This window comes from Coenobita brevimanus, chromosome 33, assembly GCF_032717465.1.
Source record: "Coenobita brevimanus isolate Jiangsu-jjx chromosome 33, ASM3271746v2, whole genome shotgun sequence".
NCBI classification, from domain to species: domain Eukaryota; kingdom Metazoa; phylum Arthropoda; class Malacostraca; order Decapoda; family Coenobitidae; genus Coenobita; species Coenobita brevimanus.
Window position 1 is genome coordinate 11,656,219 of NC_136986.1, and position 72,089 is coordinate 11,728,307.

The 72,089-nt window shown below is 41.9% G+C and overlaps 1 protein-coding gene across 1 annotated transcript; it reads left to right on the plus strand.

Moving 5' to 3' along the window:
* Positions 1-16,270: 16,270 nt before the first annotated feature.
* On the plus strand, positions 16,271-50,444 carry LOC145395788 (uncharacterized). Its single transcript, XM_080269325.1, has 7 exons — positions 16,271-16,391; positions 16,586-16,653; positions 26,941-27,057; positions 27,432-27,664; positions 46,875-47,003; positions 47,606-47,777; positions 50,319-50,444. The coding sequence occupies exons 1-7, from the start codon at positions 16,271-16,273 to the stop codon at positions 50,442-50,444; spliced, it is 966 nt and encodes a 321-aa protein (XP_080125451.1).
* The last annotated feature ends 21,645 nt before the right edge of the window (positions 50,445-72,089 follow it).

Below are 72,089 nucleotides of genomic sequence, written 5' to 3' on the forward strand. Positions count from 1 at the left end.
CAGGATAACGAGTAGCCATATCAATCAGGGTCAACACATAAGAAAATCCTGAAGAAGTCTTAGGAAGAGGGCCCACAATATCCACCAACACACGGGTGAATGGCGCCTCAAAAGGAGGAATGGAAACTAGAGGTGCAACCCCTTCGGTCTGACTACACTTCCCCACAACTTGACAGGTGCGACAAGACTCACAACACCAGGAAACATCTCTGAAGATACCTGGCCAGTAAAAGTGTTTCAAAATGCGGGCCACAGTCTTCCTCACTCCAAGGTGTCCTGCCAAACTGGAATCATGAGCCACTCTAATGATATCCTGCCTACAAACACGAGGGATGACAACTTGATGTACAACCTCCCATTCACAGTCGGCTGATGCTGTTGGGGGTCTCCACTTCCTCATAAGTACTCCTGACTTTATATAATATCAAGTAGAAGCACTAGCTGACTCTTCCTCACTGCAAGCAGAGTTAGCTAGACCTTTCAACTCAGGGTCAGCAACCTGCAACTCAACCAACTCTTGACGAGACAAATTATCAACACTACGGGATACTGCCTCATCTGGTGAGTGGTCCAAATTAGCAAGAAAAGTGTCAGCTAGGATAACATCATCATCATCATTATCCTCTAAGTCACCAGTAACTTTAGACTTAGCCCTAGTGACAGCACATGCAGAGAACACGTCAGGGATATCACAATCCTGGGTCGGAGTCATTGGTTCACTAGACAACTGAGGAGCTGGACACACTTGACTTCCACCAATATAATTTCTAAGTAAGAAAGTTACACCTGACATTGGGAGTGTCTCAACCAACCCAACCATAACGGAACCCTTAACAAAACCAGACTCTAAATTCACTCTGCACAGAGGGACAGAGAAGTAATTATTCCCTACACCTTGTAAGATTACAGTTTCATCAGAGGAATTAACATTAGAGCCTGGAACACTGGTCAGCATAAGGGATTGGCAAGCACCCGTATCACGATATATTTTTTTAACTGATTTCCTGTCATTACCGTCCAGAGGACTGACAAAACCATCAGACAGGAAATTAGCACATGAACTCTTGAGAGTGTCACCCACGTTACTGCTCAAAAGAGGAGCTTCATCATGAGAATTTAAGTTACCCCTCAAAGCAGGTTCAGTTAACTCAGTTAAAGAATTCTGGGAACTCTCAAGGGTGGACACTAGACCAATTGACTGAATATTTTAAGACTCCTTTTTGTTCACATCACGCTGTCTCCTGAAGCATTTCTCCGTAGTATGACCAAGCTTACTACAATAAGTACATTTACTTTCCTGAAATCTAGAGGTGGAGATGGTATTTACTTCCTGAGAAACATCATCTTTATTCTCTTTCCTGTTACCTGTACTCTGAGTAGAGGCAACGTACTTACTCTCAGCTTTCCTTTTTTCTTTTGAATATCTCTTGTGAGTGAGAACATATTCATCAGCTAAAACTGCAGCATCAGACAAATTATCTATTCTTTTCTCATCAAGATATAGGCTTACATCATTATTAATACACCTTTTGAAGTCCTCCAGCAAAATCATCTGCTTAAAATTCTCAAAATCAGAATTTACATTCTTAGAATTTAACCACTGCTCTAACAGATCTTCTTTGATTTTTTCATACTCAACATGGGATTGCTTATCTTGCTTATAAGTTGTCCTAAATTTTACTCTATAGGCTTCAAGAACAAGCTCATAGGCCTTAAGAATCAAGCTCTTAACTACATCATAATTATCAGATTGATCCTGAGGCAAAGATGCATAAGTTACTTGAGCTTTACCGGTAAGAACACTCTGAAGGAGTACTGGCCAATACTTTTTGGGGCAATTAAAACCTGTAGCTACCCTCTCAAACAACTGAAAATACTTTGTTAAATCAGATTCATTAAAAGGAGGGACAAGTTTAACATTTTTAGCCACATCAAAATCATCAGAGCTAGATGATCCAGTTCCACCTTGTTTCATGCGATACTAATGGTCTGCCTGAATCCTAGCAAGTTCAATTTGTGCCTCCTGAATACGAGCCTGAGACTCAGCCTCCTTAGAACGTGCCTGAAACTCAGCCTCCTTAGCACGAGCATCCTGCTGGGCTAGCTGTAACTTAGCTATTTCAATCTGCGTTTGCTCATATGGAGGAGTTACATCAAACAAGCTTTTATTAATCATGCCAACAATTTGATCTTTAGAATGATGAGAGTGAACAGCAATTCCCAATGGTTGAGCAATAAGCTTAAGTTCATTCTTTGTTCTGTTTTCTACATCACACACTGTTTGCACATTTGATAAAAAATCTTTGGCTTCATGAAGCGTAGTAATAGTAGACATCATGAATAAATCACAGTCACAAAATATCAAACAATATCCTTATGATAATATCCTGAATATCCTGGCGAGGTCGCCAAATTAATGTTACGGAACAGAGAGAGATTATGAACACTTTAAGTGAGAATACTAAAATCGCTACTGTCCCGCAAAGTTCCAGGTTCAAAACAAAAGAGTTAGGTAAAATTACAAGTTAAAGTTTAATGCTCAAACTAACAACTAAGCATTCAGGACTCATAAGGACAATGTAATGGCAAAAAACAGGTTAAATATATGGTTAACTGCAATAGCCTCTATTAACACGAAATTAGCAAGAGTAGATTTATCTAAGTCAGCCCTGATAAAATGAGAAAACCGGATAATGCTCAGTTAATGCAAGATATATTGTTACAGATACAAAATATTATTAATAATGTCTGACATCAAAAACTCCACATGAATCACAAAAACTTCACCAGGCCTACGAATTAACCCCTTATGCTCTACAGTACAAGAAAAAAAATGTAATAACACTTATACTCAAATTACGCAGCAGCTAGATGGTTGGAGACTTCCTGAGCACTCACAAAAATAATAACAACTGTACAGGGGAGGACAGAGATGTGAACATAATGAGGAGTAGATCTGAGTGGCCATTAATGCAGAGACTGAGGTCATTATATAGGGGCTGGCAGAGCTTGATACAACTTGTAAGAAGGACGCGCAAATGAAGCCATAGGGGACAAAGAGTTGACACTCCTGCTCTGAACAACAGACAGAACGACTTACTCTACTATAAGGGAGGAGAAGGGCGGAGTGAGGTAGAACACAGAAGCTTGGTCACTATGGAAGCCACGAGGCGAATCGTGATCAAACATGCAGCATACTGTACGTTAGAATTATACAAAGGATGATGAAATCATAGGCTATGTCACAATATATATATATATATATATATATATATATATATATATATATATATATATATATATATGTATATATATATATATATATATATATATATATATATATATATATATATATATATATACATAAAGAGAGAGAGAGAGAGAGAGAGAGACAGACAGACAGACAGACAGACAGACAGAGAAAGAGAGATAGGTATTCAACTCTCCCAACACATCTATTCCTTGCACCCTTACATATACCACAATCTCAGCCCCCCCTCTCCACCTCTGCCTTTGACAATCTTTCAAAATACTCCATTCATCTCTTCCTTACTACATCCATCTCAGTTACCATCCTTCCATCCCCTGCTGTTACTCGCTCTTCCTTCCCAGACTCTCCCTTTCGCACTATTTTCACCTCCTTCCAAAACATTTTCTTATTTTGTTGAAAATTCTCAGTCAACTGCCTACCCCACCTCCCATCTGCTGCCAACTTTCCATCACGCACAGCCCTTCTCGCCCTATTCCTCTTTTCCTTATACCTCTCATATGACACCTCATCCTTCCTCTGCAGCCACACTTCATATGCACATCTCTTCTCAGTTACAGCCTTACTTACTTCCTGCACCACCATTCACTTCCTTTTCTTATACCATCAACCACACGTCTCACACCACACGCCTCTTCCGCATGCCCCACCATAGTACTTTTAAACAACCGCCATTCCTCCTCCACATTGCCATTCTCCTGTTCTTTCATTGCGTTCCACTCATCTTTCAATTTCTCCTGATACTCTATCATTTTCTCTCTTTATTCAGCTCACTCACTTTCAAAACCTCCCTGCCACACCTAACTCTCCTAGCTCTCACCTTTCTATATATATATATATATATATATATATATATATATATATATATATGATATTTATTTAGTTATTTAGTTATCTTCATTTATATATATATATATATATATATATATATATATATATATATATATAAATATATATATATATATATATATATATATATATATATATATATATATACTGTATATATATGAATATTTATTTATTTAATTATTTAGTTATCTTCATTTATATATATATATATATATATATATATATATATATATATATATATATAGATAGATAGATATAGAGATATATAGATAGATAGATAGATAGATAGATAGATAGCTATAGATATATACAGTATCTTTCTCTCTCTCTCTCTCTCTACCGGTATATGTAAGTGGCTGGGGAATCGCTGGGAGTCGGAGGGATGTAAGAAGAGAGGAAGAAATCAGTAGGATGGAAGTTATGGAACAATGATGAAAGTGAAAGTGGGGAATGCCTCAGGAATTGATGGAGTGTGTAGTGAAATGTTAAAGCATGGGAGAGAGATAGTAGTACAATGGATGTGAAAGATGTGGAGATTGGCTTGGGAGGAAGGTAGAGTTCTAGAGGATTAGAAGTCAGTATATATATTCCCCTGTACAAAGGAAATGTAGCAGTTGAAGGTGTAATTGGTATGCATGGTGTGCCTGGAAGAAATGAAAATGGGGAACGAATGATAGGGTTGTGTGTTAAGCGAGAGATGGTGATTGGAAATACCTTGTTTGAGAAGAAAGATATTTATAAGTATACATGAGTGAGACAGGAGGGTGGAATGGTTTTGGATAGAGCATTGATGGACTGTATGATTGTGTTCAGGGATGTAATAGGAAGATTGTTGGAGGAGAGAGTTCTGAAAGGGGAGGGTGGAGGTATGTCTGACCACTACTTGGTGGAGGGGAAGTTAACAGGAGGTAAGAGAAAGGTGAGAGCTAGGAGAGTTAGGTGTGGCGGGGAGGTTTTTGAAAGTGAGTGAGCTGGATAAAGAGAGAAAATGATAGAGTATCTGGAGAAATTGAAAGATGAGTGGAACGCAGTGAAAGAACAGGAGAATGGCAATGTGGAGGAGGAATGGCAGTTGTTTAAAAGTGCCGTGGTGGGGCATGCAGGAGAGGTGTGTGGTGTGAGACGTGTGGGTGATGGTATAAGAAAAGGAAGCGAATGGTGGTGTGAGGAAGTAAGGCTGTAGCTGAGAAGAGATGTGCATATGAAGTGTGGCTGCAGAGGAAGGATGAGGTGTCATATGAGAGGTATAAGGAAAAGAAGAATAGGGCGAGAAGGGCTGTGCGTGATGGAAAGGTGGCAGCAGATGAGAGGTGGGGTAGGCAGTTGACTGAGAATTTTCAACAAAATAAGAAAGTGTTTTGGAAGGAGGTGAAAATAGTGCGAAAGGGAGAGTCTGGGAAGGAAGAGCGAGTAACAGCAGGGGATGGAAGGATGGTAACTGAGATGGATGTAGTAAGGAAGAGATGAATGGAGTATTTTGAAAGATTGTCAAAGGCAGAGGTGGAGAGGGGGGGCTGAGATTGTGGTATATGTAAGGGTGCAAGGAATAAATGTGTTGGGAGAGTTGAATAATTCTTTGATCACAAAGGAGGAAATGCAGGAGGCAGTAAAGGAGATGAAAAAAGGGAAAGCTGCAGGTATGGATGGGTGTGCTGTGGAATGCCTGAAGCGTGGTGGAGCAACTATTGTTGACTAGTTAGTAAGATTGTTGAATGTGTGCTTTGTGAAAGGTATGGTGCCAATTGACTAGGCAAGTGCTTGTGTGGTCCCGTTGTAGAAAAGCAAGGGTGATAAGTATGAATGTACTAGCTTTAGGGGTATAAGTCTGTTGACTATTGTAGATAAGGTGTATGGTAGAGTGTTAATTAAGAGAGTTAGAGAGGGTACTAAGGAAGTGACTGATGAGCAGTGTGGCTCTAAGAAAGGGAGGGGATGAGTGGATCAGGTGCTTCCTGTGAGACAAGTGTGTGAAAAGCATTTAGCAAAAGGCAAGGGTGTGTTGTGGGAATTCATGGATTTACAGAAAGCGTATGATAGAATTAATAGGGAGGCTTTGTAGAATGTTTTAAGATTGTATGGACTTCATGGTAGGTTACTAAAAAGGGTGGAAAATTTGTATGTAAATAGGTTACTAAAAGGGATGAAAAGTTTTTATGTAAATAGTAGAGCATGTGTAAGAGTGGGAAATACTGTGAGTGATTGGTTTTCCGTGAGAGTGGGGCTGTGGCAGGGATGTGTGATGTCGCCTTGCTTGTTTAATATTTATATGGATGGTGTTGTAAGGGAGGTAAATGCAAGAGTTTTAGGTGGAGGTCTGAGTCTGGTGAATGTTGATGGTAGAGAGTGGAATCTGAACAAGCTGCTGCCCGCAGATATTACACCGGTGGGTGATTCAGAGGAGAGATTGAGACAGATGGTAGATTAGTTCGGAATGGTGTGTGAAAGGAGGAAATTGAAAGTAAATGAGAATAATAGTAAAGTGGTGAAGTGTACGAGGTCGGTAGATGGTAGAAGGATGAATATAGTTTTGAATGGCGAGTTGCTTGAGGAAGTAGAATGTTTTAAGTATTTAGGGTCACATGTTGCTGTGGATGGAAGAAGAGATGCAGAAGTGAAGTTTAGAATGAATGAAGTAGGAAGGGTGCTGGGAGGAATGAAAAAAGTGTTTAGATGTTGTTCACTTAGGATAGATGTAAAGAGAAGGCTATGTGAGGGTGTTGTGGTGCTGACTTCATTATATGGATCTGAAGCATGGAATATGGTTGTAGCAGAGAAGAAAAGTGCGAATGTAATGGAGATGAGATGTCTGAGGAGTATGTGTGGAGTGACGCATATTGATCGAGTAAGAAATGATGAAGTGCGAAGAACTGGAGTTGTTTGGGAGATGGCTGATCGAGTTGAGCAGAAGGTGTTGCGATGGTTTGAGCATGTGGAGAGAATGGATAATGAGCGATTGGTGAAAAAGATAACTAGATCAGATGTGAGAGGTGTAAGGCTGAGAGGAAGACCACGAATAGGATGGATGAACAGTGTGAAGAGAGTGCTGGATGCAAGAGGGATGTCTGTTGAGCAAGGAGAGTGGCTGTGCATGACAGAAATAAATGGAGAGAAATTGTGAATGAATAAATGATGACGCAGCCCTGAGAGGATATTCTCCCACATTTGGTCTGATCAGCTAGTCAGGTCAGGTGCGGGTAAGGAGATCGGTCTATTATGATGTGACAGGGGTAAACCAGCTCTGCTGTCGAGCCCTGCTACGGATGTCACTGATTGGACTGTGCAGTTGACCCCTGTGCGGTATGGTGCGGTGAGGATCAGTCTCTTCACCCCTTTTGGGCTAAGATGCGATTGAATGTGTTTGAGTGCATGAGTAAATAGGGAATGTGTCGTCCTGTCTCGGCTACCTCCCTTCCTTGGGGGAAGCAGCCTAGGTATATAGACAAATAGACAAAGGAAGAAGGGGAAAAGAAGTTTGTCGTAATCATAGGGGCATTTGTCTTCTTAGTGTAATAGTTTATATGTTATGATACTTATTGACAGAATTGAGGAAATAACAGAGGCATTAGTTGGAGATGAACAGGGAGGTTTTTAGGAAGAGAAGAGGTTGTGTAGATCAGATATTCGTTCTTAGATCTTTAGCAGAAAAGTTTGTAGAGATGGAAAAGAAGCTGAATACGGCCTTCATGGATTTGGAGAAAGCAAATGACAGGGTGGATAGACAAGGATTGTAGGAAGTATTAAAATGGCAGTATATGGAGTAAATGGTAGGTTGTTGAATTTGGTGAAGAGTGTGTATGAGGGTGCTGAGGCTGAAGTGCATGTAGATGGTGAACTGAGTGAATTTTTCTATTTGAAGGTTGGACTGAAACAAGCATGTGTCATGTCTACATGGTTGTTCAATCTGTATATAGATATGGTTATAAAAGAGATACAAGGTAGGTCAGTGGATGTTGGAGCGGCCCTAATGAGAGAGGGTGTTTGGAAACTCCATGTACTGTTGTATGCAGATGATACTGTTTTAAGTGAAGACGAAGGGTAGCTTTAAGGATTGGTGGGTGAGTATGGGAGAATATGCAAGAAACGGAATCTAAAGGTGAATGTAGGGAAGTTATGGTCTGTCACGAATCAATTCGCGACATTTCCTTTTTGTGAGAAGCCACGAACTATTAGTGGAAAACTCACTGTGTATCGCTCAGTTAACCGTTTCTCTCTCCATTTCGGAGTATACTTTTCAAAACATTCGTCACTGTTCAAAAGTGACCGATTTAATGCACGTCACTAAGTGCACTACTGAGCGATACTATTGTTTCTTTATTATTCGCCTCTGCTTGCCTCAACGTTAGCCACGCCTTCTTCCGGTGGCTTGTGCGTCCTGCCCATACAATGTATTTTGAATTCAGTCTAGTGTTTGTTGTGACGGAGAGAGGTCCTGTGCTCAAGAAGTGTGAGAGGTCAGCTAGCGCCCAAGCTCTACTAGTACAGTTAATCCAAACTCCCACCCCTCGGGTGATACATAGCATTCATCGACTGGTATTTCCTTTTTGTATAATCCTAGTTTTAAGAGTTTAGTTAAGGTGTTTTTTTCCTAGGCGTAAGTATTTAGCTTTTGTGTGAGTGAGTGAGTGCGTCTCATTAATTTGATTTGAATTGTAACGTTAAATTTATTTTTTTGTAATCAATAAATTTAACAGTTCTTTTTCTTGAGCTCAATGTAAAGTAAACTCTTGTTTCATTTCTCCATAATTAAGCTTATTTCCCACATAGCTCCTAGCTTGCATAGACGTTTGCTTTCATAACTGGTACTTAGACCAGTCTTGTTGTATTAACTTAAAATCCGTTGTGCCAGGAGTTAAAGCATCAGCAAGAACCTGATATTATTATTAGTATTAGATATTTATTGTCAGGGGTGAAGTAACTTTCTCCAGAGGCTAACAGTACAGTAATTCAGCAATTGTGAGTAATTAGTCTCTGCTGTGTACTGTTGAGAAAGTTTATAAATTCTCGTTCTTAGAGAATCGTAGCAAGCCAGCGTAAAGTAATCGTTGCTTGATGTAGCAAGACAATCATTGTCTCTGCTCTTCAATATTATTGAATATTAATATCAATTTAAATAATATTTAAGCATTTATTTAAAAAACACCGTGATATTATAAAAACCCCGTGACATGGTCTTCGAGAAAAATGAAGTCATTGAATGTACAGTCAGGCCGGGTGAGGAGGAAATGGGAAATGTGGGTGCATTTAAGTATTTGGGTAGTGTGATGCGTAAGGATGGAAATATCGAGGATGAAGTATTTGAAAGGGTACAATAACGTATGGAAGTGAACTTTAGACTTTGCTGGAAGGACACAAGTCAAGGGTGAGAAGAGTGGAAATGAGTTATTTGAGTGGAGCATGTGGAGGCACGTGGAGAGACAAACTGACAAATGATGAAGTGAAGGAGCATTGTTGGGTGGATGCGGATGTAATAGGAAGTGGTAGGAGAAACACACTGAGGTGCTTTGACCATATGGAGAGGATGGAAAGTGAAAGACTGACGAGGAGAGTGTATGTGACTGAGGTAAAGGGGGGGAGAGGGAGGGGGGAGGCTAAGGATGAGATGGAGGGATGGAGTGGAGAGGTATATGGGAGAGGGGTGTGAGAGGTGGGAGCAGGGCAATGAAATGGTGGGGGACAGGGAGATATGGAAGCGATTTGTTTTTGGCCACCCCTTACGGGATTAAGGCGTCTGGCAATATATATATATATATATATATATATAAACAAACATCCGAAACATTTTGCTTAACAAAGTAAACACCGAAGACTCTTTTCCTTTGTGGCTTAATTTCCAGCTGACAACATCATATTCTCCGGGATGCCTTTTATACGTCTATATAATTAGTATACTTTGTATCACACAAAAATATAGTAAGGTATGTAGACAAATAATTTTCAAAGTCATAAGGCAAATAATGTGGGTGATAGGTTCCATTCAGATATCTCCAAGAAAACAAGAATATTTGTCGAAAAATACCTTCTATGTCAAACTTTTACCAAGTGCCATATCAACGTGCTGACCAATGAGTCTCACAGAGGCAATGTTGGTTGTCATCTATATTACAAAGGCAAACCACGACTTATCAGAATATTATTTTGTAAGTATTAAGAATGAAGTACAGGAAAATACTACAGGACAGATTAAATTATTAGTTGGCACTGTTCCATTCATTGCAAATTGTATCCTGTTCAAATAACTGACTTTGTCATATATATATATATATATATATATATATATATATATATATATATATATATATATATACAACTGCAATACATTCACCATGGGGGAAGCGTTGTCCTAATATGAAGATAAACATCAGCGTGATCAGAAACATCTAGACGTTTCAACAACTCATTTTCAAACATAGGTAGCATGATCACGTTTTGTTTGTATTTTTATCATTGACATGGTGTTTACTTTGGTTTTACTATATTTTCCCTAGGTTTCAATATGAAAAATGAGTTGTCAAAATGTTACCAATATTTTAAAGATGTTCCTGATCCCGTTGGTGTTTCTCTCTCTCTCTCTCTCTCTCTCTCTCTCTCTCTCTCTTTCTGTACACTATGCGTGTGTGTGTATATATATATATATATATATATATATATATATATATATATATATATATATATATATATATACACACACACACACCAAGGATGCTTCCCCCAAGGAAAGGGAGGTAGCTGAGAAAGGACGACACACTCGTTATATACTCATCACTCAAACACCATCTGTCACATCTTAGCCCCAAAGGGGAGGAGGGACAGATCCTCACCGCACCACAACACATGAGGGTCAACTGCTCAGTGCAATCAGTGACATCCATAGGAGGGCACGACACCAGAGCTGGTATACCCCTGCAACACGTAATGGACCCATCCCTTTACCTGCACCTGTCCTAATCAGATGATCAGTCAAAATGCGGTAGAATATCCTCCCAGGGCTGCGTTATCATTTATTCATTCACACTTTCTCTCCATTCATTTCTGTCACACACAGCCACTCTTCCCTGCTCAACAGACATCCCTCTCGCATCCAATGCTCTCTTTACAATGTCCGTCCCTCCTATTTGTGGTCTTCCTCTCAGCCTTACACCTCTCACACCAGATCTAGTTATCTTTTTCATCAGTCGCTCATTATCCATTCTCTTCATATGCTCAAACCATCGCAACACCCTCTGCTCAACTCCATCAGCCATCTCCCAAACAACTCCAGTTCTCCTTTGCACTTCATCATTTCTCTCCTCGATCCATACGCATCACTCCACACATACTCCTCAGACACCTCATCTCCATTACATTCAAACTTTCCTCTCTGCTACAACTCTATTCCATGTTTCAGCCCCATATAATGCAGTCGATACCACAACATCCTCATACAGCCATCTCCTTACACCCATTCTAAGCAAACAACATCTAAACACTTTTTTCATTCCTCCCAGCACCTTTCCTACTTCATTCATTCTAAACTTCACTTCTGCATCTATTCTTCCATCCACAGCAACATGTGACCCTAAATACTTAAAACACTACCTCCTCAAGCAACTCACACCAACATCGTACACTTCATTATTTTATTCTTATTTTCATTTACTTTCAATTTTCGCCTTTCACACACCCTTCCAAACTCTTCTACCAACTGTCTCAATCTCTCCTCTGAATCACCCACCGGTGCAGTATCATCTGCGGGCAGCAGCTTGTTCAGATTCCACTCTCTACCATCAACATTCACCAGACTCAGACTTCCACCTAAAACTCTGGCATTTACCTCCCTTACAACACCATCCATTTAAATATTAAACAACCAAGGCGATATCACACATCCCTGCCGCAGCCCCACTCTCATGGGAAACCAATCACTCATAGTATTTCCCACTCTTACACATGCTCTACTATTTACATAAAAATTTTTCACTCCTTTTAGTAACTACCATCAAGTCCATACAATCTTAAAACAGTCCACAAAGCCTCCCTATCATTTCTATCATACACTTTCTCTAAATCCATGAATGCCCAAAACACATCCTTGCCTTTCACACACCTGTCTCACAGCAAACACCTGACCCATGCATCCCCTCCCTCTCCTAAAGCCACACTGCTCATCACCAACCACTCCCTCTGTACTCTTTCTAACTCTCTTAATTAACACTCTACCATACACTTTACCTACGACACTCAACAGTCTTATACCCCTAAAGCTAGTACATTCATACTTATCACCCTTATCTTTATACAAAGGGACCACACAACCACTTGCACAGACAATTGGCACCATACCTTGCACAAAACACACATTCAACGATCTTACTAACCAGTCAACACCACCTTTTAGACATTCCACAGCACACCCCTCCATAATTGCAGCTTTCCCTGTTCTCATCTCCTTTACTGCCTTCCGCACTTCCTCCATCATGATCAATGAATCATTCAACTCTCCCAACACATTTATTCCTTGCACACTTCCTTCTGCCACAAGCTCAGCCTCCCTTTCCTCCCCTACATTTAACAATTTTTCAAGATACTTTGCCCATCTCTTCCTTACTGCATCCATCTCAGTTAACATCCTTCCATCCTGTGCTTTTACTCGCTCTTCCTTCCCAGATTCTCCCTTTCGCACCCTTTTCATCTCCTCCCAAAACAATTTTTTATTATGTTGAAAATTCTCAGTCAACTGCCTACCCCACCTCTCATCTGCTGCCAATTGCGCATCACGCACAGCCCTTCTCGCCCTATTCCTCTTTTCCTTATATCTCTCATATGACACGTCATCCTTCCTCTGCAGCACACTTCATATCCACGTCTCTTGTCAGCCACAGCCTTACTTACTTTCTCGCACCACCATTCACTTCCCTTTCTTACACCACTACCCATTTGTCTCACACCACACACCTCTTCTGCATGCCCCACCACAGCACTCTTAAACAGCTGCCATTCCTCCTCCACACTGCCTTTCTCTGCTCTTTCACTGCGTTCCACTCATGTCAATTTATCCTAATACACTATCATTATCTTTCTTTTATCCAGCTCACTCAATTTCAAAACCTCTCTGCCACACCTAACTCTCCTAGCTCTCACCCATCTCTTACCTATTCTCAACTTTCCCTCCACTAGGTAGTGGTCAGACATACCTCCACCCTCCCCTCTCAAAACTCTCACATCCAACAATCTTCCTATTACATTCCTGGACACAAGTACATAGTCCATCAATGCTCTATCCACAACCCTTCCACCCTCCTGCCTCACCCAAGTATTCTTATAAATACCTATCTTCTGAAACAAAGTATTTCCAATCACCATCTCTCGCGCAACGCACATCCCTATCATTCGTCCCCCATTCTCATTTCTTCCAGACACATCATGCATACCAACTACACCTGCAACTGCTACATTTCTCACTCTAGCATTCAAATATCCCATCAATACCACATTCACATTCGCTCCAAAACTCTGCAGACACTCATCAACACTATTCCAGAAAGACTTCCTCTCTTCTGCATCCCTTTCGCTACCAGGCCCATATGCACTCACAAATACCCATAGCTCACGTTCAAATTTCGCTTTCACCCACATCAATCTCGATGACACCTCCTTCCATTCAGTCACACACTGCTGTACTTCCGGACTCACTAACAAGGCCACACCTTCTCTTGCCCTTCCTCTATCCACACCGGACAATCTTCCATTCACACTTCCAAACTTAGATTCACCTTTCCCTTTCATCGTTTCACTCAAAGCAAAACACATCCAACTGTCTTCACACAAACATTCTCCCAATGTCCTCCCTTTTAGCCTCACTCGTACTACATCCACGCACATTCATAGACCCAATCTTCAGGGTACGGGGATATCTCAATACTCCATCTCTTTTTAAGGCCTGTCTCTTTTTAGGAACTAAAATACAGAGAAGCAGGGTCCCTAGTCCCCTCACTCCACCCCTTTCAGTTGCCTTTTATGGCACGCAGGGAATACGGTGGCAGTATTCTTCCTAACACAACCTGGCTGCAGAGTAGTAGTACCACCCCATCGTATGGCCAGATTGTGTCCTCCTCGCCACAGGGGATATATCTATCTATCTATCTACCTATCTATCTTTCTATCTATCTATCTATATCTATCTATCTATCTATATATATATATATATATATATATATATATATATATATATATAATTATTTATGCAGAGAGAGAGACAGACAGACAGACACAGACAGAGACAAAGACGGAGAGAACATAAGAATATAAGAGGACAACTGCAATAGGCCGGTTGGCCCATGCTAGGCAGCTTCCAGAAGATTAACTGAACCAATAGAATGAGATAAGGATATCAAAGAAGATGGCTTAGGCAATGCCAGCAGGAAAAAGGCAGAAAGAACACCATGTAGCATAGAAAAACTGGCGTGGGCATTTGATAGGAAAGTGTGTAACTGAAAAGGAGAAAGAATTAGTATTGGTTTAGATTTTTTTTTCTATACCCAGCCCTTATTTGTCATATGTGTAATACCCACACAGCGGGGTAAGCCAGAGACCACGACCCCAGGAGGAGAGTATGGGAGGGTAATACCCATTCCGCCAGGAGATGACAGGGTGGCAGGCTCACCTGTCATAACTTCCAGGCAAGAGCGTCTTATCTCCCTCGCGACCCGATGCCCCTCTTCTCCACAGCCAGACCAACTGACAGTGTGCAGGAAAAGTACACTACACTCTGGCGGAGGGAACGCTCACCAGAATCAGGGTGGGACTTGCAGTGGCAACATCCCAAGCAGACACTCGAACGCCGAGTCCCCTGGATCGGCCTTCTTTTTTACAGAGGACTTGGGAGGAGCCTCAAGGGCTGTTATTCTCCCAAAGAAGCAGTGGCACAGTATCACCCGCAGGGGATACTGTGGGTGGAAGAACTGTCGGTTCACCACCCTCTGCAAACCACCTTTGGGAGCCGGCAAGTCGGCACGTCAACCAGACGACCCTCACCGGCAACCCCAAGGAGGAAGGTGGGCCCTGGAGTACTCTCTGCCAGAGGTACCACCCGGGACAAAACATCGCCATCCCCCAGTGCTGTCTCTGGGACTGGTGTCCCAGACCCAATGGCCGGAGTGCAATCTTCATCGGAACTGTGGCAATAGCTGGACGTATCTAGCAGGTGCCTTCTCCCCACCGTCAAGACTACGGCCAGAGTCCAGCCTCCATCAGAGCTGTGACAATAGCTGGGCATATCTATCGGGGACCTTCTCCCTGCCGCCAAGACTACAGCTGGAGTGCAGCCTCCATCAGAGTTGTGGCAATAGCCGAGTGTATCCATCGGGTGCCTTTTCCCCGCCACCAGGGTATGTGATGCCCAGAGAAGCTTCCCCTGATTCCTCTTGCCCTCCTGTCCCCAATGGGAGCCCAGGCAGTGCCCAACGGGGCTGCCTGACAGAGGGAGAGTCCTTTGGACCTTCCCCGTCTAGCCCGGACCGGAGTTCCGGCAGGGCCTCCCCACCCCGCCAAGTAGGAGTGCCAGCCCCTGGCTGCTCTCCCTCTGCCCGTCCCCAGGCTCCTGCAGAGGAAGGTACCTCTTTTCCTGACCACCACTTCAGTGGCAGAGTAAGGTGCCACTCGCCACGCCCCTCTACATGAGAGGGCGGTTTCTGCTCCTTTTCAGGGACCCCACCAGAGACCAGAGCAGGCATGATGTCCCTGAGGCCCAGTGTCCTGTCCCTGCAGCCCCAGGTGTTGTCGGACTCCTCCAGGATGAGAGGCTGCAGCTCACCCCTGCCGGCCCCCTCCCGACGGCGAGACCACGGCCCCCGGAGTCAGCAGGCCTCCCCTGGCACCTGCTGCAGTAGCCGAGGCTCCCTCAATGATGGTGGCCGCAGACCCTCCCTGACGGCCGCCTTTGCAGGACATGGCGACAGCACACCCCGGGCACCGCTCACTCCATGCCCGACCCCAGCCCTGGGCCTCCCCAGTTCCTCTCCTAGGATTCCGAAGATGACTAAGGGCTAGCACTGAGCAGTGCGCCTTCTGGCCCTCTTCGGCCCTAGCCTGGAGAGCCCTGCTTCCTGCCGGGCCATAGCGGCTAGGGAGCCGCCCAACACACCACCCACTAACTCCTCCAGGACTTGTGGCGACCACATGGACCACTCTCCCCTGTACTACTCACTGGGCTGCCCACCTCCAATGCCCAGCCAACATTTGAAGCTCTCGGCATTGGCCCTCCTGCCCTATGCTCTGTGCTCTCCACTCCACCAGAAACGTGAGTACTAGATCCTATGATTGTGCACTCCCCAATTGTTGTTGAACCCCCCTCCCAGTGAACCAGTCTCTGTGACTTCCCCCCCCATACTGTGGTGCCTCTCCCCCAGTGTTGATCAACCCCACCCCAGTGCTCTATCCCCTCTCCTCCCCACCCCCTGGCAACCACAGTGTTATCCTCCCTGTGTGCCATAGTGAACTCTACTACTTGTGATCTTCTGTGTGGAGTGTTCGACACCTACACACGGGTCGGTTCCCCGACAGTGAGAACCCTCCCCCAGTATTGCCCCACAGGACATCATACGCCAGTGTAACCCTCCCCCCCCAGGCCCCCCCAGGCCCCCCCCAGGCCCTGTCTCCACGTGAACAGCCCCACCCTAGACTCACTAATACCCCTCCCTCCCCCCTCCTTTCTTACCAGTGCAGGACATTATATACTCTCGTCCTATGTAACACGTAATTAAAGATTAGCTGGGGTATCATCCATGTCACACGGTTGCATTGTACTAGCTAGGGATCCGTCTATGTCAAGCAAATACCTAGACTTAAGGGCTTTAATATACATTATCATCCATGCCACACGCGTCATATTGGTTATACCGTACTATATTGTCCGTGTGTGCTGAACATAATTGTACCTAACATATTTGTGAAATATTGTCTGTGACACTGTGTGGACATTACTCTACATTAGGAAGGTGTAACTCCGTGTACAGGTCAAACTTGCTGAACTAGGTGGAAAGTGATTGAAGAGAGAAACCTGTACTGTACACGGGAAAAATCATCCAATATATTAGCAAAAAGTTCGGGAATCGAACCCGGGACTCTCAGGTGAGGGCCAGGCAGCATACCACTACACCACTATCTATCTATCTATATACCTAGGCTGCTTCCCCCAAGGAAAGGGAGGCAGCCGAGACAGGACGACACACTCCCCATTTACTCATCCATTCAAACACATTCATTCGCATCTTAGCCCCAAGGGGAGAACGGACAGATCCTCACCGCACCACACCGCACAAGGGTCAACTGTGCAATGCAATCAGTGACATCTGCAGCAGGGCCCGACAGCAGAGCTGGTTTACCCCTGCCACATCATAACAGACTCATCCCCTTACCCGCACCTGACCTGAAATAACTACACCACAACGAGGTAAAAGTTAACTCACATTGTCACAATCTTCCAACCAATGTCCCTCCGCCCCTACTGCGGGCCTGAACAGGATGAGTTAACCCCCTGGCACTCGGGCAAGTAGATGCTTTTAATCTATCCCAAGCACTTACGGCAAGTCAGAATGTAGAGAGAAACCTGTACTGTACACAGGAAAAATCATCTGATATATTACCAATATGCCGGGAATCGAACCCAGGACTCTGAGATGAGAGCCGGGCAGCATACTACTACACCACGACCAGGTTTCTTTCTTCATTCTGACTTCCCGTAAGTGCTTGCGATAGATTAAAAGCATCTGCTTGCCCGAGTGCCAGGGGGTTTACTCATCCTCTTCAGGCCCACAGTGGGGGCGGAGGGACATTGGTTGCAACATTGTGACAATGTGATTTAACTTTTACCTGGTCGTGGTGTAATGGTATGCTGCCTGGCTCTCACCTGAGAGTCCCGGGTTCGTTTCCTGCATATTGGTAATATATCAGATGACGTGGTGTGTGGAAGGAAGAGAAGACGGAGGGGGGTGAAAGGAACAGCGTGGTGGGCTAAAGAGGTGAGACAGGCGGTGACACAAAAGAAGAAAGCATACAATGAATGGATGAGAAATAGGGGCGTGGAAGAAGTTGAGAGGCGGAAGAGAGAGTTATATGTAGAAAGAAAAAGAGAGGTGAAAAGATTAGTAAGAGAGAGTAAGAAGAGAATGGATGAGGAATTTGGAAGGAATTTCAGTGTAAACTGGAGGGACTGTAAGAAAATGTTCTGGAAAGAGATGAAAAGAGTAAGACAGGGTGGAAGTGAAGTTAGCAGGGGAGTCAAAGATAAAAATGGTAGATTACTAGTGGAGAAGGGAGAAAAAGTGAGCAGATGGAGAGAACACTTTCAGGAATTGTTGAACATATAGGATGGAATTAATGAGAGTATAAGTGGCTGGGGAATGGCTGGGAGAAGGAGGGAGGCGAGAAGACAGGAAGAAATCAGTAGGATAGAAGTTGTGGAAGCAATGAAGAAAGTTAAATCGGGGAAAGGCCCAGAAATTGATGGAGTGTGTGGTGAAATGCCGAAGCATGGGGGAGAGATAGTAGTAGAATGGATGTGGAAGATGTGCAGATTGGCCTGGGAGGAAGGTAGAGTCCCGGAGGATTGGAAGTCAGGTATAATTATTCCTTTGTACAAAGGAAAAGGGGAAAAAGAAGTGTGTGGTAATCATAGGGGCATTTGTCTTCTTAGTATAATAGGAAAAGTGTATGGTAGGATACTTATTGACAGAGAGAAAGAACAGATAAATTAGTTGGAGAAGAACAGGGAGGCTTTAGGAAGGGAAGAGGTTGTGTAGATCAGATATTCATTCTTAGATCTTTAGTGGAAAAGTTTCTAGAGAAGGGAAAGAAGTTGTATGCAGCTTTCATGGATTTAGAGAAAGCATATGACAGGGTGGATAGACAAGGATTGTGGAAAGTAAGAATATATGGAGTTGATGGGAAGTTGTTGAATGCTGTGAAGAGTATGTACGATGGTGCGAGGGCTGCAGTGCATGTGGATGGTGAACTAAGTGAATTTTTCTCTCTGAAAGTTGGGTTGAAACAGGGATGTGTCATGTCTCCATGGTTGTTCAATCTGTACATGGATGGGGTAATAAAAGAGGTACAAGGTAGGGTACTGGATGTTGGAGTGGCCCTGGGGAGAAAGGATAGTGTTTGGAAACTCCCTGTACTGTTGTCTGCAGATGATACTGTGTTGTTGATTGAAGACGAAGGGGAGCTGCAAGGCTTGGTGGATGAGTTTGGGAGAGTGTGTAAGAAACGGAATCTAAAGGTGAATGTAGGGAAGAGTAAAGTGATGGTCTTTGAGAGAAGTGAAGTCAGTGAATGTACAGCGAGGTTGGACGGTGAGGAATTGGAAAATGTGAGTACGTTTAAGTACTTGAGTAGTGTGATGAGTAAGGATGGAGGTTTGGAGGGTGAAGTGCGTGAAAGGGTACAGCAGGGAAGAAAGGTTGTTGGTTCTTTGAAAGCAGTGATAAGAAACAGGGAAGTGAGCATGGAAGTGAGAAAGTTACTACATGACAGTATTGTGATACCAACTCTAACTTACGGAAGTGAAGCTTGGACGTTGTTGGAAGGACACAATTCAAGAGTGAGAGCAGTGGAAATGAGTTATTTAAGAGGAGCCTGTGGAGTCACATGGAGAGACAGGCTGACAAATGAGGATATAAAGGAGCATTGTGGTGTGGATGTGGATGTGATAGGAAGCGTTATGAGGAACACACTGAGGTGGTTTGGCCATGTGGAGAGGATGGAGGGTGAAAGACTGACGAAGAGAGTGCATGTGAGACAGGTGGAGGGGGGAAGAGGGAGGGGGAGGCCGAGGATGAGATGGAGGGATGGGGTGGAGAGGTATATGAGAGAGGGGGGTGTGAGTTTGGAGCAGGGCAGTGAGATGGCGGGGGACAGGGCGACTTGGAGGCGATTTGTTTGTGGCCACCCCAAATAGGATTGAGGCGTCTGGCAATAGATAGATAGATAGATAGATTTTTCCTGTGTACAGTACAGGTTCCTCTCTTCATTCTGACTTCCCACAAGTGCTTGGGATACATTAAAAGCATCTACTTGCCCGAGTGCCAGGGGGTTAACTCATCCTCTTCAGACCCACAGTGGGGGCAGAGGGACATTGGTTGCAAGATTGTGACAATATGAGTTAACTTTTACCTGGTCGTCGTGCAGTGGTATGCTGCCTGGCTCTCACCTGAGAGTCCCGGGTTCGATTCCCGGCATATTGGTAATGTATTGGATCGGATGGAAAGTGATTGTTGTAAACACTATTATGAGTCATTGAAAGTTCCTCAATTTTGCTCATAGAACGGTGTGTGTATTTGTCTTTTAGTAATATATGTATGTGTGCCCTTTGACCAGTAGTGTTTCTGTTTTCCTTCTTTGCCAGTACTGACCAGGTCGGGAACAAAGAAACCAGAACCGCAACGTGTCTGTGACCGAGGAGTCGGGACTCAGAACACGCTGCATAATAATATGTTTACGTAGCCTGTGCTTAAAACTCTCATTGGAAGATTAGCAACTACTTTACTAGGTAGGTTCGTCTACTACTCTATTACCAATCCAATTTCAACCTATTTCCTTACCGAAACGGAATTCTTCTAAGTTGAAACCATTACTTCTAGTTCTATCCTGTATGCTCACTTTAAGTACCTTGCTAATATCTCTCTTATTTATTCCCTTCATCCACTTAAACACCTTAATTAAGTTTCCCCTTACTCTACTCCTCTCTAGTGAATGCAGACTTTGTGTTTCTAGTCTGTCTTCGTATGACAGGATCCGAACATCATGTATCATTTTTGTCATTCTACCCTGCACATTTTCTAACGAATTAATACCCATTCTATGGTAAGGATAACAAAATTGTACGGCGTAGTCTAAATGTAGCCTTGCTAATGCTACATAGAATTGCAGTATTAATTTTGATGACGTATTGCTCACGCTACTCGAAATAAATCCTAGGACCTAATTTGCTTTACTTCTCGCATTAACACACTGTTGCCTGGGTTTGAGGTCTTTACTAACCATAACTCCAAGATCTCTCTCGCTTTCCAATTTACTAATTTCTGTGTTATCTAAGCTATATTTAATATCTCCAATGGTCATACCTACATTAAGTGCTTTACATTTTTCAACGTTAAATTCCATTTGTCAAGTTTTAGACTGTTTAACAAATACATCGAGGTCCTTTTGTAAGTTATGGCACTCGTCAGTCAAGTTAATGATAATCACTATTCATGTTTCGTCGACTAATTTGCTGATACTGCTAGTGATTCCTACTCTCTCTCTCTCTCTCTCTCTCTCTCTCTCTCTCTCTCTCTCTATATATATATATATATATATATATATATATATATATATATATATATATAAGGGACCGAGTACTGAACCCTGTGGTACACCGCTAGTTACTAATCCCAATCTGACTTAGTTTTATTTGTTTATGCTCTCTATTTTCGTCCTATCAGCCAGGATTCTATCCATTTTAAGATATCGCCGTCTATACCGTGCTTCGATTCTTTCTAACTAATCTTTGGTGTGGGACCCTATCAAAAGCTTTACTAATGTTCAGATAAATAATATCGTAAGCTTTATCGCTATCTACTGCCTCATAGACCTCTGAGAAGAATGACAACAAGTTTGTGAGGCACTATCGTCCTTGCCTGAATCCGTGCTGACTTTCATTTATTAGATTAAATCTTTCTAAGTGTCCTCTAATCTTATTTGCCAAAATTTACTCTTAACATTTTTCCTGCTATTGACGTTAGACATATTGGACGATAATTCAACGCAGCTGTTTTTTTTAAAAATGGGCACTACGTTTACGGTCTTTCACGCCTCTAGAACTTCTACTGAAATTAAAGTCAATAAATAACGTTAAAAGTGGCTGACATAATTCTTCTTTGGTTTCTCTTAAAATTATTGCATATATATCGGTCGGAACTGGCGACTGAGATTATAACTTATTCATTTCTTTCAGTTCGTCCTCCTTAGTAATGGTTATATTATTAAGAATATTTTCCATATTATCATCGTAAATATTTGCTGCTTGAGGGATGAGGTCTAGATTTTCCTTCTTAAATACTGTACTCATATGAAATAATTATTTAGAATTGGGCACATCTTTTTCTTCACTGGTAATGTCACCTGATTCTGTTCTGAGAGGTCCTCTCGTATCTTTATTTTTCGTACTGTATTTTTGATAAAAACCTTTGGGGTTTTCTTTCGATTAACTAGCAAACATAATTTCACAACTTCTCTTTGCTTTCCGTACCTCGCTCTTTACTTCTCTATTCAGAATCGTGTACCGGTAACGTAAGTGTTCCTCTCCACGGTTTATTTTTCTGTATATTCTTTGCCTTTGGCCTATGAGAAATTTTAATCTGTTGTTTAACCATCTTGATTCTGAATTATTCGTTCTAAACGGTTTTGAAGGGATATATCTATCTTGGCCTCCGTGTGTTATATTTACTAATTCATTAAATTTCTAACTGGCCGAACGGCTGCTTGGTAGGCTACTGGACATGAGTTAATGTCCGTCACCTGAACTACACTCCCACTTATGACCTGACCTTCCCATGAGCTTGGTACACATTCCCACCTGTTTCCTGCCTCTCACCTATGACCTGGGGTTCCCTACTGACCTGGCTCTCCCTAAAGTAATTAGTCTCCCTATGGAATACCATTCTAAAATATGCTTTTAATCCATTAAAACCACATTAGGAATGGCGGAGGGATTTTCAGTAGAACAGAGGTCCCAAATAAATTTGAAATTATTTTCTTCTTTTTTGCTATTACCAAGTCATCCAACATCTATATCACTAATGACATTTTCTTTATTAGCTAAAACCAAAATTAATCTATTATATTATTACCTCTGTTTGGAGCCCTGATATACTGAAAACGGAAATTATCCTGTATTACCTCTAGAAAGTCCTCTGACTGCATCCCCTGTTTGATTTCGCCAATCTATCCTTGGCAGATTAAGATCCCCTACAATTATTACTGAGCTGGACTGCGACGCCTTCCTAATTTCCTCCCAAAAGTATTTACTATCTGCTCTACTTAATTTTGGAGATATGTAAATAGTTCCTAAGACTAATTATTATTTCTCCCTGTTGTTACTAATTTCAACCCATATACTTTCTATGTCCCTATTTACTTGAATGTCTGGATTATTGTAACAGTTTAATGAATCCTTTACATAAATAGCTACCCTTCCTCTCTTCTCAGACGGTTTGACACAAAAATATTATAGCCCTTTATCTGATACTCTGCAAAAAATTCTCTAGTGTCAGTATTCATCCAAGTTTCAGTAATAACGGCAATGTCTATTTTCTCTGTGAAAATTAAAGCCCTAAGTTCATCCATTTTTTTGCGTAAACCCCTGCTGTTTGTGTAGGACACCTTCGGATTATGACGAATAGTTTTACCTCTACCTTGGGACTTACTATTTTTTATTTTGTTACTAACTGGGAAACTCTTTACTAGTATAACAATTTTTTGTACTATCACTTATCGCCCCCATATCATTGCTTGTTCTGTCCTCTATCATCGCCTGCTCATTTTGAGGTGCCTGAGTGGATGTATCTACACTAATGGTTAAACTGTTGTTCTTACTTTTGCAAGTTTTGCTGCATCTATCCAAACCTGGTGATAATGATTTCTGATTGTAGTTGCTGTAACTTCCTGTAAATATAATTCACAGCCTCAAAAAAAAAAAATAATAAAAAAAAAATCTAACTCCCTACCTATCATTCCACCTAAAACAGTAACTCCCTGCCTACTAAGATGAGTTCCCTCCAACTATATATAGCACTACGTCCATAAAACTGGTCCCAGCTGTCTATGAAAGGTATTGCATTATCTTTGCAATACCTTTCAAGGTGGCAATTAAAACCTATTGCCCTGCTCAACCATTCCTCCCAAGCCGCCTCCTAGGCAAAACACCGAGTACCACAGGGGTCCCTCCCCTCTCCTTGACCTTTTCCAACATAACATTGTACTGCTGCCAAGTACCTCACTCTTAAGCCTACCAATATCATTGGCTCCTACACTAAGGCACACAGTGGATTTGTCTTCACTATCCTTCACGATATTTGAAAATTATTTCTATCACATTACCCACCCTGGCCCCTGGAAGACACACATGTGTAGTGAGTGGAGTATACATTGCTCTGTTTAGATATATTACCTCGGAGTCTCCAACAATAAGAACATTTTTCTTACCTTTCTTGATCTCAGTATATTTACCTGTATGGAAAGTTCTGTTGCCGTTCTCCTCCTCTACTTCCCTTTCTGCCTTCCCTTCACATTCGTCACGGAGCGTGTCGAATATATTTGTGGTTTTTATATCCACTTGCTTCTCAAGGCTAAACTTTGTTGCACCCTTGTGAACAAGTGTCCAACTTTTTTCTCTCTCTCCTCCAACATCTCCAACAATTCCCTCATTTGTGACTTCTGCCTGAGAACCTGTACCTCCCGCTTCAGTTTGAGAGGTTCTTCCTTCAGCGCAAGGTAGTACTTCTCAAAACTTGCAGGGGGACACAACTCTCTGTAAAGGAAGCCATCACGCACAAGAGAGAGAGAGAGAGAGAGAGAGAGAGAGAGAGAGAGAGAGAGAGAGAGTCATTATTTCATTACAGATTCTAGAGATCGTCTGTGGGAATCGGTACCGATGATTGGTTCAGTGTTGGAAACTTGGCTACAAGGCAGTTGTTTTCCAATGCTGCTCACGGACAACTCAGTAGCAAACAACACCATAATAAAGGTATTTGGAAAGAATACGTTAATGGATGATAATAAAGGCTCCATAACTGGATGAGATCATTACTTTGATAGATCAGTTCATTACCACAGTGATGGTCTTACAGATAGAATTAAGTTTTAACACCGAAAGTTTCCTTTAGTACTCAGCAATACACAGAAAACATTTTTTTCTTTTATCAAGGACATTACTGTACCGTAATAAATACCATGACAATTAGGAAGGAGGTAAAGAGAGATAGACTGAGTGATGAAGAAGAAAATAAGGGAGTGGAAGATAAAAATGATTGATTGCTAGTGGTGAAAAGAGAAAAAGTGAACAGACTGAGAGAACACTTTAAGGAATTGTTAAACACAGGCAATAAAACTAGTGCGAGTGTAAGTGGCTGGAGAGTACCTGGGATGAAAAGGGAGATAACGGAGGAAGTAAACGGTAAGATGGAAATGGTAGAAGCAATGAAGAAAGTCAAAATGGGGAAACCCCTGGAAATGATTGAGTGTGTGGTGAAATGCGGAAGCATGGGAAAGAGATATTAGTGAACTGGATGTGGAAGATGTGCAGACTGACATGGTAGGAAGATAGAGTCCTGGAGGATTGGAAGTCAGGAAGAATTATTCCCCTCTATAAAGGAAAAGGGGAAAAAGAAGTGTGTGGTAATTATAGTGACATTTGTCCTCTAGGTGTAATATGAAAATTATATGGTAGTATACTTATTGGCCGAGTTTGAGAAATAACAGAGGAATGAGTTATAGAAGAACAGAGAGGTATTAGCAAATTAGGTTGTGTACTGTAGATCAGATATTCGTCCTAAGATCTTCAGTGGAAAAGTTTCTGTAAAGAGAAACAAGTTGTACATGACCTTCATGGATCTTGAGAAAGCATAAAGCTGAGTGGATAGACTAGGAATGTGGAAAATATTAAGAATATTATGGAGTCAGTGGGAAGCTGTTGAATGCCGTGAAGAGTATGTATGAGGGCGCTAAGGCTGCAATATGTGTGGAACATGAACTGAGTATATTTTTCTCTCTGAATGTTGGATTAAAACAAAGATTTATCATGTATCCATGGCAGTTCAATCTGTGTGGATGGAGTTCTAAAAGAGATGGAGTTATAAAAAGAGATACAGGTTAGGGCAGTGGATGTTGGAGAGATCCTAATGAGAGAGGGAACTTCTTGTTCTATTATTTGGAGATAATACTGTATTGTCAAAAGCAGACGAAGGGGAATTACAAGTCTTGGTGACTGAGCCTGGGAACAAGGGACTCTAAAGGTGAATGCAGGGAAGAGTAAATTTTTGGTCTTCGAAAGAAATGAAGTCACTGAATGCACAGTGAGGCTGGATGATACAGAAATGGAAAATGTGAGTTTATTTAAGTACAGTACTTCGGTAGTGTGATGAGTTAAGGATGGAGATTTAGGGGATGAAGTCCATGAGAAGGTGCAACAGGGAAGGAAGCTCCCTGATTCTTAGAAAGCAGTGATATGGAATAGGAAAGTCAGCATGGAGGTAAAAATACCTCTGTATGATAGCATTGTGATACCAACTCTAACGCATGGAAGTGAAACTTGAACCTTGTTGGAATGGCACAAGTCAAGAGTGAGAGCAATGGAAATGAGTTATTTGAGAGAAGCATGTGGAGTTACATGGAAAGACAGACTGACTAATGAGAAAGTGAAGGAACATTGTGGTGTGGATATGGATGTGATAAAAAGCGTTAGGAGAAATACATGGAGGTGCTTTGGCCATGTGGAGAAAATGGGGAGCGAGAGCCTGATGAGGAGAGTGTATGTGAGTAAAGAGGGAGGGGGAGCCCAAGGATGAGATGGAGGGATGGAGTAGAGAGGTATATGAGAGAGGTTAGAGCTGAGGGAAGGCAGCAAAATGGCCTGGGACAGAGCAACAGGGACCGATTTCTTTGTTGCCTTCTCTTGCAGGATCGAGACGTCTGGCTATAGACAGACAGATAGGTAATAAGAAATGTTAAAGTAATAATACACTTTCATTGCCAGCTTCTTAACCCAATGAAAACTAATTTACTCCGCATAATTACATACTGCATTTTATCAGAGTATTGGTAATGTTGGAGCGGCACAGGGCATGGGTGTGTTCGAGGTGGGTGTGGACGGCCAAGACACTAACGTGACGCAGGCACAGCTCTCCCTGGTGGTCAGCCAGGCTCGACGGGTAGGTCACTTACATTTTTGCTCAGCTGGGAAGGTCACTCTAACACTTCTGTTGTGGCGGGTAGGTCACTCTCATATAACTTCTGAGGCAGTCAGTTATTGTTTCATTACTACTGAGGTGGGTTCGCCACTCTTACATTACTGCTTAGAAGGGTAGTTCACTCTCACATTACTGAGGAGGCGTGTAGGTTATTCTCACATTACTCGTGTGGAGTATAGGTCACTTTCACATTAGTGCAGAGGCGGGTAGGTCATTCTCACAGCACTGCTGAGGTGGGTAGGTTATTCTCGTTAATGCTGCAGTGGGTTGGTCAGCCTCATTACTGCTGAGGCAGGTAGGTCACACAGCTAACTTGTACATGATGACGTCAGCAGCTGCGGCAGGTATCGTGGTGCGTGATGGTGGTGGTGGTGAGTGACGACCCAGCCTTCCTCATTGCTTTCGCTGATTGGTCCCTCAATGGCCGCCTCCTGGTGTGGTCAACGAGGCTCCTGGTGGTCACTCGCCTGCCCAGGGAAGACCTCGGGGCTCTACTCGTTTCCCACTGGACATTTTCCATGATGAATACATTGGTGATCAATACTGAAACCTCAGCATCTGACAAACGGTAAGTTATTCAGCAACCAAGAAAGTACCTCTAATGCCAAAATTTTAATTTGTAGTTGCTTTGTAGGATGCCACGTATTTGAAAGTGGCGTATGCTTACCTTTTTTTTTATTTGAAAGTGGCGTATGCTTACCTTTTTTTTTTATTTGCCATTAAAATAATCTTCATTAAATCCTTTGCCAAGGTTATACCATTATTGACCTTGTGTATTACACCTTTCCTTCTTCAACTCTTAAACATTCTTATCTTTTTTAATCATTCGCCGTAGCTCACACAACCGTTTTTAGCTTCCTGTGCCTCACAAAGAGTTTCTATTCAAAATCTTAAATAAATTGCCAGCGCTACCTGTCATACATTATCAATCCACAATTAGTGCAGATCTACTCAAGCTCCCCAAACAGGGCTTCAGTCACCATTGGTTAAATTCCTGTTCATCATTTTATCTCCAACAGCTTCAGAATGTAGTTATCCTAGTATTACGTTCACTTCAGTCTTAACCCCTAAACCTTGGGGGACTTACAAGCCAAGCCACTCTCGTATGCATTTTTTCCTTGAAAGTAGGCTTTTTCAACTAGTCATAGCTGCATAATTCAGTTAAAGACCAGATTATTCATCTGTCCTTCATCTTTCCGTTGTAAATGTCCACAGGTTGGCTATAGGTGGAGGCATCGTAGAGATAGGTGATGAATGTAGGTATTTTGGGGAATCACAAAAGGATGTGTTCGTATAGGGGCGAGTCGGTAGTTACAGCCCACAGCCCTCGCCCAAGCCTGGGACAAAGAGCGATTCCGTGCTCGCATACACTCATGCTCCCCCTTGCCCCACCAGTCATTGACACTCCTCTCCACTGCCCCTGGCCACTGCCACATAAACGAATCATCAGCCCTTGTACGTTTGGCTACCTCAGTTTATTTGCCCCATTTTTTCGGTTTATTCAGAGTGACAATGTGCATTACAGTGTGTTTGGAAGGAAGAGAGAAAACAACTTCCAAGGTTTATTATACAAGACTTGCCATTACAATCACCTTTACTTGATCTGCGAGTACGTTTTCTGTGTCGCATAAGTTCAGTTGGGCTATCCCTGTGATTATGTCCATTTCTAACACAGTTTTCTTTTTCATTTTTTTCTAAAGCACATATTTGGCTAAGTTCTTGCTGCAAGAGAGGAACTGCTCACAAAAAATACTAGGTTACTATCACAACAAACCCAGTTTCCATGTATGATGCACTATATTGCAGCAGCACCTACCTTAACGTGGAATGTAAAGGGAGCAAATGATGAGGTGAAAGAGAGACAGATTGTCCAGGTGCTTGAGGGTGCGGAAGTTGATGTATGCAGAATAACTGAAACGAAATGGAGGGGTGAGAGTGTGAGAGAATGGGAGTATTGATGGGGTATATGTGCAGGAGTAGGTGAGAATGAGAGGGCCAATGAAGGAGTATGCATAGTTGTGAGTAAAAGATGGAAGAAGAGCACAAGAGAGTATGGATCAGTTGGGTCAAGGATTGTGTGGGTAAGATTGAAAGTTGGAATACAAATGTGGGCGATTGTGTGTGTGTATGCGCCAAAGCAAGATCGTGCAAGTAGAGTGAGAGAAGAGTTCTGGACAAATGTGGAGGTGTGCATGGAAAAGTTTGGAAGGAATGAGAGAGTATTTTTGATCGGTGATATGAATGGTAAAGTAGGGAATGTGAATGTGGATGGAATAGTTGGTGAGTGGGGTGTGCCTGCTGAGATAGATGAGAATGGCAGTGCGTTAGTGGACATTTGTGCTGGGAGGGGGTTGGTGATAGCCAATACCCTCTTCAGGCACAAAATGATCCACAGGTATACATGGCCAGTGATGAGAAGGGTGGGTGGTGAACTGAAATGAAAGGAAGGCAATGATTGATTATGTGTGTGTTAATGAAAGGATGCGAAAATGTGTAATGGATGCAAGAGCTTATAGATGCTGGGGAAGTGGACTTTCTGACCACTACTTGGTGGTTGACAGAATCAAGGTCCAAAAAGAATGGAGAAATATAAGAAGGGAAGGAAGGGAAGAAGGAGTATTTGTAAGGAGAGTGGAAAGGTTACAAGAGGATGAGAAAAAGGCAGAGTATAAGAGAGAAGTGGAGAAACGATTGGGCAAATATGAATTGAAGCAGATAGGGGACGTGGAAGGTGTGTGCAGGATATTTACAGAAGAACTATGTGCAGCATCTGAGGTGGTGTGTGGGTTGAAGAGAAGATGGAGGGGTGTGCAAGGAACAGCGTGGTGGAATGAAGAGGTGAGACAGGCTGTGGCACAAAAGAAGAAAGCATACAATGAATGAATGAGAAATAGGGGCGTGGAAGAAGTTGAGAGGCAAAAGAGAGAGTTATATGTAGAAAGAAAGAGAGAGGTGAAAAGATTAGTAAGAGAGAGTAAGAAGAGAGCGGATGAGGAATTTGGAAGGAACTTGAGTGTAAAGTGGAGGGACTGTAAGAAAATGTTCTGGAGAGAGGTGAAAAGAGTAAGACAGGGTGGAAGTGAAGTTAGCAGGGGAGTGAAAGATAAAAATGGTAGATTACTAGTGGAGAAGGGAGAAAAAGTGAGCAGATGGAGAGAACACTTAACCCGTCACGTCCCGAGCCTTTCCGCACCTATGACATCCCCCAGTCCCGAGCCTTTTTGGAAAAATTTTTTTTCTTATGAAACTTCCGCTTAGGTCGAGAAACTATGGAAAATCTTGAAGAAAGTGGTCTCTGCGGTCTATAAGTGGTCTATACAGGTGCGGTTTCCCCCCGCAGGTATCGTATTCTGTAATGGGCTGGATATGCGTAAACGTTTTCTATGGTAAGGAGTAATGGGACAAACAACACACAACACCTCTACATTTATTGAATTTGTACTAATAAACAATAACAGTAACAATATAATGTATTTCAGACACATATATAGGAAAAATGAGCATTGTACCATCGCACGAGCATAGCGAGTTTGGTCCGAGTCGTAACATGCTATATGCTAAGTTTCTGGTATGAGTCAACCTATCATTTTTTCTACTTGTATACTTCTGTTTCAATGACAGTTTACCAATTACAACTGTTTGTAAGTAATTTCAGATGTTTTCATTCATTTTGATGACATGCAGCATAAGTTTAGCGCACATCACCTTAGTAAGCGCACTCGCTATGACTCGTATTTCAACATACCAAATTGTTTTATCACTTTCCAATTATTTTCCCATTTACATAGAACCTTTCCCCCACCACTGTGAAGGTTTTCAATTATTTTCATTCATTACGAGGGCATTTAGCGATATGCTAGCGCCTATTCACGTAGCAACCACGATCTCAAACACTCGTGTTTCATCATCTACTTTATTTATTCACTCCAATTATATTTTCCCACTTACATTACACACGTTTACACCCCTCCAATGCACTGTACATACTTACTGCCATTATTTATTCAAGTGAGCGTGAGAATATCGCCTGAAAATACCCTCGCAAGGAATGTTACGTCATACATAATACTCACACACTTATATACTAATTCACTCACACACTTATATACTAATTATTCACTTTATCACTTGCTGACTTTTATTTTGACTAATACGTGCCTTATTCATTCAACTAAGCGTCAGGAAATCTTATCTTTATAGACACGCTATGAATATTTGACTTAGGAAATTCATCATCATATACAATAATTTGAACTTATATTATACCCGTAAGAATGTCACATAATAGAAAATTTATAATAAGGGGCCGTATTTATTGCACTGAGCGACAGAATATCGCATCAAACAACCCTCTCTATGTAAGTTTCAACTTAGAGCAGATTTATATACTTACACCCAATGTTTTCACTTATGTTCTACCCGTAGGCACTTTATACTAATATTTGGCGATCCACATGACTGATATTTTGACATAGCGTCTGTCTGTCGCATTTACATCATAATTTCTGCGTCCTTTCGCAATCACACCATGCTAAAATTGCAGCAACGTGTGATATTCACTAAAACATGGGTGAATACACAGACCCACGTCACACTGCACGCACTCATAGCGGGTGTCCTTCCTCTGTGTCATGAGTCTCACCTGGGAATGACTGCACACGTGACACCTGCGCTGGGGCCTAGGTCTGTTGGGCTGGGGCGGGATAGGAGTGGGGAAATGGCGGGCGGATATTCTCTGGGGAGTGTGGGTAATAGGGGCAGTGCGGGGGCGCTGTTGGGGCCTTTCAACAGCATATTTTGCAAAGATTTCTCGTGTGAGCTCCCTCACAAACCCTTCAAAGGTTTCCTGAACTCCTGTGGTCATGGCGTGAAGGTGGTGGCAATTCAGAGCAGTGATATCTAGCAAGTGAAAGAACAGTTTTTTATACCACTTCATCGTGGTCCTGGCACACTCTACCGTCGATATCATGGAGTCTGACTGGTCCACGAGGCGCATGTTTATATTATAGTCCATGACACATTCAGGTTTCCAAACACGACGCCTGCTCTCGCTATGGTAATCAACAGAATCAGTACGGTGCATCAAGGGGCGGTGAACTGTGGACAAGAGGCTTACTTCTCTTTTGTGGTTCCACATTGTTGCAAGGATGTTGTTTGCTTTGAAGAAGACAACCTCACTCCTTGCAAGTTTCCGCCCTACCTTGACCATGTGACGCCGGTTCACCTTTACGGTTCCACAGACTCCCGTTTCATGTCTGTGAAGATAACGAGCGAGAAGAGGGCTAGTGTACCAGTTGTCGAGATAGAGAACGTGACCACGATGAAGGTAGTCTTGTATCATCGTCTTTACCACTGCTCCAGAAAGTCCTATACTTCGATCTTCTATTATGTCTGTCTGTGCACCGGTGTACAAGACTATGTCTTGCACGTATCCAGTCCTACAGTCACACATAACAAAGATCTTGAACCCAAAACGGTGCCTTTTGCTGGGTATATACTGTCTGAATGAAATATTGCCTCTCCACAACACGAGACTCTCGTCTATGACGAGATCTCTATAGGGATAGAATGAGGATCGAAAGGTTTGCCTGAGGTGATCAAAGGCCAGCCTAATTCGCCTCATTTTGTTCGTGTTGTTTGCATTTGCAGGGTCATTAGCATCATGAAAATGGAGGCGACTTAGAATTTGTTGAAACCGATTACGGCTCATCACTTGACCAAATATGGGGGTAAACATAACAGGGTCCCTAGTCCAGTAAGCAGGAATTCTATTTTTTCTTATTATACCCATCAAAAGGACAAGGGCAAAAAATAAGAACATTTCTGGAATGGAGACAGGGTAATCATAAATCATTGAATGCCTACTCCTTGTTCCCAATCTTTCACTTTCTAGCCGCTGGCCGCTTGCAAACAGGTTTGTTTGAAGCACGATCTGATCAACGAAGGCCTCACTGAAAAACAGGTGGAAAAAATCCAACCTGCTTGAATTACAGTGAATACCTGGTGCAATGCAGCCAGATCGCCCCTGCTCAGTGAAGGGGTGAATGAGGGGAGAAAAATCACTCCCATCCTCCCAATCCCACGACACAAATCCCTCGTCCCCATCACCGCCTTCGTCTGGGTGGGGAGGAGATCCTGGTTGGGGAGGTTGGGGAGAAGGAGTATGGAGGGCTTCCCCACTGTCACTCCTCTTCCCTCTGCCTTTACCCTTTCCCTTTCCCTTACCCTTACGGCCTTGAGGAACATTAGGGGGCTGTGGGGATGAAATAGTTTGATATTGGGGAGCAGAAGACGTGCTGGGGAGTGGTTCCTCCCCACCTTCCCCTCCATTACCACACCACGTGCTCTCTCACGCAACCTTGCTCGACCACGTGTTAGGGATATTGGGGAGCATAAGACGTGCTTTGGAGTGGTTCCTCCCCACCTTACCCCTCCCTCACAACCCCACGTGATAAGGAACGCACCCGCACTGGCCCACGTGATCCACTCTGCCGCCTCACACTGCGTAGGGAGAGCAATGACTCACCCACCTCACTCTCACTTTCCCTAATCCCAGGAATGTCCATTTCACTCCCCACTCCCTGCACTTCACTTCCTACCGCCCCAAACAGAATGCTAGGCCCATACCTGCTTAGACGACGTGGTGTGCGCTCTGGGCCACGATGCGTAATCACCTCCCGTCCATACCACGTGGCAGCACGTCCCACGTCTCCGTCCTCGTCCTCGTCCTCGTCCTCGACCTCGAATTCGGCTTCCAAGGCACGCTGGGGATAGGGATATGACATACCACGTGCCTTCTTTGCCTCCTGCCCCTCTCTAGCAGCACGGTAAGTCACGTACTGCCGCTTCCTTGGTGACAGAACTTCCTCGTCACTGCTGGTGGTTTCTTCCTCGTCTGGCTGCACATAATCTTTGTCCATCTCCTCGTCATCCAGTGGGGAATCACTGTCGCCGGTAAAGGTGTCCAGGGCGACTTGAATTTCGCTCTCTGAGAGACCTCTCTTAGCCATGTCTGAGCAGGACCGTGGCTACCAGGTGAGTGGAAGAGTGGCGGGCTAGCGCGGGTCGCGCGGGGTCGCCGAGTGTCCCCGCCTGGTGGCAGGTAGGGGAAGGTCAGGCGAGGGTACGTACCGCAAATCAAGCGCGAAATTTGAAAATTGTCGAAATTATGCACATTGCAATTGCACGACGTACTGGTACGTCGCCGGGACTGGCAAATGCAAATCGTGGTGACGTACCCATACGTCGTCGGGACGGGGTGGGTTAAAGGAATTGTTGAACATAGAGGATGGAAGTAATGTGAGTATAAGTGACTGGGGAATGGCTGGGAGAAGGAGGGAGGTGAGAAAAGAGGAAGAAATCAGTAGGATAGAAGTTGTGGAAGCAATGCAGGAAGTTAAATTGGTGAAAGCCCCAAGAATTGATGGAGTGTGTGGTGAAATGCTGAAGTATGGGGAAGAGATAATAGTAGAATGGATATGGAAAATGTGCAGATTGGCCTGGGAGGAAGGTAGAGTCCCGGAGGATTGGAAGTCAGGTATAATTATTTCCTTGTACAAAGGAAAAGGGAAAAAAGAAATGTACGGTAATCATAGGGACATCTGTCTTCTTAGTATAATAGGAAAGGTGTATGGTAGAATACTTATTGACAGAGTTAGATAAAGAACAGAGGAATTAGTTGGAGAAGAACAGAGAGACTTTAGGGAGGGAAGAGGTTGTGTAGATCAGATATTCATTCTTAAATCTTTAGTGGAAAAGTTTCTAGAGAAGGGAAAGAAGTTGTATGCAGCTTTCATGGATTGGGAGAAAGCATATGACAGGGTGGATAGACAAGGATTGTGGAAACTATTAAGAATATATGGAGTAGATGGGAAGTTGTTGAATGCTGTGAAGAGTATGTATGATGGTGCTAAGGCTGCAGTGCGTGTGGATGGCGAAATGAGTGAATTTTTCTCTTTGAAGGTTGGGTTGAAACAGTGATGTGTCATGTCTCCATGGATGTTCAATCTGTACATGGTTGGGGTAATAAAAGAGGAACAAGGTAGGGTAGTGGATGTTGGAGTGGCCCTGGGGAGAGAGGGTAGTGTTTGGAAACTCCCTGTACTGTTGTTACCGTGTTGTTGGGTGAAGACGAAGGAGAGCTGCAAGGCTATATGGATGAGCTTGGGAGAGAGTGTAAGAAACGGAATCTAAAGGTGAATGTAGAGAAGAGTAAAGTGATGGTCTTCGAGAGAGGTGAAGTCAGTGAATGTACAGTGAGGTTGGATGGTGGGGAATTGGAAAATATGAGTACGTGTAAGTACTTGGGTAGTGTGATGAGTAAGGATGGAGGTTTGGAGGGTGAAGTGCTTGAAAGGGTACAGCGGGGAAGAAAGGCTGCTGGTTCCTTGAAAGCAGTGTTAAGAAGCAGGGAAGTGAGCATGGAAGTGAAAAAGTTACTACATGACAGTATTGTGATACCAACTCTAACGTATGGAAGTGAAGCTTGGACGTTGTTGGAAGGACACAAGTCAAGAGTGACAGCAGTGGAAATGAGTTATTTAAGAGGAGCCTGTGGAGTCACATGGAGAGACAGGCTGACAAATGAGGATATAAAGTAGCGTTGTGGTGTGGATGTGGATGTGATAGGAAGCGTTAGGAGGAATACATTGAGGTAGTTTGGCCATGTGGAGAGGATGGAGGGTGAAAGACTGACGAAGAGAGTGTACGTGAGTGAGGTGGAGGGGGGAAGAGAAAGGGGGAGGCCGAGGATGAGATGGAGTGATGGGGTGGAGAGGTATATGAGAGAAGGGGGGGTGAGTTGGGAGCGGGTCAGTGAAATGGCGGGGGACAGGGTGACATGGAGGCAATTTGTTTGTGGCCACCCCGAACGGGATTGAGGCGTCTGGCAATAGATAGATAGATAGATAGACCTTTCTTAATACAAAAAAGAAAATAAAAAGAAACAAGCCCGCAAATTGCTTCCTCTAAGCAAAAATATATACACGATAATAGATTCCCATATTAAGGATCTGTTAACGATGCTTGGACACACTGTGTTAAAAAGACTGAAAGTCATAGGCAGTAGGGAATACAGACAGAGGAAGACAGTTCCAGAGCTGACCTGCACACATAAAGTACTGGGATTAACAGTTAATTCTTGCATTAGAGGGCTGGGCAGAAACGGGATAGGAGTTTGTGTTCTACACTGGTGCTACCTGCCTGCTATAGTGGTTAAGGGATGCAAGCAGAGAAATTCAGAGGGCCAGTGACCATTGAACTAACGATAGAAAAGATACAAAGATGCAACAGCACGCCAAAGAGATATGGGTTGAAGGCAGCCAGTAAGGAGGAGGGCTGAGATGAAAAGTCTTTGACTTTACATTTTTGTATATAGGGCTCCTCCCCACACATTAAAGTAGTGGTGTACACATTGACATATAAAACTCCTGTTGAAAGTCAACAACTGTGCAGGAGTAAAGCAGGAACAGAGTCAACATAGCACACCTAATCACTTAGAAGCAGATTTTATAAAGGAATGAAATTATGATTTTTCCAAGATAAATCCCGAAAGAATTAAACCCCAAGTATGTTCAAAGATGATGCAGGATTGAGTTGGGGATTGTTGAAAATTAAAGAATATTGCTATGGTAGATTTTAATGGGTCGAAATATGTAAGAACTGCGTTTTCGATGGATTAAAAGCAATAATAATTTTACCCGAATCAGAGATGTGATTCAAGTCAGATATTAAGTGTGCCATAGACTCGTCTCATGTTTGTTGAAGTATCTGTTAAGATGGACACTGTGGGAAGTAGATGGGGATGTGAGGGCTAGAGTCATCAGCATATGGGTGATTAGGGTTACATGTAAACATTAGGTCACTGATGAATAGAAGGAAGAGAGTTAGTGGCAGGCCAGTGCCCTAATGAACACCATTATTGATGGCCCAAGGAGAAGAACAATGGCAGTCAACAACAGCAGGTATAGAACGACTAAAGATGAAGGCACAGATATAGCTGAAACCGTAAGAGGGCCGTAAATTTAAGATTTATGCCAGACTCGATCTAAAGCATTTGAAATGTCAAGTGCAATGGCAAATCTTTCACCGAATTCCGGAAAGGAGGATGACCAGGAGTCTTAAACGAATGTGAAAAGATAGCCAGTGGAGTACCCCTCCCTGAGCCCCTAATGACAATCAGAGAAGGTTATGATAGGAGCAATGCTTTATTTGGTTTATTATTACAGAATATTTTCAAACGCTTTACAAATACAGGATGTTAGTGTAATTGCTTTAACAGCATGTATTTGAAAAGTGTTTGAGTATATTATGAACCAACATTTTTTTTTTTAACCCGTCACGTCCCAAGCTATCTCGTACCTCCGACACCCCCCAATCCCGAGCTATTTTGGAAAAAAAAAATTTTTGGCTAAAACCTCCACTTTTCGTGAGAAACATCGAAAATTAATAGAGAAATTGCTCATCTGTGGTTTAAAATACTCAATACAGGTAACAGTACGTCCTTACCTTATTGGGATTTCTATCAGGCTGGCTCCAGAGAAAACGAGTTCTATGGGAGGGTAACTATTCCACACCACTCATAAACGAATTTATATGTTGTACGAGAGTATATTGGTTTTCAAACAGTAATATAGGCATTATAAGCATTGTTTCACTCACTAACTCATCAACATACCTGACCTTTTTTGGCAACATTACCTGATCATCATTTCTGACTTTCTTCCTCTAATGCTATGTAAACTTTGTCCTCCACATTGTCATTGATTGGGGAATCATTCTGGCCCTGAATGCCTTTAATGGCGAGGTCACTGGTAACAGGTGAACTGCAGAGACAATGGTGTGCGGGGGGGGGGGAGGTTATGCGGTGTAGGGCATTGTCCCTGCCTGGCATCTTGCAGAGGAATAGAGGAAGGTGTCCCGTGTATACATACAAAAAATCACACGCGAAAATTAAAACTTGTGCAAATTATGAACCTTGCAATTGCGCAACGTACCAGTACATTGACGGGACTAGCTGTGACAAAATGTTGTGACGTACCCATATGTCGATGGGATGCCTCAGGTTAAAGCATCTTTCCTGTCCCAACCTTCTCTCTGATCGTCAGTATGGGTTCCGTCAGGGATGCTCCATCAGCGATCTTCTCACTTACCTTCGAGACTCTTGGTCATCCTCCTTTCGGAATTTTGGCGAAAGCTTTGCCAATGCACATGACATCTCCAAGGCTTTCGATCGATTCTGGCATATTTCTTTAATTTCCAAACTGCCCTCTTATGGTTTCTATTCTTCTATCTGTGTCTTTAGCTTCCTACTGCTGTTGCAGTAGACAGCCACCGTTCTTCTCCTAGAGCTATCAATAGTGGCGTTCCTCAGGGCTCTGTTCAATCACCAACTCTCTTTCTTTTGTTTATCAATGACTTTCTAAGCTGTATATCTAACCCTATCCACTCATACACTGATGACTCCACCCTTCACCTTTCTATTCACTTCCCACAGCCTCCATCTTAGCAGTTACTTCAATAAACAAGGGATGAGGCTATAGCACACCTAATGTCTGACTTGGCTCATATCTCTGATTGGTGTAAAAGTAATCTTGTTTTTAATGCATCAAAAGCTCAGTTCTTACATCTATCAAACCGACAAAATCTTCCTCAGGAGTACCCTCTAATTTTCAACAATGGCAAGCTTAATCCTGCATCATCTTTAAAAATACTTGGGGTTTCAATCTTTCGGGATTTTTCATGGAGAGAATATATTATCTCTCTCTCGTAAAATCTGCTTCCAAGAGATTAGGTGTGCTAAGCAGACTCCGCACCTTCTTTATCACTGCACTGTTGTTGACTTTATACACAGGTTTACTCACCCCCGTGTAAAGTACAACTCTCATGTGTGGGCAGGTTCCCCCCACACAGCTCTTCTCAACAAGGTGGATTCAAAAGCTTTTTCATCTCATCAACTCACCTCCTCTCACAAGCTCCCTTCAGTCTCTGTTTCTGCATATTTATTTCTTTTCTATCGCTACTTCAGTGGTCACTGCTTGTCTGAACTGTCTGCTAGCATCCCTCCTCCACTATGGCAGGTGCGCAGCACCATTCTAGCAACAAACTCTCATCCTTTTTCTGTCCACCTCTCTAATGCAAGAGTTAATCGTTACTCCCAGTCCTTTATGTATGAAACAGGTTAACTCTGGAACTGTCTCTCTCTGTCTATATTTCCTACTGCCTATGATCTCCTGTCATTCCCCAGGCACCTTGAAATGAACAGTTCTTGAATTTGGCTTATCTTGTTTTGTTTTGTTTCCTTGGTGGGAACAGTTTATAGGCTCCTGGCCTGTGGTTCCTTCTTTTTTGCATTAGGAAAATAGGACGATAGTAGAGGGCAGGAAATCATCACATTTCCATAAGAGCAATATTCCAGCAAGAACGAAAGGTACAAGTTGACAGACAAAGACGACAAAGTTTACCTAGGCAGGAAGTAAGCACAGAAGCACAGCACTTGAGGACAACTGGAGAGACCCCATCAGCACCCCATCAAGCCCATATGCCTTGTCAGTATTAACGGCAGAGATGGCAGAAAACACAACTGAAGAAATTTCAATGTCAGCCATGAGGAAGTAGGAGGGAAGAAGTGATGGAGGAACAGCACCAGAATCGTCTAAGGTGGAACTAGAGGAGAAAGTCTGAGCAAAGAGTTCGCTTTTTCAGTAGATGAAACAGATACAGAGTCGGTAGAGTGGAAAATAGGATGAAAGGATGATGAAGTAAAGTTGAAAGGTTTTTGGCAAGCATCAGAAAGAGCTGGAAGAATTTCTGTTAGTATGACTGAGATTAATATTTAGCAGAATGATGGACGGACTTAACACGATTCCAGCCAGAAACATAAAAGAGATGAGATTCAGGGATGGGTTGGCTCCAGTACCTTTTGAAGGCCCTTGATTGGAAAGCATTTGAACAAGCGCAATTAAACAAAGTTTTTATTTTTTTGCATTAGTTGCAGGATAAAAGAGAGAAATGTTTGTTTCCATGCATGAGAGAATAACCTGTGTAATGCGTGAGGCACACTTAGATGATTGTCGGCCATGGAAGCAACAATCACTCCAGCAGAAAAAACATATATATGTACTGAGATCCTCCCAATCAGCAGCTCCAAAATGCCAAAATCGCTGCTTATTAGGATGGTTCACAGGCCTTACTGAGGTAATCAGACAGTTAAGGTGATAAGACTGCAATCAGAGGAGCTCAGTGGAGAGAAAACATTAACAGCATAAGCAAGATTAGTTGTATGGAAATGGTCAGGTATGTTGGAACTCTCTACAAGACTACAAGTGATATGGGTTGGATACTGTCCAAGCTGATCTTCGTCATTAAGGATGGAAAAAATGTAGCCTTGTTCTCCAGGTGGATCAATGACAGAATGATCAGTGATCAGTGATAGATAGCCAAAGGTGGTGTGAACACTGAAATCACCTAGAATGGAGACTTCAGAGAATGGAGAAATTGACAGGATGTTCCATCTTAGAAATACGATTGTCAAAGAATTTTCATCAGCGGAAGTGGCTGATAAGCAAATATCACAGTTATACTTAGTCAGAGAATGGTTGGATAGCCGAAGCTAGAGACTAGAGAATTCAGAAGACTGAGTACAGGAACAAGGGTGCACGATATGTTGTTATGTACAGTCGCCAAACTTTCCACCTGGGCCACCTAGCCGCGAGAGGTGGGTAACGGGTGCTGGTAACAGTGTATTTGTTTGTTCGTTTGTACATGCTCGACGAAAGTTCGGATCATCAACTCTCGTCTTCCGTAGTGAACCTCAGTCAGAGTTCATCCCAATATTCGGTCGACAATTTTTAGCTGGAAGAATTTCAAAGGAACTTCTTGAAAGTATTGGATAATGCGAGTATTGAAAACAATAAGTAAAATAATCTAAAAAAAAAATCGCATCTTTACATATATTGCATATTTATAAACGTATTTATTTACATTATTATATGATAAACCCATGGCTCATCACTTAATCATTACGTGGATCACTGTGCTTGCAATGCAAACACGGCTATTGTTTTAACAGTTGATATATATTAAATATGTGAAACAGTACTGTGGATGACGTGGTAATTAACGCTTCCTCCAGCCGATCCGTGTGACGTGGTTCCACCCCAGTTAGAAGAGATGGGTTTCTCCTATTAAATACCAAGCCCTTATCTTATGACCTAGTTTTAGTAGCAGGCAGTCAGCAACCAAAATCACATATCCTCGCACCCCGGGCCTCGGTGACGGGCGCTAAAGCGCCTAGGGTCATGGGATTAAAGAAAAAAAAAAAGTGTTCCAGCCTGTAATGATAATTTTATGTTCGTTATGTTGCATTTACCAATCACATAAGTAAGATGACAGGCAATGGTGATATAAATGTCCCAGCTATTCATGACTCAGTAGCAATTGTGCTTCAAATGACTGGAAGCTTTTGCATACTGTGATGTAACGGTGGAGTCTTCATCTTGCTATAATGTGAGATAATGTTGTTTGGTGAAAACTCGATGAGCGTGTAAATGTGTGACCTCACACAAAAGTGGCTCTGCTCACAATCAATTTTCCGTGTAATGTGTAATTCAGTCATGTGAAATGACTATAAAGGTGTGCTGTTATGACCATAGGCATATGAAATATGATACGGTAAGTCATTTCATAGCTGATATAATAGCCACATTCCGCAGCAGTATAAATAAACTCTTTGCCTGTTGAGGTGACGCTGTTTTAACATACCTCTTCGTGGTGCACCACAGAACACATAAAAACATCTACCTAAAGTACTACCAACGAGGAAATAAGCAACCGTTAACAGTATCTGAACATCATTCTAACGTATACTGGTCAGTGTCATTCATGATGTGAATATGGAAGGTATCTTACTTGTAACTTGACATAGATGTTAGGTAACTGCATTCCTCTTCAACCTATACTGACAGTGGTATCAAGTGATAACCCTGTGAAATGGAATTACTGATATAAGGAGAGAGTGAGAGAGAGAAAGGCTTGGAGCGATTCCAGTATATAGTGGATTAACATGTTATGGTAACAATGTAAAAACAACATAGAAAATAAAATGTTTAGTGTTGTTAAGAATGCAATATTTAGTAGAATGCTAATGGATCTCAAAGACTAGTTCGACAATTATTATCACTGGCGGTACGAATAACGTAACCCCCCTCCCCCCGTCCGGCGCCTGCCCTGGCCTTCACTATGCCAAGTTCCTCCCTTAAGCAGCTCTCTCACCAGCTCGACCAGTTGCAGGAAACCGGTCGCATGGAATTGTTGCGTGCCATAGGTTGCACGGACCAAGGCCAAATAAGTATAGTATAATATATATTATTGTATTATATATAAGAGTATATATCTATGTCATATTATGTATATTACCTTATATAATTAATAATCATATTTATTTGGCCTTGGTCAGCGCGACCTATGGCACACAGTTTTCCGTGCGACCAGTTTCATGCAACTGGCTGAGCCGATGGGAGAGCCGCCTTACTCCTGAGACATTTTTCTCTCCACCCAACAACGTACCCAGCCATCTATGGGATGAACTCTGACTCTGACTGAGGTTCACTACAGACGAAGAGAGTTGATGATCCGAACTTTCGTCGAGCATGTACGCAAGAACAAACAGATACACTGTTGCCAACACCCGTTACGCACCTCTCGCGGCTGGGTGGCCCAGGTGGAAAGTTTGGCGACTGTACATATACACAACAGCAACTTTTTGCTTTGAAGTCAGTGTAAAGAAAGTAGGAGGACAAAGAAGGGGGTTTGTTTTAAGTTGCCTTAGACAGCTGAGTCTTAGTAATGAGCAGGAGGTGAGGTTTAGAGGAAGAGAGGTGACATTCAGCAGAGATAAAATTAAAGGAAATGCTGCGAATGTACAAAATAAAAAGTATCACATCATAACCAGTTTTCACTAATATTACACTACATTACCATAATACATATTTGCACTTGTAATGCAAGTTCACTTGCACTGTAACCTGAAAATAAGTTCTTTATGCTTGGCACTTGTATTACGAGTTCATCCTCCATATCCTGAGTTCATTTCCTTACACACATACCTTTCCTTACATTCTATATTCTTCTGTGATAAAATCACTTGCTAGGGTAATTTCTTAGTGCTCTAGAGGAATACCAGAAGGTAATTACTAGTTTACTATCACAACAAATCTAATTTGTATGTACATTGCACTGTATTACCATAACACACATTTGCGGTTGTACTGCAAGTTCACTTGCAGTGTCACCTAAGAGTGTTTTCTTAAACCCATATCTTTTATGTACTATAAACTATATCATAAACTCTTATGTAGTAAGATCACTATATACACTATTTACACTTTCCCACACACCAGTGACTGAAGAAGTTTCCTTTAACCCAAGGCATCACGTCGACGTATGGGTACGTTGCAACATTTTGCATTTGCCAGTCCCGTCGACGTATGGGTACGTTGCAACATTTTGCATTTGCCAGTCCCGTCGACGTATGGGTACGTTGCAACATTTTGCATTTGCCAGTCCCATCGACGTACTGGTATGTTGCGCAATTGCAGGGTTCATAATTTGCACAGTTTTTAATTTTTGCGTGTGATTTTTTGTACGTATACATGGGACACCTTCCTCTATTCCTCTACAAGATGTCAAGCAGGGACAATGCCTTACACCGCATAACCTCCCTCCCTCCCCACATGCCATTGTTTCAGCAATTCACCTGTTAACAGTGATCTGGCCAATAAAGACATTCAGGGCCAGGGTGATTCCTCAATTGATGACAATGTGGAGGACAAAGTTTACATAGCATTAGAGGAAGAAACAGTCAGGAATGATGATCAGGTAATGTGGCAAAAGAAGGTCAGGTATGGTGATGAGTTAGTGAGTGAAACAATGCTTATAATGTCTATATTACTGTTTGAAAATCAATATACTCTCGTACTACATATAAATTCGTACCAAGTAAATAAATAAATACCGTTTATGAGTGGTGTGAAATAGTTACCCTCTCATAGAACTCATTTTCTTTGGTGCCAGCCTGTTAGAAAACCCAGTCAGGTAAGGAGGTACTGCTATCTGGATCATTTTAAACCTCAGGTGAGCAATTTCTCTATGAAATTTTGATGTTTCTCACCAAAAGCGGAGGTTTTAGCCAAAAATTTTTTTTTCAAAAATACCTCAGGATTGGGGGGTGTCAGAGGTGCGAAATACCTTGGGACGTGATGGGTTAACTCACTGCACTGATGGAGCATTTCCTTGTGAACCTGCTGCCGTCACTGACAGTTCAGGCAGACATGACACTGCCTGTACAGTTTTTAACCTGCAGGTGCCCAGGTTCACAATGTGTGACACGTGAGATAGTCTGCTTGGATAACCCTGTCAGGCATTACTGCAGCACTGTGTCCTTGGTGCAGCAGTTATGCCAACAACCTGTCTGAACAGCATGAATGCATTCACAACAGTGATAGCAGAAAGGTGTAGGAACACCTTCTTGTACACCTGCAGCACGTCCCGCTTGTCATGCCAGTGGCTGACCGACATGTTACCCCATTTCTCGATGAGTAAAGCACCATTCTCTGTCTTGGCAGGGAAAACTGGGTAGTGTTTCCTACTTGGCTTGACAGTACCGCTGGTTCCTGTCACATCTTGAAGGAGAAACTTGGCAGTTACATTATACAAGGAGAAATGCAGGCGGTTACATTATCGTCTCGCTAGATGGGCGATAACAACAAAGTCCAGCACATATCCAATCTTGCAGTCACAAGCAACAAAGACTGTGATACATAAGCAATGATGTTGGATGATGAGTATTGGATAAATGCCAGTCAACCCCAGAACAATATGTGCAACTCATCCGCCACAGTTTTATGGAAAGGGGGGGAAAAATTGAAGAACCTTTTATTATGGCCAGAATTGGGCGAATTTTCCACATCCCTGTCATTGGGTAAGGGTCCCACGTTGGGGGTAAAGTATAGGAACCATAATATGGCAAAGTACTCTGTAATGTGCCATGTACCTCCCAAAGACAGGTGAGGCTGTGAGGTCGTCCATGATTCAGTAGTCCTGTATGGCATGCCTTTTTTTATGTGTGCCATCAGTACGGTCAGAGCTTGCCACACATATAATTCACTGACTTCAACAGAATACCATTCCATCATGTTTGCTCTTGTCACAGGAAGGGCGGTGAAGCCAGTGTGGGGAGAGTTTCTGGTGATAATGATTGCTTCACGAACAATGAAAAAAAAAATGCTGTGAAAAATCCAATATGCACGAATTGCCTGTCCCCGGAAAATGTACCCAAAAACCTGCCTGAGGATCATCAAAAGTAGCCTCTGCAGGCTGAAACCCGTTCCCTTCCTTTCACACAGTAATTTTCATTGCCCCCACATTTGGCTGATGGGAACTAGGACGATGGGCACGTGCACCATGTACACCACGGCCACAGACATGAGTAAATCTCTGTTATTATCTAGGAGTCCATATTCCCCTTTGTAATTTAAGTGTACTGTCATTTGTGTCGAGTCCCCATCGCCTTACAAGAGTAGGTAGATTTTTCTTTCTTTACTAATTCGCCGTGAGACACCCTCTTGTGTGCTTGTGTGTCATTTAAATATGTAATCATAGACGAGACCTTTGCACCTTCAGAACCGTAACGTCTCATAAATTTTACTCGAGTAAAACCAAAGAATTTAAATTGAGTTTTGCATTGAGATTTCGTTACCAATGATTTAATGGAGGCCATTTTTTACCCCTGTATTTAAAAACTCTCCAACGTTGAATGAAATAATCTAGCGGTTGTAGGAATCTCCCCTCCCACCTCCCCCCAGAAAAAATGAATAAATAAAAGACGCTGTAATATCTAGGTGTCTACTGTAATATGCACGTACACTTTGGAGCAATAGTATCTGCTAACCCTCTAATTTTTCCAACAATACAAGGAAATCGTAGCCGGAGTTCCACACTGAATAAAAGCCTGCTGTCCAGTGCTGAGTTGGCAGTTGAAAGCTTTGTTGGACTGAAGAGAGAACAATGCACAATGATATTATTACTTGTGCAGTTTATATTCTCATTTTATTTCATTCATTATAACTTGTCCCAGACCTTTTTCTTTTTGCATCTTATTTCACACAGCTAGGTGGCAGAACAACAATTTTGTGGTTATACTTCCTTTCTATTACATTTTGCATTATCAGCAACATATCGTGGTGTTGATATCTAGTTACAGCTTAGAATTCAAGAAGGAGAGGTGACAATATTAGGGCAAGTTAAAGTGAACAGAGTAGAGAAAGTGGTCTTTTTTTCCTCGTGACAAGCCCTGAATACGACTTTGTTTCGGCGAGATAAAAACAGTGGAGAGTTTATAGAACCAATGGCTGATGAGTCTACCGTAGGAAGCAATTAACTGGACAAGATTTATTACTATAAAACATCCAAGACTTAGAAAAGACGGCCCTATATGATGAAGAGAGTATAAGTGGAAATAACTTCCTACATTTTTGTTTTCGTTCATTCATGCTACTATCAGAAAATTTCACTAAGGAGACAATTATTTTTCAGACTGAAGGGTGAGTTATACTTTCCTTAACGAATGGGTTAAATAATAGCCTCAGTTAGATACATGAGTTCTTCCAAAGACTACGTGAAACTGTCCATTCATTAGCTACAGGAAATGATAAATTATTCTTGTAGTGTCGAGGGAATGAAGATAATTCATTGTACCTGAAAACTATAAACGTATTGTGCAGGTACAGCATGTTGGTTCACTTGCCGTACAGTCCTGACGGTGCCCGGGTGCTGCAAGTGGCTTCCTGGACCCCCACATCAGGTCTACGCTATCTCACACCTCCCACCCTTTTCCCGGAGAAATACACCAAGTAATGTGTACAGATTACTGGTCATTTCACAACTGGAGTATCTTATGTACTCTGTTGAAATTACTGGGCATTACAAAACTGGAAACATTTAAGTAATGTATCCGAATTACTCACGAGTATAGACTGGGCTATACCCATTTCGTTCTAACCTGGCTTAAGACTGTCATCTCTTTATCTTGAATGGGTTTAACAAGAGAATAACACTAGAATATGGTGGTAGTCATGAGAAAGTGTTATGGCAATGAAGTAGAGCCACAGCTTTGTATTTTTCTGCATCTGAGGTTTGTGAAATTTGTTGTAAAAGGATGAAAATCTAGTCCAGATTAGTGTAAAACAGGTATAATTTGTAGCTGACAGTATACGTGTCATAGACAATGTGATCAAAGGAAACATCGAGCCGAGAAACAATTACTTAAATGAAATAAATATTAGTAATCCAGTAATAATGATAAAAATTTGTCATGGAGTACCTATACTTGCTTTGAATAATACGCAGTAACCTTTATTCCTACACGATTATCATAGGCTGAATAAAAAGTTACTTCCACCTAATGTTGCACTGCAACTTCCGTACGTTCAGAATATTACATTATTTTTGGCAGTTTCTATGGCGCGACGATAAATGTGACGGCGTTTACATATGAACCCTACTGGCAAGAGTCCATGGAGGGCGACACTACCAGGTACTCAGGCACTGACTACAACCAGCTGGTTGCGGTTGCCCAGGCCATGAATTTTACTTTTCGTGTCCTTCCATCACGCAGCTGGATGGAGGTGAGAAATATATGCTTGTCTGCATTCAGACTTCTTCTGTTACTATCTGTTGCTGTTGTAATTAATTTAAATAGCACATCCGAATATAATATCAGCATCGTTTTGCAATATTTAGCAGCCCACTCCCTTTCTTATGTGATATGTTAGCGATTATTTAAAATGCCATCTGAATAGAAACGCATTGTTTTTCACAGAAATAATATTCAGAAAGCATCCACTGGAAGGGGTTGGATTTGACCTCATTTTGGCTGCTACTGCGTGAAACCTAATTTCAAATAAGATGTTACCGCGTTTAAGGTGTTATTCAAACTCAGTGTTTCCACAAAAAGGAAATCAAATTCCTTAGATTCTTGTCCAAATTTCCTTAGATTCAGCTTTGAATTTCCTTTAAAATTTCCTTGTGTAATGTACAAGAATAAATACTATTTTGTCAATAAATACTTACCTTCTGCAATGTGATTTACAAATTTTACTATATTAGTGCATTTAATTGTGGTAGGTGGGGGCGCTCATCATCCACTAACTCGATGGAGTGTTGCTTTGGGTGGCTGCCCTTTTCTCTCTTCCTTCCTTCCTCTTCTGTTTTTCCTTCATTCTTTCCTCTTCCTTCTGCCTACGAGTGACTTTACTCTCCCTCTTTTGCCATTCTTTCCTTCATTCTTTCCTCTTTCTTCTGCCCATGGGTGACTCTACACTGAGTGACAAGCAAAATGGTTTCCTTTATACCAGGAAACCATTTACTACGCTAGGTGGTAACCATAATACCAAATTAGGGCACCTGGTGGTTTAATGGGTAATTAAGGCTCTCCAAACGGATTGAGCCGGTGAAGGTTTATATCCAAGGGGTAGTTGGGGTTTATTGCTCACGTAAAGCAATTCACGGATGAGTGAGGCTGGTCAATCTCATCTTAAATGTTAGGGCAAACTTGCCTAGCCCCGGGCTCCTATGCTCCTTATGGGACAACACAGAACTGGATGATGAATGGCTGGATGGATAGTACATTTTTAAAAAGTGTATTCTATTACCAATATATATATATATATATATATATATATATATATATATATATATATATATATATATATATATATATATTCCTAAAAAATTGAGTAGTAAATTGCTTTGACAAAATATTTTACAAAATAAATATGCCTCAAAAACTAGATAAGAATATTGCTAATTTGCAATGACCAGTGGTAGACTAGAAATAAAATACATGGGATATGTAAAACTAGAGTACATAGTATAACCAGTGGTAGACTAGAAATAAAACTATCTCTTATATACAATTACTCAGTATAATATTATAGTCTTAATCTAACTCAGATCACAAAATTGTGTTACATTGTTAATCAGACCAACACGTTTCACCTTTGACTAGATATAATATTTACAGCTTACATATCAGAACTTATAGCAGATACTGTAAACTGTATTTCGTACTTAAGTTAAATATTTTCCAATGAATAAAGAGAATCTAAGAGATTGACTTTACAATAGCTACTGTTTATGAAAGTGAAAAAGAAAACAGTTACCAGTAGATTACAGGAAAACCCCAGATCAGTAAGAGCTCTCTGTTCCTCTCCTATAAAACGGTTATAACCTTGAGTTGGACTTAATCCAGGACTGACGTAAACTGGAGTTTTACTGTATACTGTTTAGATTTTTAGTTCTTTGGAAGTCGCCGTACTGATGCTAAATAGGAACATCTTAAATCAGCTGATCCTGTGTTACCAGCATTTGAGAACATTTTGGAATAGAGGATAAAGCATATCTTTTGATGGGTCTAAAGTTGCAGCCTGATGATTGCCTTTTTGTTGAAAGGCAGGCTTGGTTGTTAACAACCCATGTAAGGACTCATGCTTCGTGGAAGTTTTGAGTTCAGTTTTTATCATTTTGAGTTGAGTGAAAATTCGTTCAACTGATGCATTTCAATCAGGAAACGAGAGCAGTATGCAGAGAACTTTGCATAGATTTGGGAATTTAGATCTCCCTCTGAATTTTTTGCATTAAAGACAATATGCCACAACCTCTTGATGGCCATAATAGCATCACGAGCTCCAAATCTGGGCTGTTTTCTCCACTCAAGATCAGCAGCTTGACAATCAACAAGGCCTTTTGGGTGGGGTAACATAGCTATTATCTGTGCTAGTCTTGGCTGAGTAAGGTTTAGGGCACCTTTTGGAGACAGACAGGAAAGAAAGTCAAAGTCGTGAATATCATCAAACCAGGGCTGGCACCAGTGATTGTTGGGGGAGGTGGACTTTTCACCGGCTTTTGGTAACACTTACAAATATATCCAAAATTTTATTTAATGTATATAAGTAATATTTTCTTGAATTACTTTGATGCCTTTACCTTTTCTAAATTTCCTTACTCTTTTGCCTTGATTTCCTTAGAATATCCCAAGAATTGCCATTTCCTTAGACTCATCCTCGTAGGCTCCAAATTTCCTTAGAAGAGGATAATTTCCTTGAATGTGGAAACAGTTCAAACTCGACTCAGCTCCAGCATATCAGTGTTCTACAATATCATTCTAGGTGAAATGTGTAATCATGCTGAAACAGCACTTTAACCTCTCCACTGCCTTCAGTGATAATCAATGTCGATCAGTGAAACGTACAGTACAAACTGTTGCTGCCATCGGTCTCGTCAGTGCCACCTAGAACTGCATGGTAAACCCCAGGGATATCCTATTTGGTGTCTTTTATGAACCTCCAGTATGTACATGGATACAGTAATTTCAAACATAGTTCACCGCTGTTTGTGAGTGACGTCGTTTTTTCTTGATATGATATGCACCGATGGGTTTCTTTCAACTCTATCTCTGTTTTGATATATATCTCAATATGTACAGGATGTTACTAAATTTATTTTTTACAGGATGTTATTATATTTCTTGTCAAAAAGTTTGGTACCGAAAACAATAATTTATGTTTCATTTTGATCATTCATTTCCTAACTGGTAAAACTAGAAAATAAAAACAAAATTGCCTTAGATCGTCCATTATCCCTGGACAGTTTGCTGGCTTTGTCCAAGGGATAATTTTGACTCTGAAAGGAGTTCTCTCTCTCTCTCTCTCTCTCTCTCTCTCTCTCTCTCTCATTTAAAACACACTGGAAGTAAAGGAATAACTTCCTGCCACCCCCCTGCTTCTTTGTGGCATCGTGCTTCCCGCACTTCACTGAAGCGTTGCGTATCCTGCCATATTTTACTGACATTTCAAAGATGATTACTCATCTGAAGTGAATGTCTCTGTCCCTCCCCAATAATGGAAGCCATATAGCATCCGCCAAGCAGTGAACCCTAGTCCCCTTTCCTGTCCACCTCTTTCTTGCAAGAGTTACCGGATATTCTCAGTATTCATGTATATAAATGATCAAATTAGGAACTGTCATCATTCTGTATTTCACACTGCCTGTGGAATCTAAACTTTTAAACCTAAGTCTACTAATACCAAGTCGTTTCACTTCCTTCAAAAACGGCTCAAAGCTCGCGCAGGGGCGGAGCATCGGAGTGACATCGATTGGCTCTGTCACGAAACACAAGCTCAGAGGCACAGGCTCAGGCACAAATTGAACTTGTTAGGATTCAGGCAGACCATAAGTATCGCATGAAATAAGGTGGAACTGGATCATCTAGCTCTGATGATTTTGATGTGACTAAAAATATTAAACTTGTCCCTCCTTTTAATGAATCTGATTTAACAAAGTATTTTCAGTTGTTTGAGAGGGTAGCTACAGGTTTTAATTGGCCCAAAAAGTATTGGCCAGTACTCCTTCAGAGTGTTCTCACCGGTAAAGCTCAAGTAACTTATGCATCTTTGCCTCAGGATCAATTTGATAATTATGATGTAGTTAAGAGCTTGATTCTTAAGGCCTATGAGCTTGTTCCTGAAGCCTATAGAGTAAAATTTAGGACAACTTATAAGCAAGATAAGCAATCCCATGTTGAGTATGCAAAAGTCAAAGAAGATCTGTTAGTACAGTGGTTAAATTCTTAGAATGTAAATTCTGATTTTGATAAATTTAAGCAGATAATTTTACTGGAGGACTTCAAAAGGTGTATTAATAAAGATGTAAGCCCATATCTTGATGAGAAAAGAATAGATAATTTGTCAGATGCTGCAGTTTTAGCTGGTGAATATGTTCTCACTCACAAGAGATATTCTAAAGGAAAAAGGAAAGCTGAGAGTAAGTACGTTGCCTCTACTCAGAGTACAAGTAACAGGAAAGAGAATAAAGATGATGTTTCTCAGGAAGTAAATACCAGCTCCACCTCTAGATTTCAGAAAAGTAAATGTACTTATTGTAGTAAGCTTGGTCATACTACGGAGAAATGTTTCAGGAGACAGCGTGATGTGACCAAAAAGGAGTCTTTAAATATTCAGTCAATTGGTCTAGTGTCCACCCTTGAGAGTTCCCAGAATTCTTTAACCGAGTTAACTGAACATGCTTTGAGGGGTAAATTAAATTCTCATGATGAAGCTCCTCTTTTGAGCAGTAACGTGGGTGACACTCTCAAGAGTTCATGTGCTAATTTCCTGTCTGATGGTTTTGTCAGTCCTCTGGACAGTAATGACAGGAAATCAGTTAAAATATATCGTGATACAGGTACTTGCCAATCCCTTATGCTGACCAGTGTTCTAGGCTCTAATGTTAATTCCTTTGATGAAACTGTAATCTTACAAGATGTAGGGAATAATTACTTTTCTGTCCCTCTGTGCAGAGTGAATTTAGAGTCTGGTTTTGTTAATGGTTCCGTTATGGTTGGGTTCGTTGAGACACTCCCAATGTCAGGTGTAACTTTCTTACTTGGAAATGAAATTGGTGGAAGTCAAGTGTGTCCAGCTCCTCAGTTGTCTAGTGAACCAGTGACTGCGACCCAGGATTGTGATGTCCCTGATGTGTTCTCCGCATGTGCTGTCACTAGGGCTAAGTCTAAAGTTACTGGTGACTTAGAGGATAATGATGATGATGATGTTATCCTAGCTGACACTTTTCTTGCTAATTTGGACCACTCACCAGATGAGGCAGTACCCCGTAGTGTTGATAGTTTGTCTCGTCAAGAGTTGGTTGAGTTGCAGGTTGCTGACCCTGAGTTGAAAGGTCTAGCTAACTCTGCTTGCAGTGAGGAAGAGTCAGCCGGTGCTTCTACTTGTTATTATATAAAGTCAGGAGTACTTATGAGGAAGAGGAGACCCCCAACAGCATCAGCCGACTGTGACTGGGAGGTTGTACATCAAGTTGTCATCCCTCGTGTTTGTAGGCAGGATATCATTAGAGTGGCTCATGATTCCAGTTTCGCAGGACACCTTGGAGTGAGGAAGACTGTGGCATGCATTTTGAAACGACTTCTACTGGCCAGGTATCTTCAGAGATGCTTCCTGGTATTGTAAGTCTTGTCACACCTGTCAAGTTGTGGGGAAGTGTAATCAGACCGAAAAGGTTGCACCTCTAGTTCCCATTCCTCCTTTTGAGGTGCCATTCACCCGTGTGTCGGTGGATATTGTGGGCCCTCTTCCTAAAACTTCTTCAGGATTTTCTATGTGTTGACCCTGATTGATATGGCTACTCGTTATCCTGAAGCCATTCCACTTAGAAATATCTCAGCAAAGAACGTGGTTAAGGAAATGCTAGGGTTTTTCACCAAGTTTGGTCTGCCCAAGGAGGTACAGTCAGACCGGGGAAGTAATTTCATGTCAAATGTTTTCAAGCAGTCTCTGAAAGAGTTGGGCATCACCCAGATCACGTCTTCAGCTTACCATCCCCAGACCCAAGGAGTGTTGGAGAGATATCATCAAACACTCAAATCGATGCTCAGGAAATACTGTTTGGAACATCAGAAAGATTGGGATAAAAGTCTTCCATTCGTTGCATTTGCCGCAAGAGAATCTCCAAATGAATGACTAGGCTTCTCATCCTTTGAACTACTGTTTGGCCATGAAGTAAGAGGACCCCTGAAGCTACTCAAGGAATGCTGGCTGTCGGAGGAAGATGACGTCAACCTGCTGGAGTATGTGATGAAGTTCAAAGAACGGTTGTCCACTGCTTTACAGCTGGCGAGAGAGAATTTAGGAGCTGCTCAGAAGAAGATGAAGACTTGATTTGATAAGAAGTCCAGGTTACGCCACTTTCAGCCAGGAAATCAGGTTTTGATTCTGCTACCAGTGCATGGGCAACCTCTTCAAGCCAAGTTTAGTGGTCCTTATTTCGTGGAGAAGAAACTCAGTGATGTCAACTATGTCATCGCCACACCAGATCGTAGAAAGAACAAGCAACTTTGTCACATCAACATGCTAAAGTTATATCACAGGCGGGATGAAAATAACCCAGTCTGCACTGTAACTGTTCCACCCAAGTCTGCAAGTGAAGCTCTCCCATGCAGTATGAGCCTGAGTGATAGTTTGGGGAAGAATCCTGATATCATGAATGATCTCCAGACTAAGCTTTCTCATCTAGCTCCCGAGGAAAGGCAGGAATTTTCGGCATTACTGCAGGAGTACCCGCAATTGTTCCGTGACACTCCAGGAAGAACCATTGTGTTGATGCATGATGGCGATGTTGGAGACGCAAAGCCAATTAAACTGCCTCCTTACCGTGTGAACCCAGTGAAAGTTCCTCTCATCCAGAAGGAGCTTGGCTACCTGTTGGACCACAAGATGATTGAGCCCTGTCAGAGAGAGTGGAGTTCTCCTGTCACTCTAGTCCCTAAGCCAGGTGAGTCACAGTGGCTTTGCATCGACTACAGACGTGTTAATCAGATAACCAAAACAGACACTTACCCTCTCCATCACGTGGAAGATTGCATAGACAAGATCGAAAAGGCTAGGTACATAAGTAAGTTTGATTTGTTAAAGGGATACTGGCAAGTACCTATGACTGAACGTGCTAGGGAGATCTCATGTTTTGTAACACTAGGAAAGACTTTTGCATATTCTGCAATGCCATATGGTATGAAGAATGCATCAGCCACTTTTCAGAAGCTCATGAATGTTGTAACAGAGGGTTTGGCAGAGTGTGCTGTTTATATTGATGATGTATTAATCTTCAGTGGCAACTGGAAAGATCACCTATGCCATGTCAGTAAATTTCTTGAGCGTTTGGTTCAGGCTAATCTTGCAGCTAATTTATCAAAGTGTGATTTTGGTCAAGCTAAAGTTCAGTACCTTGGGTACGTAATTGGTGATGGACACGTTGCACCACCAGCAGCTAAGGTTCAGGTTATAAGTGATCTTCCCAGACCTAAAAGTAGGAAAGAGCTACAAAGATTTCTGGGAATTGTTGGTTATTACAGGAGATTTGTTCTTAACTTTTCAATTCTTGTATCGCCACTTACAGACCTACTGAAAAAGGGAGTTAAATTTGTCTGGACCGATAACTGTGAATCCTCTTTCAGCAAACTTAAAGCTATCCTATTAAGTCAGCCAGTGCTCGCTACTCCAAATTTTGCAAAGCCTTTTAAGATGGCTGTTGACGCAAGTGATACAAGAGCTGGGGCTGTTTTGCTGCAAGAAGATGATCAGGATATTGAACACCCTGTATCTTATTACAGTAAGAAGTTCACTCCACCTCAAAAGAACTACTCAACTATTGAGAAAGAGCTTTTGGCCTTGATTTTGGGTTTACAGCATTTTTCATCTTATTTGCGTTCTGGTTTTGACCCCATAGTCATTTATACCGATCATAACCAACTGAAATTCCTTAGTAAGTTTAAAGATAAAAATCAGAGATTGACAAGATGGAGTCTACTTCTTCAGGAGTATTCATTAGACATACAACATGTCAAGGGGAAAGAAAATGTTATTGCGGATTGCTTATCTAGACTTTAGGCAGATAGTTTTAGAGTAATAAGAAATTTCCATTGTAAATTTCTTTTTCTTTGTGGGGAGGTGTTACATAGCCTATGATTTCATCATCCCTTGTATAATTCTAACTTATGATACAGTTTTGTTCATGATTGCATCATCCTTTGTATGATCGTAAGGTACGGTATGCTGCATGTTTGTTCACGATTCGCCACGTGGCTTCCATAGTGACCAGGCTTGCTTGTTCTACCTCACTCCCCCCTTCTCTCCCTTATAGTAGAGTAAGTCGTTCTTTCTGTTGTTAAGAGCAGGATTGTCAACTCTTCGTCCCCTATGCCTTCATTTGCGCATCCTTCTTACAAGCTGAATCAAGCTCTGCCGGCCCCCTATATAATGAGCTCAGTCTCTGCATTAGTGGCCACTTAGATCTACTCCTCTTTCTGTTCACATCTCTGTCCTCCCCTGTACAGTATATTATTATTTTTGTGAGTGCTCAGGAAGTCTCCAGCCATCTATCTGCTGTATAATTTGAGTATAAGTGTTATTACCATTTTTCTTGTACTGTATAGCCTAAGGCATTAATTCGTAAGCCTGCTAAAGTTTTTATGATTCATATTGGTTCCATACTGTCAGCCAGTATTAGTAATATTTTGTATCTGTAATAATATTATACCTTGCTTTAACTGTTTTCTCATTTTATCAGGGGTGACTTAGATAAATTTGCTCTTGCTAAATTCGTGTTAATAAAGGCTATTGGAGTTAAAAATATATGTAACCTGTTTTGCCATTACATTATCCTTATGAGTCCTGAATGTTTAGTTGTTAGTTTGATTGGGGAGGGTGGCATGAGTTCACGCAATTCAGGCAGAATACGTATATATTCTTTCATCATCAAATGATCAGGTTGGTACTATCCTGGACTAAGATTAATATTTTTACAATTCTCTATGTATATGAATTCTCTTCTTATGTTTTTTCATTTATACGACATTTTACTTTCATTCCAGTTCACTGTGTGGTTATTCCTTTTTTTTTTTTTTTTTGCTTATTTCTTGTTTATTCTGTCACTTTCTCTGTCTGTCTGTCTCTGCATATCTATCTGTCTGTCTGTCTGTCTGTCTGTCCTCTCTCTCTCTCTCTCTCTCTCTCTCTCTAAGTGGCCACTAATACAGAGACTGAGCTCATTATATAGGGGGCCGGCAGAGCTTGATTCAACTTGTAAGAAAGATGCGCAAATGAAGGCATAGGGGACGAAGAGTTGACAATCCTGCTCTGAACAACAGAAAGAACGACTTACTCTACTATAAGGGGGAGAAGGGGGGAGTGAGGTAGAACAAGCAAGCCTGGTCACTATGGAAGCCACGTGGCGAATCGTGAACAAACATGCAGCATACTGTACATTACGATCATACAGAGGATGATGCAATCATGAACAAAACTGTATCATAAGTTAGAATTATACAAGGGATGATGAAATCATAGGCTATGTAACAACACACACACACACACACACACACAGATACAGACACACACACACACACACACACACACACACAAAAACACACACATACACACACACACACACACACACACACACACACACACACACACACACACACACACACACACACACACACACACACACACACACACACACACACACACACACACACACACACACACACACACACACACACACACACTGACCTTTTTATGTAAGATACCACTAAAACAAGATCTTGTCATTTTCACCCTAAGAATCTTTTCCTGAGGAAACTGATATGAGCCTGAAGAAAAAAAAAAAACAGCTATTGCAAAAAAATATCAACTGTTCATTTCTCCTGATCAAAATGCAAACTTCCACGTTGTCTATCAAGATTTTGTTTTATGAGCACGTGTCTTTTTTTTTTTTTTTTTTCAAGAAAAGGTATTTTCATCCGCCCCCCGCCCCACCACAACCTTCCCCTCCCTCGATTCCTTTCTCTCTCCAACTTGGTGGACTGCCAACAGGCACAGGCCCGCCTACGTCACTGGGTAACACTCTAAGCAACAATCCTCCCACTCCTTCTGCCCTCACTTTTGATGTGAAGGAGGCAGTGAAATTCATGTAATGAGAAGGATAACAAGTATGTGGTAAGGCAAGATCGGGCACTAACGCCGCATCAGTAGGTCTTGTGTTACCAATGAAATAATTTTTATGCACACAAACACATTGTGCAGCAGCTTTTGCTAGAAATGATTTTGTGCACAAAAACTTGCACAACTCGTTTTGAAAAAAAAAAAAAAAATCCAAACCACATGAATAATACACTGTCCATCGTATATAATAAAGAACGCAGTGTTGGCAACACTCACCTGGACAGGTGTGGTTGAATGGTCAAGGACACGATAGGTCGCTGGTTGGGCAATTATTTGTGATCAGTTTTTAAGACAAAGAGAAAGGAAGGGAAGGAGAATGGAGTGTCACATATTATGTTATTATATGTGTACATGCAAAAAGACTTGGGCTAAAGAATCACATAAGTAAAATACTGACACTGAAAAGGGAATAGTAATCGTACGTGTGGTATATATCTGGGGAGAGAGAGAGAGAGAGAGAACATAAGAACATAAGAAGAGAGGATAACTGCAGTAGGCCGGTTGGCCCATGCTAGTCAGCTCCTAGAAGAGTAACTGAACTACTAGAATGAGATAAGGATAGCAAAGAAGAAGGCTCTCCCCCGCCCTCCAAACCCTCCAGCTGAAGCCGGCAGGAAAAAGTCAGAAAGAACACACGCCGTATAGAAAAACTGGCGTGGACATTTTACAGGAAAGTGTGAAAGGAGAATAGAGACTATCATATTGTAACCTGAAAAGAAAAATTTTTTGAATTAGTATTTTCTTTATTCTATATCCAACCCTTATTTGTCATATGCTTATCTAGCCTATGCTTGAAACTCTCAATGGAAGAGGCAGCAACTACTTTACTAGGTAGCTTATTCCATTCGTTTACTACTCTATTACCAAACCAATTTCTACCGATTTCCTTACTGAAACGGAATTTTTCTAGTTTGAAACCATTATTTCTAGTTCTATCCTGTATGCTCACTTTAAGTACCTTGCTAATATCTCCCTTATTTATACCATTCATCCACTTAAACACCTCAATTAAGTCTCCCCTTACTCTACGCCTCTCTAGCGAATGCAGACTTAGTCTTTTCAGTCTGTCTTCATATGACAGGTTCCGGACGTCATGTATCATTTTAGTCATTCTTCTCTGTACATTTTCTAACGAGTTAATATCCATTCTATAGTAAGGACACCAGAATTGTACTGCGTAGTCTAAATGTGGCCTTACTAATGCTAGATAAAGTTTTAGTATTACTTTAGATGATCTATTGCTCACGCTTCTCGAAATAAATCCTAGGACCCTATTTGCTTTACTTCTCGCATTAATGCACTGTTGCCTTGGTTTAAGGTCGTTACTAATCATAACTCCTAGATCTCTCTCGCATTCCGATTTGCTAATTTCTTTGTTATCTAAGCTGTATTTAGTATCTCCAATGGTCTTGCCTACGTTAAGTACTTTACATTTTTCAACATTAAATTCCATTTGCCAAGTTTTAGACCATTTGGACAATGTATCGAGGTCTTTTTGTAAGTTATGGCAATCGTCAGTCGAGTTAATGATACGCCCTATTTTTGTATCGTCGGCAAATTTGCTGATGCTGCTATTGACTCCTAAGTCTAGATCATTTATATATATGATAAATAATAAGGGACCGAGTACTGAACCCTGTGGTACACCGCTAGAGAGAGAGAGAGAGAGAGAGAGAGAGGGAGAGGGAGAGAGATAGAGAGACAGTTAGACAGACAGTCATATATATATATATATATATATATATATATATATATATATATATATATATATATATATATATATATATATATATATATATATACAATAGACAGAGAGAGACAGAGAGAGAGAGACAGACAGACAGAGACAGACAGACAGAGAAACAGACAGAGGAAAAGACAGAATGAAGAATAAGAAAAAAAAGAGGAATAACCACACAGTGAACTGGAATGAAAGTAAAATGTTGTACAAATGAAAAAACATAAGAGAATCCATATACATAGAGAATTGTAAAAATATGAATCTTAGTCCAGGATAGTACCAACCTGATCATTTGATGACGAAAGAATATATACCTAATCTGCCTGAATTGCGTGACCTCAAGCCACCCTCCCCAATCCCTTGGTGATCGATAATTTCAACCTTCGTGTACACCAGTAAAAATCTTTTTTTGTCTGTCTGCCAGTCTGTTTCTGTTTGTCTGTCTGTCTGTCTGTCTGTCTCTCTCTCTCTCTCTCTCTCTCTCTCTCTCTCTCTCTGTAGGAACAAATGATGCACATGACAGAGGTAGAGTTTCCACCAAAATTATCTTGCAGAAATATGAAGCCCTTCTAAAAGTAATGAAAAATAAGTCAGATAAGTGCGTGGTGAATGGTATATTGCCAAGGCTACGTGCCAATTCTTACTGCAGGAACAGAGTAGTAGATATTAATGGATCCCTTAAAGAAATGTGTACCAGAGAAAACATATATTTCAATGATGTCTGGAACAGATTTGTTGAAAAGCCAAGCCTTTTTAGACAAGATGGTGTACACTTAAATGCGAAAGGAATTGCAGAGATGGGCAAATTGATAAATATGGCCGTTTTTAAAATCCACGAGAATGCAGGTGTGGCGGAAACACTTGCGCCCCCTGGGGACCTCATGGACGCTCCCACCTCGCCCATCACCCCAGCCTCGCCCCTCACCCTCACCTCACTTCACCCTGATCTCACGGTCGCGCAGCCACTCTCCCCCTTCTCTCCCTCCCTATCCACCCCTCCACTGACCCAGGGAAACTAAATCATAATTCCCGGGGAGATGGTGTATCCGGATTAGCCCTACAGTCAAAGCCAACCGCAGAGCAAATTAAAGTATTATCGTTCAATGCTCACAGTCTTAGAAACAAGTTTAACGAACTCAAAATCCTTCTAAATGTCGAAGATTTTCATATAATTGCCGTAACAGAAACGCATCTTGATATAGGTAATAGAGATTTATTAGCTCAATACCAGTTAGACTCATATAAATTTCACTATAAATGCTGAGAAAATGGACGCTTAGGAGGTGGTGTTGGGATATATGTAAAAAATCACTTAAACCCAACAGAGGTAACATTAAGTGGACAGAACACCGAACTGGTCTGTGTCAAATTACGTTTAAAATATATGAATATAAATATTGTTACAGTCTACCGTCGCCCTACTCATACTCCAGAGGAAGACACAGAACTATATAGTACCTTGCAGGAAGTTCTCGATGGGGACGAAACGTTGATTACAGGCGACTTCAACCTGCCATCAGTAAATTGGAGTACAGTTACCGGTAGCAGTAATAATGACAAAACAATGACAGATTTCATTAAGAACAACTTTTTATTTCAATGTGTCACGGAACCGACAAGACAGGGCAATATCTTACTGTGGGTGAACATCTAGCATCTAGCGATCATAATCTCATAAGATTTTCCATGAATCTCTCACATAATGGGTGCAAAGTAAAACTAAGATGCCGGACTATAAAAACGCAGATTTTAACTGCCTAAAGGACGCCCTGAATACACTAGCTGAACACATGGAAAGAATTAATGATGTAAACGAAATGTGGGCAGAATTTTAGCACGTATTCATGACCGCTCAAAACAAGTAGGTGCCAATGAAATCTAGACAAAACAAGGGTAGAAACAAACCAGCGTGGTTTAATGCCGATATTAGCAGAGCAGTTAAAGAAAAAAACCGTCTCCACACCTTGCTTAAAAGTCACACCAGTGAATTACCTACAGGGCAATATACCAGTAGTAGAAGAAAAGTTAAAAAACTCATTAGAACAGCTAAACGACAATTTGAAATTGATATAGCAAAAGCAAGTTCTACGGATCCTAAGCTTTTTTATGGATACATTAACGGCAATAAGAGACTCAAGGCGGGCGTTGGTCCACTTATCAGCGACGAGGGTGCTCTTATCGCGGACGATCAGGCAATTGCCTCTACTTCAAATAAGTTTTTCAGTTCAGTTTTCACAGTAGACGCCAATGACACCATCGAAGAGCATCAAATGTCAATCCAAAACGCACTAAGTGATATGCATATTAGCAGTAATGAAGTGAGAGATAAACTTAATAAAATGAACAGTAATAAGACTCCCGGCCCAGACAATTTCTACCCTAAAATACTAAAAAATGTGATGGATGTAATATGCAGCCCTCTAACATCTATCTTGAACAAGTCCCTACAACAAGGAAAGGTTCCAGCAGACTGGAGACTGGCTAACGTGACCCCTATATATAAAAAGGGCAGTAGAGATCAACCAGGTAATTATAGACCAATTAGCCTAACCTCTGTCTTGGGAAAGATCCTCGAATCATTAATTAGAGATAAGATACTTGAGTTCCTAGAAACTAATAACGTAATTAGGAACAGCCAGCATGGCTTTAGAACACGGAGATCATGCGTGACAAATTTAATTGAGTTTTATGATACTTTTTTTAAAATGAATGATTGTACCAGGTCACTTGATATAATCTACTTAGACTTCCAGAAAGCCTTTGACAAAGTACCGCATGATAAACTAATGACAAAATTAAGATTACTTGGAATTGACGGAAATATTCATAGGTGGATACGTTCTTGGTTAAGTGAGAGAAAGCAACGAGTCGTTATAAATGGAGTAGAGTCAGACTGGGCTCCAGTGACCAGTGGTGTTCCTCAGGGATCAGTGTTAGGACCAGTCCTATTTATTATATACATTAACGATATCGATGTTGGCCTAAACAATTTCATTTCTAAATTTGCAGACGACACAAAAATCGGCAACACTATATTAACTGAAGAAGACAGAATTAGCCTTCAAAATGACCTTAATAAAATTATCAGCTGGTCAGAAAAATGGCAAATGCCCTTCAATGTAAGCAAATGTCAGGTACTGCAATGTGGGAATAAAAACAAAAGGTATGATTACGAAATGAAGGGCCAAATCATCAGCAAGTCCTCACTAGTTAAGGATCTAGGCGTACTAATTTCAGACGATCTGAAATGTTCGAATCAATGTATCTCTGCCGCCAATAAAGCCAACAGGGCCCTAGGCTTCATCAAAAGACATTTTACATATAAAAGCAAAGATATTGTAATCCCCCTATACAAAAGCATAGTCAGGCCACACTTAGAGTTTGCAGTGCAATTTTGGGCGCCTAACCTAATTAAAGATATAGAAATACTGGAAGCGGTCCAGCGTAGGGCTACCAAGTTAATCCCGTCCCTGAGGAATAAACCATACCTCGAGAGACTCAGGGAATTAAACCTATTCTCTCCTAGAAAACGGAGACTCAGGGGACAACTGATTGAATGTTTTAAGATTCTAAAAGGCTTTAGTAATACTGATTCAAGCAAGCTATTCACAGTAATTGCGGAGGCTGTAACTCGTGGAAATGGTATGAAGTTGCAAGCAAGGAGGGCTAATCTTGATACAACCAAAAACTTCTTCACTTACTCTGTTGTAAGCGAATGGAATAAACTCCCTGGGAATGTGATTGAGAGTGGTACCATAAATATATTTAAAAAGAGACTGGACATGTATCTCGACGCAATTGGTATCGTTTAATTAGGATGGAGCAATTATTGCATATTCGCGTCTGCATTCATGTGTCTATTAGACACAGACAATATTTTAGAACATATATAGTAGATAAACATTCTATTCATCTTTTGAAAAAAAAAAAAAATTGCATGCATAGAGTAAGTATGTGGCTGTATGCCCAAATTTTCCTCCTCCATATTATTCTACTTTCTGCCAATCCTACAAAATTCCTTCGGGTTTTTCATTCCTGCAAGGTATTACTTCCTCTCTTGTTTCTTGTACGGCAAATGCCGGAGGGTCTGAAGGGTGGGGGAGAGAGCCTTCTGCTGTGCTATCCTTTTCTTCTGCTCCTATGCACTATATTAGGATTAAGGCTGGACCACCTCGTAGGGACCGTAAGGTCTGTGTGGTCTGTGTATCTATGTAACTCTATGTAACTCCTCAAGTGTACAGTTGATCCCTCTTGGGATAGGTGAGTCCCAAGAGAGAACATCTCACATCCTTTCCCCAAGTCTGCCACCTCACCATCCCCCGTCGCTCACTGTCTCTCTTTCATATGCGTACTCCGCCTTTCAGTCATAAATAATAATAAATAATGAAAATAGCCGAGTAAAAAGACAAACAAATAAGTAAAATAAAGCAATGATGGCGTGAAAGTATACTACAATAAAATGCAATATGCGTGACTTGACCACACACCCCTATCATACATTACATATTCATGTGTATATCCACACGTGTTCCTAATTTTTCACGCTCCACATCAGCCTCGTATATCATCACGAAAACCCATTCCCCCCCCCCTCCATAAACGCTTGCTGCCACCAGACGGCACCACTGTACAGTGGTAGTGGCTTATCTGTTTATTTTAGCTATCCCTGAAAACACCTACATCTGCCCTAGTTTTCTCTGAAGTGAGCAACCATATCGACGCCATATGCCACAACCCTCGTCATCTTGTAAGTACATTCATGTAATAACCATAAACTTTAGCGAAAAAAAAGTATTTTTAGTGTTTGCACAGATATGAGGCGAATACCTTGGTGTATATTTTATGCTGTTTTGCTACAGTAAAATTTATGGCCAGAAATCTGCAGCTACAGGAATTTATCCACTCCAATACCCGCGGCTAACGAGTTAATTTGAATCTGCAGTTTTATATAATTTCTTTTACTTAAGCCAACTGACGTCACACACAAGCCACGCCTCCTTGCACCCTGATGGAAAGTGAACCGACTTGGTATTAGTAGACTTAGTTTTAAACTATGTGTTCAATCCAGACATCTCGAAATAAACGAGACGATTTTTTTTTTTAGGTCTTCGTAGGAAGAACAATACATTATTATACTTGGAGCCTTTGGCTCGTTCTTTATTATGCACTAAAATGATCGGTTTCATTCAAATTAGAAAGGGCATCTTGCTGGTAAGCTGTAAAGAATGCTACATCATAATTTTTAGTTCGAAACATTTCCCTGAAAGAGTTTATGGTAAAAATGACACACGAGAAAAAATATATATCAACCGGGGTTTTCATTTGTTTATTTTAATGTTAAATTTACTTGCAGGTGACAGATCAGGTGCAGATTCGTAAATCATTCATGGCAACAGTGATATATGGTGTTATTCCACAAGTACTAGAGAGGTGAGATTCTAAGTTAAGGGTAACCTTTGCCCTGCGGTGTTCAATGTTTTTACTGATAATCCGGTTTAACTGCAGATAGCCTTATGCAGCAAGAGAAGTTATACATTATCAAATGATAGAGATAGCCTATCTAATCTGAAATTGCCTAATGACTTATTATAGATAATGTAAGTGATGGGGAAAATAATTTTTGAATTTTGTTTTACTTGCTAAAGTGGAGTAACTACAAAATGAACCTGCCAGTGCACAAAAGTCAAGAGCATTCATCTACTGACTGCCTACAAATGTGGAACTGCATTCTGCACATATTACCTTCTTTTGCATATTCACAATAATGACACTTCTTTTGGTTCACCTATGTTACTAAGCAACAGCTCGGTTATCTCATCTTTAAAAAAAAAAAAAATTACATTTCAGCCGATGAAAAAAAAAAAAAAAGTCAGTACCAACATGTTATATTCTGGCAGTGCTTTCAAGAAGGACTAGATATTCATCTACGAGAAAAATATATTACCTGCGCCTAATTTTTGGTTATTTTCGTGTTCCCAACACAATAAACAGAACTGGGAAATATAGATGAATGGGAAGATGATGATGGAGTTGTAAATAACATACCGTAGTTTCTTGTAGTCTGACAATGTTCAGTGGTAAAGGAAATGATCTGGCGGGTATGCATGGAGCTATGGGAAGATGTGGAAGCTAGAAATTACACACCCACACACACACACACACACCCACACACACACACACAAATCTGTAATATTCCGGTACTGTTTCCAGATGGGACTTCGTTTCAGCTGTAATAACAATAATAATAATAATAATATTATTATTATTATCCCTGCTTGTCGTACGAGGCGACTAAAAGGGTTGGTGGTGGGTTAGTGCCCCACCCCGTAAAAAGAACTAACTAAAAAAGCAAATAAAGCGCCTCGGACCCGGACGGACCATACGTTGACGACTAAGGAACGGACAAAGGACATTCTGAGAGTAGGAACGTGGAATGTGAGAGGAGTGAATGATGAAGTGAAAGAGAGAGAGATTGTCCAGGTGCTTGAGGATGCAAAAGTGGATATATGTGGATTGACTGAAACTAAATGAAAAGGTGAAAGGGTGAGAGAATGGGAATACGGTGTAGGTATATGTGCGGGAGTCAGTGAGAATGAGAGGGCAAGAGAGGGAGTATGTCTGATGATAAGCAAGAAGTGGAAGGAGAATATAAGAGAGTATGGAACAGTGGGTGCAAGGATTGTATGGGTGAGGATGAAAGTAGGTATACAAGCATGGGCGATTGTATGTGTGTATGCTCCAACTGAGGATCGAGTGGCAAGAGTGAAAGATGAGTTTTGGGCGAGAGTAGAAGTATGTATGGACAAGTTTGCGAGGAGCGAGAGATTGCTGTTGATTGGAGACATGAATGGCAAAGTCGGGAATGTACGAGTGGATGGAGTGGTTGGTCAGTGGGGTGTGCCAGCGGAAGTAGATGGGAATGGTAGTGCTTTGGTGGACATCTGTGCTGGTAAGGGGTTGGCAATAGCCAACACCTACTTTCGTCATAAGATCATCCACCGGTATACATGGAGAGTAATGAGGAGGATGGATGGTGAACTTGTTGAACGAAAGGCAATGATAGACTACGTGTGTGTGGATGAGCGAATGAGAAGACAAGTGTTGGATGCAAGGGTGTGGAGAGGGTGGGGGAATGGAGTCTCGGACCATCACTTAGTGATGGCCAAGGTAGAGCTGCAAAGAAAGTGGTTGAGGAGGCGAAGGGGAAGACAGGAGGAAGCAGCTCCGATGAGAAGAGTGGAGAAATTGCAAGATAGTGAGAAGAGGACAGAGTATAAGAGCATAGTGGAAGAAAGATTGGGAAGGTATGAGCTAGAGCAGATGGAAGGGGTGGAAGACGTATGTAAGATATTCACGGAAGAGATAAGCGCAGCGTGTGAGGCGGTTTGTGGAGTGAGGAGGAGATGCAAGGGTGTGCAAGGGACAGCATGGTGGAATGATGAGGTGAAACGAGCTGTGGAACAAAAGAAGAAGGCATATGGTGAATGGTTGGCGAGTAGAGGTAGGGGAGAAGATGAGAGAGAGAAGAGAGAGGTATATGTGAGCAGGAGAAGGGAGGTTAAGAGACTGGTGAAGGAGAGTAAGAAGAAAGTGGATGAAGAGTTTGGGAGGAATCTGAGTGTGAAATGGAGGGAGAGTAAGAAATTGTTTTGGAAGGAGGTAAAGAAAGTAAGGCAGTGTGAAAGGGGAAATAGTAAGGGAGTGAAAGATAGGAATAATAGATTGTTGGTGGAGAAAAGAGAGAAATTGAGGAGATGGAAGGAGCACTTTGAGGATTTGTTGAATGTAGAGAGTGAGAGCAGTGTGAGTATAAGTGGTTGGGGAATGGCTGGGAGAAGAAGAGATGAGAGGAGGGAGGAAGAGATCAGTAGGTCGGAAGTAGTGGAAGCGATGAAGAAGATTAAGCTGGGAAAGGCCCCAGGAATTGATGGAGTGTGTGGTGAAATGCTTAGGTATGGGGGTGAGATTGTTGTGGAGTGGATATGGAAGTTGTGTAGATTGGCTTGGGAAGAGGGAAGGGTTCCAGAGGACTGGAAATCGGGTATAATTGTTCCTCTGTACAAAGGAAAAGTGGAGAGAGAAGTATGTGGTAACCATAGGGGTATTTGCCTTCTTAGTGTGACTGGTAAAATATATGGTAGAATACTCATTGATAGGGTTAGGCATATGACAGAGGAGCTAGTTGGAGAAGAACAAGGGGGATTTAGGAAGGGAAAAGGGTGTGTAGATCAGATATTTGTTCTAAGATGTTTAGTGGAGAAGTATCTAGAGAAGGGAAGGAAAGTGTACGCTGCCTTCATGGACTTGGAGAAAGCTTATGACAGAATAGATAGAAAAGGTATGTGGAAGGTATTAAGAATATATGGAGTGGAGGGGAAATTGTTGAGTGCTGTGAAGAGTATGTACGAGGGAGCTAGGGCTACGGTGCGAGTGGATGGTGAGCTGAGTGAGTTCTTTGATCTCAATGTGGGACTGAAACAGGGGTGTGTAATGTCTCCATGGCTGTTTAATATATATATGGATGGGGTCGTAAAGGAGGTACAAGGTAGGGCAGTGGATGTGGGGGTGGCCCTAATGAATGAGGGTGAGATTTGGAAGCTTCCGGTGTTGCTGTTTGCTGATGATACAGTTTTGTTGAGTGAAGATGAATGGGAGTTGCAAGGTTTGGTGAATGAATTTGGGACAGTGTGTAGGAGGAGGAAGCTGAAAGTTAATGTAAACAAAAGTACAGTTATGGTGTTTGAGAGGAATGAAGTCACAGAGTGTGAAGTGAGGTTGGATGGTGAGGATATGGAGAATGTGAGTGCATTCAAGTACTTGGGTAGTGTGATGAGTAAGGATGGAACTTTGGGGGATGAAGTACGTGAAACGGTACAGCAGGGAAGGAAGGTTGTTGGCACACTGAAAGCAGTGATGAGAAATAGGGAGGTGAGTATGGAAGTTAAGAAGTCACTGCATGATGGTATTGTGATCCCTACCCTGACGTATGGAAGCGAGGCTTGGACCTTGCAAGAGGGGAACAAGTCAAGAGTGAGAGCAGTGGAAATGAGTTACTTGAGAGGAGCATGTGGAGTGACATGGAGGGACAGGTTGACAAATGAAGAAGTGAAGGAACGTTGTGGGGTAGATGTGGATGTGGTTGAAAAGATTAGGAGAAATACACTGAGGTGGTTTGGACATGTGGAGAGGATGGAGAATGAAAGACTGACTAAGAGGGTGTATGTAGGTGAGGTGGAGGGAGGGAGAGGGAGGGGTAGACCGAGGATGAGGTGGAGGGATGGAGTTGAGAGGTATATGAGGGAGGGGGGGGTGAGTTGGGGGGAGGGGAGTCAAATGGTGGGTGACAGAGTGACTTGGAGGCGTTTTGTCTGCGGCCACCCTTTGCGGGATTAGGGCGTCGGGCTATAGATGATAGATAGATTATTATTATTATTGTTATTATTATTATTACTATTTATTATTATTATATTACTATTTATTATTATTATAAAGCGCCTCGGACCCGGACGGACCATACGTTGACGACTAAGGAATGGACAAAGGACATTCTGAGGGTGGGAACATGGAATGCGAGAGGAGTGAATGATGAAGTGAAAGAGAGAGAGATTGTCCAGGTGCTTGAGGATGCAAAAGTTGATATATGTGGATTGACTGAAACTAAATGGTAAGGTGAAAGGATGAGAGAATGGGAATACGGTGTAGATATATGTGCGGGAGTCAGTGAGAATGAGAGGGCAAGAAAGGGAATATGTCTGATGAAAAGCAAGAAGTGGAAGGAGAATATAAGAGAGTATGGAACAGTGGGTGCAAGGATTGTATGGGTGAGGATGAAAGTAGGTATACAAGCATGGGCGATTGTTTGTGTGTATGCTCCAACAGAGGATCGAGTGGCAAGAGTGAAAGATGGGTTTTGGGCGAGAGTAGAAGCATGTATGGACAAGTTTGAGAGGAGCGAGAGAGTGCTGTTGATTGGAGACATGAATGGCAAAGTTGGGAATGTACGAGTGGATGGAGTGGTTGGTCAGTGGGGTGTGCCAGCTGAAGTAGATGGGAATGGTAGTGCTTTGGTGGACATCTGTGCTGGTAAGGGGTTGGCAATAGCCAACACCTACTTTCGTAATAAGATGATCCACCGGTATACATGGAGAGTAATGAGGAGGATGGATGGTGAACTTGTTGAACGAAAGGCAATGATAGACTACGTGTGTGTGGATGAGCGAATGAGAAGACAAGTGTTGGATGCAAGGGTGTGGAGAGGGTGGGGGAATGGAGTCTCGGACCATCACTTAGTGATGGCCAAGGTAGAGCTGCAAAGAAAGTGGTTGAGGAGACGAAGGGGAAGACAAGAGGAAGCAGCTCCTGTGAGAAGAGTGGAGAAACTGCAAGATAGTGAGAAAATGACAGAGTATAAGAGCATAGTGGAAGAAAGATTGGGAAGGTATGAGCTAGAGCAGATGGAAGGGGTGGAAGACGTATGTAAGATAGTCACGGAAGAGATAAGCGCAGCGTGTGAGGTGGTTTGTGGAGTGAGGAGGAGATGCAAGGGTGTGCAAGGGACAGCATGGTGGAATGATGAGGTGAAATGAGCTGTGGAACAAAAGAAGAAGGCATATGGTGAATGGTTGGCGAGTAGAGGTAGGGGAGAAGATGAGAGGGAGAAGAGAGAGGTATATGTGAGCAGGAGAAGGGAGGTTAAGAGACTGGTGAAGGAGAGTAAGAAGAAAGTGGATGAAGAGTTTGGGAGGAATCTGAGTGTGAAATGGAGGGAGAGTAAGAAATTGTTTTGGAAGGAGGTAAAGAAAGTAAGGCAGTGTGAAAGGGGAAATAGTAAGGGAGTGAAAGATAGGAATAATAGATTGTTGGTGGAGAAAAGAGAGAAATTGAGGAGATGGATGGAGCACTTTGAGGATTTGTTGAATGTAGAGAGTGAGAGCAGTGTGAGTATAAGTGGTTGGGGAATGGCTGGGAGAAGAAGAGATGAGAGGAGGGAGGAAGAGATCAGTAGGTCGGAAGTAGTGGAAGTGATGAAGAAGATTAAGCTGGGAAAGGCCCCAGGAATTGATGGAGTGTGTGGTGAAATGCTTAGGTATGGGGGTGAGATTGTTGTGGAGTGGATATGGAAGTTGTGTAGATTGGCTTGGGAAGAGGGAAGGGTTCGAGAGGACTGGAAATCAGGTATAATTGTTCCTCTGTACAAAGGAAAAGTGGAGAGAGAAGTATGTGGTAACCATAGGGGTATTTGCCTTCTTAGTGTGACTGGTAAAATATATGGTAGAATACTCATTGATAGGGTTAGGCATATGACAGAGGAGCTAGTTGGAGAAGAACAAGGGGGATTTAGGAAGGGAAAAGGGTGTGTAGATCAGATATTTGTTCTAAGATGTTTAGTGGAGAAGTATCTAGAGAAGGGAAGGAAAGTGTACGCTGCCTTCATGGACTTGGAGAAAGCTTATGACAGAATAGATAGGCAAGGTATGTGGAAGGTATTAAGAATATATGGAGTGGAGGGGAAATTGTTGAGTGCTGTGAAGAGTATGTACGAGGGAGCTAGGGCTACAGTGCGAGTGGATGGTGAGCTGAGTGAGTTCTTTGATCTCAATGTGGGACTGAAACAGGGGTGTGTAATGTCTCCATGGCTGTTTAATATATATATGGATGGGGTCGTAAAGGAGGTACAAGGTAGGGCAGTGGATGTGGGGGTGGCCCTAATGAATGAGGGTGAGATTTGGAAGCTTCCGGTGTTGCTGTTTGCTGATGATACAGTTTTGTTGAGTGAAGATGAATGGGAGTTGCAAGGTTTGGTGAATGAATTTGGGACAGTGTGTAGGAGGAGGAAGCTGAAAGTTAATGTAAACAAAAGTAAAGTTATGGTGTTTGAGAGGAATGAAGTCACAGAGTGTGAAGTGAGGTTGGATGGTGAGGATATGGAGAATGTGAGTGCATTCAAGTACTTGGGTAGTGTGATGAGTAAGGATGGAACTTTGGGGGATGAAGTACGTGAAAGGGTACAGCAGGGAAGGAAGGTTGTTGGCACACTGAAAGCAGTGATGAGAAATAGGGAGGTGAGTATGGAAGTTAAGAAGTCACTGCATGATGGTATTGTGATCCCTACCCTGACGTATGGAAGCGAGGCTTGGACCTTGCAAGAGGGGAACAAGTCAAGAGTGAGAGCAGTGGAAATGAGTTACTTGAGAGGAGCATGTGGAGTGACATGGAGGGACAGGTTGACAAATGAAGAAGTGAAGGAACGTTGTGGGGTAGATGTGGATGTGGTTGAAAAGATTAGGAGAAATACACTGAGGTGGTTTGGACATGTGGAGAGGATGGAGAATGAAAGACTGACTAAGAGGGTGTATGTAGGTGAGGTGGAGGGAGGGAGAGGGAGGGGTAGACCGAGGATGAGGTGGAGGGATGGAGTTGAGAGGTATATGAGGGAGGGGGGGTGAGTTGGGGGGAGGGGAGTCAAATGGTGGATGACAGAGTGACTTGGAGGCGTTTTGTCTGCGGCCACCCTTTGCGGGATTAGGGCGTCGGGCTATAGATAGATAGATAGATAGATTATTATTATTATTATTATTGTTATTATTATTATTACTATTTATTATTATTATATTACTATTTAT

Coding starts and splice junctions, on each gene's coding strand:
- LOC145395788 (XM_080269325.1), top strand. CDS start 16,271: ATGGACCACTCTCCCCTGTACTACTCACTGGGCTGCCCACCTCCAATG. Junction 16,654..26,940: donor CACGGGTCGGTTCCCCGACA/GTGAGAACCCTC, acceptor GCATTTTATCAG/AGTATTGGTAATGTTGGAGC. Junction 27,665..46,874: donor ACCTCAGCATCTGACAAACG/GTAAGTTATTCA, acceptor CGTATTGTGCAG/GTACAGCATGTTGGTTCACT.